This window comes from Tinamus guttatus, unplaced genomic scaffold (genome assembly GCF_059628265.1).
Source record: "Tinamus guttatus ecotype Peru unplaced genomic scaffold, ASM5962826v1 Tinamus_guttatus_pri_ptg000287l, whole genome shotgun sequence".
Classification (NCBI taxonomy): Eukaryota; Metazoa; Chordata; class Aves; order Tinamiformes; family Tinamidae; genus Tinamus; species Tinamus guttatus.
This window is the reverse complement of record NW_028288821.1, coordinates 13,732,568-13,804,656: the sequence shown is the minus strand read 5'-3', so window position 1 is coordinate 13,804,656 and position 72,089 is coordinate 13,732,568. Positions and strand designations below refer to the sequence as shown.

Sequence of the window (72,089 nt, the reverse complement as noted above, 5' to 3'; positions counted from 1 at the left end):
AAACTGAGGGACAGGTCAAGATGTAGGCAAGGGCAGATACCTAGGGCAGCAGACTTCCAAAACAGCCTTGGTGCCAAAGCCTACAGAGCCCTGGCGAAATCCCTGCAAAGGCAGGCGGCTGGCCCCCAGAGCCAGCACTTTTATTCCTTGTCTCTCCACCCCAACAGTCACGGCAGCAACCACAAATCCTCTCCACTCCTTTTCCTCTTGCCTTCTCCTTCCTCCAGCAGAAGCAGTGATATCCCAGGCACCATTTTTGGAGTGTCAACATTCAATTTTACATAGAGTTGAGAATCCTGGGGACAAATCTGGTAAGAGAACTTGAACCTTTCAGCTGGCATAACAAATGCTTTCTTTCCATCTTCTGGATGTGTCTGTTTAGAGAAGCATCACAGCTCAGGGTAGTTTGCTGTACAGTCACTTCAGAATTACTGAAACAGTTAGGTTCGCTCCCATCGCGTTTGAGTTCGGCAAACAGTCAGGTGAGCTGGTCTCTCCTTGTCTGATTAGTTCCCAGGACTTAAAGCTCACATGGTAAATAAGTCACGTAGCTGTGGCACTTCTACATGAAAAAAAGAGGAGGGATCAGCAACAGCAGGGAAGGACATCTCCCCAGGACTGATACAGAAATCACTGTGGGGTGTGCGGGCATGCGGAGAGGGAACAGGAACAACGAGACCTGCCCAGGCTGTTCCCTGGGAATCACACACGTGGGGCCCCCTCGTGTCCGTATGAGATGCCACGAAACTTCCCACTTGTGGACCTTCTTCAAGAGCAGCCACGTGCCAGTCTTCACTGTATTCATTTTCACCACATTTTTGTTAAGCACAGCAGTGCCACTAACCCCATCTCGCAGAAGGGAATCCAAGATGATGGGATTATCTCTCTCTCTGCCACACAGATAATAAAACATCCCCCAGCATTCTGCAATAGAGCACTGAGACAGCTCCCAGTGTCCTCGCTAAGATGGTCAGGGAGCAACCCGGGAGTTTATTGTCTCAGGACCTCATTTCCTGGGGTGAAGTTTGCTTGAATTAGGAAATAAATTGTTTTAAATTCTGCAATATAAATCCTTATTTCCTATAAATGACATGTATTCATATATGTATATTATATATTTCTGTAAGTGATATATGAACTTTATGTTTGTTCCACATACCTACTTGCCTGAACAGAAATTCATTCATGTGAACTGTGCAATCACTCACAACCAACTCAAAGAGAACTGAGATGTTGTTCAGTTTCATTCACGGAATGACACTGATATATTGAAGGCATTTTTTGTCTGCTGTTATTACTAATTTCTCTGAAGTCAAAGACTAGTACCACAGAGTTTTACACCTTTCTTTACTTAGAGTCCCTTTCCAGAAAACTACGTAGCAGCTCAGAGAAATGCCTACAGTATTTTTCTTACCATCTCCTCAGCTCTGGAGAGTTTGTAGTCCTCAATGTCCTCCTTATAGTCCTCAAACCCTAGACACTTACTGCAGCTTAGTATTCCACACTGTTTTGTTTCTGGGCACAATCAATCTTTGACTGATACACTCAACTCACACTATATATAAAGTGATTCAGTTCTGGTTAATGGAAAGGAAGATTATATGACATAAACCAAAATATTTTACAGGCCAGGTATACAAAAATCAATGAGTCACTTAGCTTTTATACTCAATCCGGTCACAATAGCAGATGACCTTGTCCTTTCTGCACCCCAAGGACCAGAAGTGTGCACATCTTAACATTTTTCTTCTTTAATCTTTAACTCACAATCCTACCATCCCAGTTCTTACAGCCAAGCTTGCAGGGAGGTTACAATGAGTGATGTACGTGCTCAGGATCGATATGCCTGTAAGGAGACAGAATTCATATTGATCTTCAGTCATGCAGCACATATGCCTTACTTGTCATAATCCTTTTGCTATAAACAGAGGCACTGCTCCGGCTTGCTGGATTTCTGTCTCATTACTGCTGTACTGGCTGCTCTGTCCTCTTACTCCTGCATCCCACTCTCAGAGTGAATATCATTTTAGGAATAATCTCTGCTCCCAAGTTTAAAAAACAATAATTAAAAAAAAGTAATGGTAACAACAGTTGGCTTTTGATGCCAAAAGAGGCATCATCAAAAAATATATATTTGCAGCAACAAAACACACTACCGTCCAAGAGATCCCTTGTCCAAGCTAATCCCTTCTTGGTTGTGTGGCTTTCCTACTATACACAGGCATCACGAGAAGCTGGATCTTGCAATCCAACTGTCTTCCCTATCTAATGATATTCCTTTATTATTATTATTATTATTATTTAGAAATTACTGCATTTATTTTGCATAAAATCCCTCTAAGCCACTTTTCCTGGGCCCAGCTTACATGACTACTGGGAAAGGGAAAGCAATTACACCATGTGAGTAGTAAAGAGAGAGGGGAATGCAGAGTATCTGGCAAATTCTGATAGAAATTTTGAAGTATTTGTGTTCAAGTCTCTTTCTTGCTTCTGCTTAAGAATTAACTGAAAGAGTCAAAGATCTTTTCCTATCACTGTTGGTTGGAAAGCAAGCCTAGGGCTCCCAAAAGTTTGTGTTATAATAAACCTCTTTCTTTCAAAAGAGGAGACAACAGCAGCATCCAGAGAGACCAAGAAGCCTTTCTCAGAAGAATACACTTTTGAAACCAGCCTTTGCACCCGATCAGTCGCAGCCTGAATACCTGAGGAACGGCGTTCCCCTTCTCTACAAGACCCTGAGTAGAAACTTTAAATATAAAACTTCAAAAATAGAAACCGAATCTCCAAATCAAATCCATGCGCTGTAATCAGCACTACTTTGGTGCTGTTTCTGTGCTCTTATTTATCCTCATAGTGCAATAGAAATATATATACAAATATATAAAAATAAGACATCAGGAGTCTGAAAGGCTCTAGTTTCATTCTGTCGCTGAGCAGGGATATTTTTTAGATCTCAGATAGAAAAGACATCTCCCCATCCACTTCCACTTCTCAAAGCATACAATCTATGCTCTGATGTATCATAACACTGTCCTAAAAAAAACTATTTTTAGCTGAGCCAAATGCAGCGAATGCGAAAAGAAATGTATTATCTTATGTGGTTCGTTCTGTTTGCAGAACGATTTATAAAAAAATCCTCTTGGGACAAAGATTTAGTCTTCTTCCTGTGTACATCTGCAATCACATCCCCCACGAGCTGACACATCTACTTACGTTGATAGCTTTACTTCCAATCATTTTGATTTTCACAGACTCTCAGGAGCTTGTAAAACTGACCCATAATGAGATTTTCTTTTTTTGCTGTGCATCAGATGGAAGCTCTCAGCCTGCGTTAATGACTATCTACCCATTCATTTATGACATGAAGACACTTTCAGAATTTCTTCTTACAGAAATATTAACTCTTTGCAATCTTTGGAAAATAACTTTCTTTTTCCCTCCCAAATTACTTATCCAATAGGTTAAAAACAACTGTAATTCTACATACACATCAAGTAACCGAGAACAGTATTTCAAATATATCATATAACACAAGCATTTGGATAAAAACAGAAGATCCTTACAGATTATATAAACTAGGTTTCTCAAATAAGAGCTTAAACCATGCAGGTCGTGCCACCTTCCTGGTCACACTTCGAAGAGCAGCTCCACACTGGTCAGATTCAGCAACATAAACCTACGTGATGTGCGTCTCATAGCGGAGGACTGTGGAAGTACGACCCAAAAAATAAAAGTTAGTTATTAACACCACAATTTTTACAACTTTCTACCTCCTCAACATATTCACCAAACAGTAAATGTTGTTAGGTAACAGTAACTGCCACATTTTTACCAATTCCTCCTCTTCCTCTGGGCAGGCAATTGCTAATAAAATTCCAATAGAACTAATTCCTCATGTGCAAGTGTCTCATTCAGAAAATTCACAGCTAACATTGCCTTTTGTTAGGTACAATTTTCAGCTAGTACATTGTGGGAAACAAAGTATCATTTTTTTCTCTGAGTAAAAACCTGAGATAGATAAAAAAGAAAGATAAAAAAAGAGAGTAGTTGCACAGCGTAACAGAAACTGACTACCTCCAAAGCACAACTTCAATACTTCAAAAAAAAAAGCATAGTATTTGCATATAGAGCTCTTCAATAGCAATTAATCATCCTTTTCAGATATTACATATAACCCAGCAGTATTAATTTATTGCATAAGAAACAATAAGAAATGAGAAATGGAGTAGCCTATGAAAAAGCATCCCAGGAACACTTCTATAGGAATTAGGATGCTGAACAGGGAGGGGAGCAGGGGGAAGTCTCCTCCCTCCTACTTGGTTCCCCTGTGATTTCACATACAGAGGTATTTGGTTACACAATAAGAGCAGCACAGCTTCACTTATATTCAGAAAACACATCAAAAAAAGAAAGTATATCAAAAGCAGTTGCCTTTCAAGAACCTAGACAAGCAGATTTACTGCAGGTGAGGCATTTTCTCAGCTAACTGATAACATACACTGCCTCATCCAGCAGGTAGCTGGATGAACTATTCCAGCGGCTGCAAGATAGTTTGGCACAAGGTACCTATGCAAAATTTATTCCCAATTTATTCCTACTCAGAATATGATCTACAGACAGTTTCTCATCTCTTCGCACAATGCTACCAGGAGTTTCTTCATATAGTTCTTGACCTTTCCTTTAGTTAAGTCAGTATTAAAATTTCTGCTTGCATCATGCGGTCTGACACCATGCACTGAGAATAAAGAAATCTGCTGTAGCCACTGCAGAAAGGATTCATGAGCAAAGACACTGCATATACCTTAACATCTCAATTCTTACAGCAGCCAAAGAGTGTAAGTTTTAAATGAGGAACATATAACATTTTAGTCTTTACACTATTCTAAAATAAGTAACCTTGGTATTAAAATAATAATAATTTTTTAAAGACAATAAAAACATTATTTTTTTTCACCTCAAATCACATTTGTCTTACACTTTGAAAATAAAACTATAGAAAAAAAGGCACCAGTTACCATCATTCCCTAATTTCTATATTTTAGTTTAACTTTTAGTGTGGAAGCCGGAGGAAAGGAGGAGGAAAACAAAAACCAAGACTGAACAGCAAGTTTCTTTTCCTAAAAGAAACACTAAAGATGGGTAGCAAAAATAGAATTTTCTTTCTTTATAAAGAGTGCAAAAAAAATCCCAATTTCAGTGCATACATGAGCTCCCCTCCACTATAGAAGCAGGAAGGGGTAGCACTGCAGATCTCAGGCTCATGTCACACTATGTGCCTTTTTACGGTACTACCACAACGAAAGAAAGGATATACTACTAAAATAGCCCTTGGAAAAACGTCTTAGCATATGGAAATGGTCTGGCATAGGCTTGACTGAACATCCGCTGCAGAAGTTGCCTATGGCAGAAGTGCAGAGTGTCCTGGTAAACCCAGAAGTAATCTTTTAAGCAACAGAGTTAATCTTAGAGTGAGATGGACAGCAGAAAGCCAACACCTGCCCCAAAGACCGGGCAAAGAGTAGCCCTTTCCTCCATTTTCCATTTCCTGAACCAAGAGCAAGAAAAGGCATCGAAAGAGGATGCAAGTCTGTGCTTCACAGATCAAACACGGACAGCCAGGAGACCTGCAGCTCCCACACCTGCCTCTGGGCTAGCCGCTCTCTGCAGTTTCATTGACCATCTCAGATATCCCTGCCTCTCACAGCAAACACACGAGGAAGACACTGTAACACAAGGGACATGAGTGGCTGTGCGGGGCAGAGCCATTAAGCACATACACTGCCAGAGGATGAGAACAACAGCGAGGTAAGAGATTGCCTGACTTTGGTATGTATTTGAAGAGGACCCAGGAGGCTGCCCAAAATAGTTGCAGAGCCAGAAAGCATTTAGAGGCGGGGGAGAGGGGGTACAGGCTTCAATTTCATCTCAACAAGCTAGCTCAGGGGAAGCGCTATAACGACGTGACATCCCTTACAGAACAAGGCACATGCGTGATCCTGGCAAGGCGGCCGCAACGGTGGATCCATCTGCTGTTATTTTTTCAGTACCGTTTTCTGATGTGGTTCCCGCCATCTCTCACAAACATCAATATGGGCTGCATGCGGTGAGGTCAGTTCACTTTACTCACTCACCTTTCATATATGGCAAGTGAAGGCAACTCACGACACAAAGTTAAACATCTGGGAAACAAAGGGCCTTTGTAAAAGAAGAAGAAAAAAATCTTGTCACAGAGGAATCTATAGCAATTAGCCTTTTGTCACAGGGCAGCAAAACAACACACTTCTCGCTCTACCTCCAGTACAGTAAAATAACGCTTTTGGCACTATTCTGGACCAAACATCAGCTCTGCATGTTCCTGACTGTTTTGGGTTGGGGGATTTTGTTTGTTTAAGATGGATACAGCTGGGAAGAAAACAGGTAAACCTCTGGGAGCAAAAGCTCTTTGGCCTTTTGGCAGATAGTCCTCCGCTGTCTGCTGAGAGAGAGAAGTCTTGCAGCTTCCGCCGCTCTCAAAACAAGGGGCAACCACCTGCCCCGTGGATCCCAGGATTTGCTTCGACAGTGTAAAACAAAAACAGATTGTGTTTTTCTGCTGTGATAATTACACACTCTCTGCAGAGTCACGAGAGATACAGGACGCCGAGGTAAACCAGGTACAGCAGGGCACAGACATGACACAGACATCGCATGGAAAAAAAGGAAAACCATGAGTACCTCTTGGGCAGCAGCGCCCTGCAGCAATACACGGGCTGATGGCTCACAAGAGCTGCACCCGGGGACTCCCTGCGCGCCCCAGCAGGCAAACGCAGGCAGCGGGCGATACGAAGCCCACCTCTATCCCCATGCCAACGCGCCTCACACCCCACAGCACCACAGTCACGCTGGTGGCGGCCTGGAGGGCAGGGTGGGAGGCAGGAGCTGCCCACACCATGGGTGCCGTTTTACATCATAGGCCCCATTTTACACCATGGGTGCCATTTTATAGGACAGGCAGGTGACAAGGTAGCGCCTTGCGGAGTTGTGGCTGCTCCCATTCCCTCACATAGCAGGAACTGGGACAGTGGCTCAGGTGAGGGGCCCAGCCCAGGAACCTCCATAAAAACCTAAGGGCTTGAGGCGTCTTGGAGAAACAAACCAGTGCACCCGTGTCCACAGTGCTGCTGTGCGAGCCACGGCTCGGCCTCGGTCCGCCTCGAGGCGTGCTCGCCTTCCGCCCCATGACGCGTAACTCACAATTGGCAATTTGCAGCACTCCTTTTCCCATCAGATGCTGGTAAAAATTAAGTGAACACGCCAAATGTCAGCACAAAAAACAACGGCAAGCATCAAGGAGTCAAAGCCGCTCCCCTGGGAAATTCTGTGTACTCTGCCTGGTGCAGGCCACCATGCCCGGGCAAAGGCAGCGCGAGCTGGAATTCACAGATGTGGAAGCAGCAGCGCCATGTTACAAAAACACGAGAAGTTAAAAGCATCGAGACAATTTTCAACATGAACTCATATATATTCTTATACTAACAAAACACATTCGTTATATAAAATCATTTTCCTTTCTCTTTAACCAGAGTGGAGGAAGGGATGCTTAAAATACATCTCAAATGGCTTAAAACGGAGCTCATGCTTCCAGTGCTCATTACCAGAATTATACATTTCATATCTGGGTGTATAGTATGATAGATGGAATTTTTTTCCTACTTCCTACAAAACAACGTTTGCTTATTCAACTGCCTTTTAGCAACGGATATAATCATAATCCCAAGTGACATATGCAGTGATAGCAACTGACTACTTTCTCTCTCTCCAGCACTTTATTTCTAGCGATGCTGCATTTAATTAGCTCTGCAGGATTCACAGGAGTAAACAGGTCACCTTTATGTCAAATCTCTGATAGTCATCTTCTTCTCTGCCACCCCCATCCCATTCGTTTTTAATGGTTTTGCTTTTGTCTTGCAAGCTACAAGTAAGGTCATTAGTGCCACATAGCTGCTCCTGCATAGCTGCACTCTGGAGGGAGGGAAATAAATCTGTGAACTTCAATGTATATAGTTGGAGGCTGAAAATTTTGTACAAATTTTTTGTTCAAAATAAATGTCAGAGTCCTCGGAGCAGGTGAGGCCATAAATGTTGCAAAACAGAGTTGGGGAAAAAAATACAAATCTATAGAGCCACAATCTGTAGAGTCACCAAAGTCTGTTTCTCTTCTATCGACTTGATCATTTTTTTCCCCTCTCTCTTTTGAGATAAACATTAGTTTTGTATTGTATGGTGAGAATCTGTCATTGGATAATACAGAAATGCAGAAATGTAGAAAGTGCAAAAAGCACATTGAGATATAGGTCTCTATTCCTCACCCCATCAGATATATCAAGTTGTTCACAGAAAATACTGAATAGAAGGGAGCTGTGCAGCAAGAGTATTATAAGCATGTATTTGGTCAGTAATTTATAGCAGGATTCACATTCAGACAGCAATGTCTGGACCTCCCTTTTTTCACATCCATGTGCAGTTATTCAATATACTGCCTAACAATCTAGAAGGATATTTCTCCATTACGTATGACTCTGCCAATTGCTCGTGGTTGTTCACCCACAAAACCACCTTTGAGCCTGGAGACAGGGCAGACAAAAGTATTAACATGCTAAGCTGTTGTGTGATATGTAACTACCTGTGGGGCACAGAAATGAATGTAAATGAGTGGAAATTTATTCATCAATGACCTGGATGAAGGCACAGAGTGCTCCCTCAGCAAGTTTGCTGATGATACCAAACCGGGAGGAGTAGCTGATACTCCAGAGGGCTGCGCTGCCATCCAGAGGGACCTGGACAGACTGCACAACTGGGCAGTGAAAAACCTCATGCAATTCAACAAGGCCAAGTGCAAGGTTCTGCACCTGGGGAGGAATAACCCCAGACACCAGTACAGGCTGGGGACTGATCTTCTGGAGAGCAGCTCTGCAGAGAGGGACCTGGACATCATGGTGGACGACAAGTTGACCGTAAGGCAGCAGTGTGCCCTCGTGGCCAAGAAGGCCAATGGGATCCTGGGGTGCATTAAGAAGAGCATCTCCAGCAGGTCGAGGGAGGTGATCCTGCCCCTCTACTCAGCCCTGGTGAGGCTGCATCTGGAGTATTGTGTCCAGTTCTGGGCTCCACAGGACAAGAGGGATGTGGAGCTGCTGGAGAGAGTCCAGCGCAGGGCTACAAGGATGATCAGGGATCTGGAATATCTGCCCTATGAGGAGAGGCTGAGGGAGCTGGGCCTGTTCAGCTGGAGAAGAGAAGGCTGAGAGGGGACCTGAGCAGTGTCTAGAAGTACCTCAAGGGAGGCAGTGAGGAGGATGGGGCTGGCCTCTTTTCAGTGGTGGCCGCCAACAAAACTAGAGGAAATGGCCACAAACTGAAGCACCAAAAGTTCCACAGGAACTTAAGGAAAAATTTCTTAACAGTGAGGGTGACAGAGCACTGGAACAGGCTGCCCAGAGAGGTTGTGGAGTCTCCTTCTCTGGAGATCTTCAAAACCCGCTTGGACGCAGTCCTGTGCCCCGTGTTCTAGGTGACCCTGTGTGTGCAGGGGGTTTGGACTAGATGACCTCTAGAGGTCCCTTCCAACCTTAACGATTCTGTGATTCTATGAAATGAAGAACACAGCAGTGATCTGCCAAATGGTCCTTCTCTGTTAGGAACTGGGGTCAGGATTACTTTTGCTGCATGTCTGTGTATCAAAAGAGTCAAGCCTGAGTTTGGAATTCCCAGCAGTGGTGGGTAGGAGGGGGAAATCATAGAACCATCCATTTACAATCAGAGATGTTTCAAATACAGCTCCACCCGAGATTAAGATCAGAGATGAGTGTGTTTACAGATTTTTGTAATTTGAAACCACTGTGATCATGTAGCCTGACTTCCAGAGCAGAAAAGATCTACTACACATTCCCACATTAATATCATCTTATCAATATCACTTCAGACCTTAAGTAATGGGATATCCATCATATTGGTAGGCACTGTTTCCAGGTGACCGATTACCCTGAGCATATGAGGGGAGGATAGAAAACTAGCCAAGATCACAGAATCACAGAATGGTTAAGGTGGGAAGGGACCTCTAGAGATCATCTAGTCCAACCCCCTGCTCCAGCAGGGACACCCAGAGCACGGGGCACAGGGTGGCATCCAGGCGGGTTTGAAGATCTCCAGAGAAGGAGACTCCACAATCTCTCAGGGGCAGCCTGTGCCAGGGCTCTGTCACCCTCAGAGCAAAGAAGTTCTTCCTCATATGGCAATTAAACTCCCTATGTTTCAACTTACACCTGTTACTCCTCGTCCTGTCACCAGCCACCACCAAGAAGAGCCTGGCCCCATCCTCCCTACAATCACCCTGCAGGTACTTGAACAAGCCCCCTCTCAGCCTTCTCTTCTCCAGACTAAACAGACCCAGCTCGCTTAAGATGACTAGGATGTTATATTCCAAGACATAAGTAATTCAAGCAGCTCAGATCTTGAGCACATATATTAATCTTGAACTTTACCAAAGGGAAAGTAGAGAGGAGGCTTTAAAATACAGGCTTTTAAACTTATTCATTTTGGTCCATTTGAATAATAATAAAAAAAATCAAAAAAAAAGCTTACAAGACTTATACTGCAGGGATCAAGTGATTTTGAAAAAAAATGGGAAAAAAGAAGAGAAGCAAAAGAGATTTAAAAATAACTTCAAACAATTGTTCGGGCTATGGTAAGGCCTGAACCTATAAGTACTCACCTTCAATAGGTTTCTTTGTTTTATATCACTTTGCAGGCATGCAAAAGTTGATGGATTGAAGTACCCAGAAAATTTCTTCTGTTATTCCTGTTGTAAATTAACTCCAAATGGAAATGACAGAACACAGAACATCAGTATCTAACTAAGCACTGATTAGCATAGAATAAAATTTTAAAATGTTTTAATTTTAATCTATTTTGCTTTAAATATAAAGGTATTGAGAAAGTTATTAAAAGGCAAGACATGTGGGGGCTAAAGTTTCGATTATTATATTTGACTTCATGAGCACCTCCACTGTCACCCATATTGAGGAGGTTGGTACATGCTTTACATGTAAAACTCATAATAATATAATAGCCCTCTTGCATTTGCTGATGAAGGTGAAATAGGAGGCATTGCTCTTGAATGTGGAAAATAGCCCAGAGCAGGTGTTAAGAGTGTTTGGGATGCTTCTGACCCCAGGGAAACAGGAATACTGCTACAGGTACCAAAACCCACCCTTCTCTGATTTCTATTACTCAGCATAAAATTTCTGGAGACACAGTCTATAACATAGTTAACATTTCAGAAGACTGGTAACATGAAAAGACTTGGTGTTTCTATTGCTTCTACAAACATACAATTCCCTATGAGTTTCATGGGAGCTCAGAGTGATCAGTCCAAAAGTGAGTTAAATTAGAAGTGATTGGGAGCTGCTACCATCTGTTGAGTGTGTGGTGACTAGTGCTACATGAGTTAATATATTTTAGCAGACAGATGGGCAGAAATGTGCATGCCTTAGTCATTCAACATTCTTGTTGGTAATATGAATAGAGAGATCAGGAACATTGATGCATAGGAGTGAATTTCTCTTTAATTCAATGATGAAGTCTCCTACATTGTGCTTTTGGCCTTTATTTAAGGATATTTAGGGATATTTAAGGATATTTCAACAGGTGCTTCTTCTCTTATATATATTTTGCAGCTAAGAAGCACATTGTACTTTCCAAGTGCTGTCACTCTGGGTCCTTTCTTTAGTCCTAAAATTAAAAAAAAAAAAAATCTGTTCATGCCTTCAGGTGTAAAAACCCACATACTTTTTCATGAACTAAAAGTCATAGCAGTAAAATAATGATGATGTGAAAGAACACTGCCATTTCAAATATGATTCAAGTCTCTTTTTCCTTCTACCCAAAGCAGCAAAGTCTAAAGCTACTGATTCTTCTACAGCAGAAAAAGATAAACTGCACTGACAAGGAAATTATTGTTTAATGGACAACTTCACTGAAAATAAATATATTTATTGCAGAGACTATCTCATTGCATATAAAAGAAGCTGGGGTATTACCTCATCTGATTTCACTCTTTCCCTTCCTCCTTTCCTCCACACACTGTATGGAAAATAAACTTTAAATGAGTAAAGGGGAAAAGGGAAGCAGCATTGCTTGTGGAACAGAGTGCTGCAGAAGGATTGAGGAGGCACTAATCCGGTCTCATATATAACCTCAGCTGTTGAGTGCCCCTTCTCTCTTTATGCATCATTTTCCTCCTCTAAAAAAGGTGAATTACTAACTCGTAAAAACAAATTCCCAGAGCTATTACTGTAATTTCCAGACATCTCTTCCTCCTTACCGGTTACCTCTATTTCATCAGGCCTAAAATTAGATAATAAAATGTTGGAGCAAGGAGATTATAATCTTCAAAGTATTTACTGTGTTGGCGGAAATATATAAATAGCTTCACACAAAATTCTACAAAACTTCAAGGTCGATAAATCAATCATTCAATTTAAAGAGAAACACAACCACAAAGGCTGCTCGTGCCCTTTGCATACCCACATTTTACAATTCGGTCCAACTTTCCTGGATCCTCTTTCTGCACTTTAAAAAGAGAAGTGCAGTCTCTTCCTGAAATCCTTGTTCACTGCTCATCCTGAAAGTAGAGTACCCACTATGGCAATTACTCATCGGAGGACTGTGTCAGCACTTAACTAAAAAGGAAACAGGGACCCAGACTGACCAACCAGAAAAACATGCAGCCGCCCAGGTGTCAGGCTATCACAGTGCCAAAGCCTGACACTTTCTTTGGACAGCTGCAGGGAGAGCAACTGTGTGAGATGTAAGTAGATGGGAGATCTGCTCAGGATGGTAGTTGAGCTACAAGGGGAGGTTGAAAAGCTGAGGAGTATCCGGAAGTCAGAGAGGGAGAAACAAGAGTAGGCACCAGGAAGACCCCAGCCACAAAAAAATGCAGATTCTATCCCCCAGCCAATACAAGGGAGAAGAAACTAATCTTGACAATGTATGGATAAAAGTCCAAGCTTGAGGTGGTAGGAGAAAGCCTTCTGCCATCTCATTCTACCAGGCACCCCTATCCAACAGGTACAAGGCCCTTGAGGATGAAGGGCAATCAAGGGATGGTGAAGGTGAGAGTCCCTATCCTGCAAAAACATCAATACAGTCTGAAAGGCCAACCTCCCGTATTCTGACCAACGTCAAGAGGAATAAAAGGCAGGTTACAGTCATGGGGGATTCCTCAATATAGGGAACAGAGGGTCCAATATGTAGAAGGGACTCTCCTCTAAGGGATGTGTGCTGCCTTCCTGGAGCCCAGGTTAAGGATGTTGCCAGGAAACTTCCCACCTAGTTCAACCAGGTTCAACCCACAGATTATTATCCGTCGCTGGTCCTACATGTGGGAGGAGAAGAAGTGGCAACGTGTAGCCTGTGGGCAATCAACAGGGACTTTAGGGAGTTGGGTCAGACGATCAGGAACTCGGGCATGCAGGTAGTCTTTCTTCCATTCTCCCAGGTGCTGAAAGAAATACTGAAAGAAACAGGAGGATAGAGTCCATCAACATGTGGCTCCGTGGCTGGTGCCACCACCACAACTTTTGTTTTTTTGGCAATAGGAAGCCTTACATGGCACCAAGCATGCTGGCACCAGATGGGATTCATCTTTCCCAAACTGGGAAGAGGGTCCTGGGTTATGAGCTAGCAGGTCTCACTGGGAAGGCTTTAAAGTAGATTTGAAGGGGAAGGCCGGGGGTATCATCAGGGAAGTAGGTGATAAGGTAGGGGATGACCTGCCATACCACTCACACCAGCCTAACTCCAGAGCCAGCGAAGGGTGCCTGAAGCCTGGATAGGGAAAACAGCAAAATATGAGAACTACTGATGGCCACATAGTGGAGTTACAGCTGCCCCAGCTAGAAAGAGAGGCACATTGGGAGCTGAGCTTAAATGTAAATGCACACAGCATGGAGAATAAACAAAGAGAACTGGAGATGCACGTACGGTGGCAGGGCCACAGTCTCACTGCAATGCTGGGACAACTCTCATGACTAGAATATGGCCATGGATGGCTTTAGGCGTTTTAGGAAGGTCAGGCCAGGAAAGCGAGGTGACAGAGTTGCAGGGAACAACTGCAATGTATGGAGCTCGGCATAGGGAGGACAAAGCATGAGTTGAGAGCCTGTGGGTGAGAGTTACAGGGCAGCCAACAGGGGCAACACTGGGGTGGGTGTGGACTACAGGCCTGACCAGGGAGAGAAAGTGGATGAGGCCTTCTACAGGCAGCTGCAAGAAGCCTCATGATCACAGGCCCTGGTCCTTATGGGGGGCTTCAACCACCCTGCTGTCTGCTGGGATAATCGCACATCTGGGAACAGACAGCCCAGGAGGTTCCTGTAGAACACTGCAGATAACTTCGTGATGCAGGTGATTGTTGAGCCAATGAGGAGAGGAACACTGCTAGACCTGATACTAACAAACAGAAATGGTCTAGCTGGAAATGTGAAGGCTGGGGGCAGTCTTGGCTGCAGTGATGATGAGATGTTGGAATTCACAATCCTGCGAGGAGGAACCTGGACAAGAAGTAGGATTGCAACCCCAGACATGAAGGGAGCTAACTTTGAGCTCTTCGGGGACCTCCTTGGAGGAATCCCACAGGCCAAGGTCCAAGACGGAAAGGGGGAGAATCATACAATATTCAAGCACCACTTTCTCCAAGCTCAGGATTAGTGCATTCCTACAAGAAAGAAGTCAAGCAAGGGGAGCAGGAGACCTGTGTGGATGGACAAGGAGCTGTTGGGCAAACTTAATGAGAAGAAAAGTACATCCATAATGTGGAAGAAGGACCAGACCACAATGGAGTCCTATGTTGGGAACAATATAGGAACATTGTCAAAGAATGTAGAGGTGCAACAAGGAAAGCCAACATCCATTTGGAAAGGTGATGGAGCAGCTCATCCTAGAGATCATCTCTAGGCATGTGAAGGTGAAGAAGGTGATCAGGAGTAGTCAGCATGGATTCACCAAGGGGAAATCGTGTTTCAGCAACTTGATAGTCTTCTACAATGGGATGACTGGTGGGATGGATGAGGCGACTCGTGCTCAGCTGTGGATATTGTCTACTTTGGCTTCAGCAAGGCTTTTGACACAGTCTCCCATAACATCCTCATAGGAAAGTTCTGGAAGTGTGGACTGGACGATAGGACAGTGAGGTGGATTGAGAAGTGGCTGGATAGCAGAGTCCAGAGGGTCGTGATAAATGGGGCCAAGTCTAGTTGGAGGCCTATGGCCAGTGGTGTCCCCCGGGGGTCCAGTGCTTTTCACCTTGTTGGCCAAGGGGATCCTGGCCTGCATCAGGAAGAGGATTGCCAGCAGGGCAAGGGAGGGGATCCTGCTCCTCTGCTCAGCTCCAGTGAGGCCACAGCTGGAGTGTTGGGTGCAGTTCTGGGCTCCCCAGGATATGGAGCTTTTGGAGAGGGTCCAGTGTAGAGCAACAAAGATGATTAAGGGACTGGAGCATCTATCGTATGAGGAAAGACTAAGCGAACTGGGCCTGTTTAGCCTGGAGAAGAGAAGATTGAGAGGGGAGCTTATAAATGTGTACAAATACCTGAGGGGAGAATGCAAAGAGGATGGGGCCAAGCTCTTCTCCGTGGTCCCTGGTGACAGGACAAGGGGTAACAGGTACAAGTTGAAACACAGGAAGTTCCAGCTCCATGTGATGAAGAACTTCTTTGCTTTGAGGGTGCCAGAGCCCTGGCACAGTCTGCCCCTGAGAGGCTGTGGAGGCTCCTTCTCTGGAGATCTTCAAACCCGCCTGGATGCTGCCCTGTGTCCCGTGCTCTGGGTGTTCCTGCTGGAGCAGGGGGCTGGACTAGATAATCTCTAGAGGTCCCAGCCAACCTAAACCATTCCATGATTCTGTGTATACCAAATATGAAAGAGATCTTCAAACCCGCCTGGATGCTGCCCTGTGTCCCGTGCTCTGGGTGTTCCTGCTGGAGCAGGGGGCTGGACTAGATGATCTCTAGAGGTCCCAGCCAACCTCAACCATTCCATGATTCTGTGTATACCAAATATGAAACATGATAAGAGTAATGAAAAACTGCAAAACTATGCACAAGAACAGGGTTCAAATTTCAATAGTTTCTCGCAGTATTTTCAAGTGGAAAATAGCTTTCTGTTTCTGACCAATATCTCAATGCAGTGCAATCAGAAAACAATATGCCACATATCCAGTGTACCATTCCTTCGAAATAGAGCTATAGACTTTTTAGTATATCTGAAAGAAAAAAAAAAGTTGTCATTTTGAGATAGATATATCTTGCTGAACCACCCATGCAGGCCATAAATAATGCACAAAAAGTCTCTTGTCTACCAGTTCAGCAAGGTAATCTGCCAGTTTTGAATTTGACAGAACACAATGGAATATTCGCATTAAAATCCCTCTGAAGATTTTTCTCCTTCCTGAGAGGCGCACAATAGAGAGCAGAAGGCAAGAACAAACTTTTGCAGAATAGGGAGCAGAAGTTGGTTTAATAGCTTCCTAACACACAGAGCTATTTAGTGAATAATGGTTTTGACTTTGGTGAGCCTCTAACTCGGCATGCATTCTAGAAAGTGCAACATGAAATAGCACTCCTGCAGATGACAGATGAATGAACTAATGCCCCATCATGGCGCTCAGAGCTCAGGAACTGACCATCTTTCATCTGAAATCTAAAATGAAAGGACAGACCGGTTATGCTCTTTAATCTCCACAGCACTTGTCTCTGAAGGAAAGCTTTAGACCATAAACCTCAAGCCAGATTCCACTCTGAATAATTATATTCTGCCTACAGTAATTATGTTCCCTTGCCATTTCACAGGGAACTAGTGTCCACCCACTTGCTACACCGAACTGTGTGAGCAGCTGAAGAGATGATGATGCTGGAGAGGGAGAAGTAATCTGGGGCTAGGGACTGGGGCCATGCATGGTGGCTGCAGGGTGCTACAGGCATCCTCTGCTGAGGGACCCTGACTCTGTACTGCTGCACTACCCGCTTCAGGGCACAGTTAGAGTACCTAGGCCCTAGTAAGGCTTTGTCTGAAATAATTCAATCTATCACTATCCTACTAAGTGCTGTGGGATCTCACAGGAAGAAAGGCATTATGTACAAAGTGTTCTGAGGTCAGTAGTTACTCGTTAAATGTAGCAACAGATTTCTTTGTTGTACAGATGTCCTAATCCACTGTTGGGGGAGGTTTTGATATGATCCGAAGAGCAAGATTAAGACACAAACGAGGTCAAATGCCATACAGCCCTGTAAGCTTAATTCTCATAACCACTATAGGACAGAGAGAAAAAGAAGAGAAAAAAGAAAGAAAAGCAAGCAGGAAGGAGAGATGCAGAAAGATTATAGTTACCACCACAGCCAGTCCAGCTAAGTGTCATTGGCTCCGCTTCAGTGCAGGTACAGGTGCCTCAGTGCAGGTGATGATCCGCACACACCTCAGTGCAGGCGATGATCTGTGCAGACCTTGGTGCAGGTGATGATCTGCACAAACCTTGGTGCGGGTGATGATCCACACACACCTCAGTGCAGGTGATGATCTGCACACCTCAGTGCAGGTGATGGTCCGCGCACACCTCGGTGCGGGTGATGATCCACGCACACCCCAGTGCAGGTGATGATCCGCACACACCTCGGTGCAGGTGATGATGCACACACCTTGGTGCAGGTGATGTTCAGGGAAAGAAGCTGTGTGCCATGGAAGAAGCCGCACACCAATAGGGGCGGAATACGCAGTCCTTTTATGTCCCTATTCTTGAAGAGTTCACCCACTTTTTGTGTGCTCAGGGGTTCCTCTTCACCCAACTCGAATGCCAGCGCCACTGCGTAGACACTGCTGAGTGTTGTCTGGGTCTCGTGCTGATCTCGCAGTCTTCCCAGAGACAGGGTGCCAAGGCCAAGAAGTAGATAAAACATCTCAAGCTGATATCCCAGTCTTCCCAGGGGCAGGATGCCAAGACCAGGAAGTTGTTAATTGTGTGGAGATAAAACACCTGGAGCTGACATCACAGTCTTCCCAAAGCCAAGGCCATGAAGTCATAAATTGGATGGCAACAATGTTGAGACAAAACACAATCCAAAACAGTCTCTTACAACAAAGCAATGAAATACAGAGCATTAATACACAGAAAGCTTGAAGACACGTCAAAAATGGCCATACCCTCAATTCTTCATGTCAGCTTCCATTTTGGATATTTTCCCATGAATTTAGTAGAGCCTGAAAAAAGCTCAGCATGAACACAGAATATAGGAAATGCATTGAATCTCTAAAAGGGTGGTGTCATTCTACTCCAGCCATAGAAACTGCATGGCAGGGCAGTCAAGTATGGGTTAATAGAATTGCATGTGCATCAGAAGCACATACTGCAATGTGCCAGCAAATAACTTTTGTCTTCCAAGAAGGAAAAAATAGCACCTGGTCTGTAGACATTTCAGAAAGTGGGTTTTTAAATTGCATAAAGGAAGAGAAAGTCTTCCACTGAGAAAATGATCAGCTACCTGTAATAAGGACTCTTTAAATACTGCTGTGTAAAATGCCTAGTGCATCAATAACCAGCCCATCGCAAAGTAATCTGTGAGCTCATTCCATTACTTCTCAAAAACTATCCAGAAATGCCACATTCTTAGGACTCTCTGAATGCATCAGCTCACTCACTACTGCTGCTTTGGGTTGCCTTCCTCCCTATATTCAATACATCAGCAAATTTTTTATTAGTTCTTATCCTGAGATATTTTTGCTGCTAATGAACTCAGGTCTACACTTGACCATTATGTTGATGGGTTAGAGAAATGAAATCTAACTTTAGTATGCATTTGAATACAAAGTAAGAATAGGCTGAAGAAGAAGCTAAGTGGCAGATAGGAGTAAAAAAAAACATGGAAAATGATAGTCACATGAATTAGACCTATTTGTTATTTTAGCAGCTGCTTCCAATCCACGTGGATAACAAGTCAACGTCAAGAACACTTATTAAATAGTACCTCTCAGAAGATCATTAATATTATTTTATTATAATTAGTAGCCATTATAACACTCTATAAAGTCCCTTTGTAAACATTGCCTGATTTGGCTATGTGGGAGCAGCAGAATTCAAAGCTGTATCATCGCATCAATATATACAGGAACACTATATACACCATTCAAAGCCTTCTAAGCAGAGGGAAAAAATAATCGTTCTAGAGGTCCTCCTTAGCACAGCCATACAGCCAGGTGCTTTAGTACCATTGAGGAGGTGGCAGGGAGTAAGGTTTTTTTTAAGCAGCTCTGCCACTGAATGATTCCCAACCTTCCCAAGTTTGGACAGAGCCTTTCCTAGACCTTGGCAAAGCCCTGCTGGCCTCACTGCTGTGAGCTACCCTTCGGGCATTCATCGCCCCACTGGGGCCATACTAAATCCTGCCAGCAGAACAAACTGAGAAATGGAAGCCACACAATGATAAAGGAGAGCGGGTAGGATATGACAAATCACTTCCTGTCCGAGGGAAAAGAGTGGTTTCCCTTAGAAACGTGAATCACATCCAATTAACACATGCCAGGTCGTTTTGGTCTGCCTCAAACCAAGGGCTTGGGCACACAAACAATTTTCTGCAGAGCAACACAGTGCGAGCGAGGGGCAAAGCAGCAAGTGTCCATTTATTGTCTGGCAACAAACAGTAGTTCATTCTTCTTTACTTCTTTCTCTCCTATCAAACTGTGTCATCTAAATCCCCAAGTGGCTCTTCCCCCTTTCCTGTTTCTGGTCTTTCTGAGTGCCCCAGTTCTCAGAGCTGCCAGCCTGGTAGCGAGTCCTCAGCATCCTCTGCCCGGCTGTGTCACTGCTGGCCTTTTAAATGAGAGTGATCTGGAGCAACAGGGAGGAAATCCTGATCTCTCATGATTAACTTTCGCATCATTATATGCCCATACTAAATTGGGCCATTTGCTACTTTAAGTTTTGCATATGCCTTAAGCTAGGGCTGCTTCTAGGTTCTTGTGATGTGACAGTAACAGGCAGAGAGGTTATCTGCTTTTCTACTTCTTTAAATGTTTTTAAGCTCTTTGTCCTCAGGCACCAAGAGTACTGGATGTATAGGAGCTTCCTCATTTCTCTCTGTCTCTCCCCAGGCTCTGTGGCCCAAACCCTAAGACACGTCTCAGCATAAGCTGATGGAAGCTCATCAGCTAATACAATTTGAAGAGAGAACGTATATGTATTTCTGAAATGCACTGTGAATATAATCTCCATATAAACCTCTTGCAGCTTTCAACATGTGTTCTGTTGACTGACATTTTCCCCATACTGTATGTTTCACAAATAAATCCTTGAGTAGGTTATTAATATAAAAGTTTAAGCAATGCCTCTTTTAATGCTGATTGTGTATGATAAAGAAGGGCAATTTTGTTGTTCGGCATTTTAAGAACGATTATTGGCCAATAAAAGAATAATAGCAGTCTTGTCTTACCTGAAAGGACTAGCATGCCCCTCCTATCATTCATTTCCTGACCTCAATATCTTTTTCTCTTGCAAAGTGCTTCAAAAAAACAAAAAATCCTTGCCTCACTGAAGCACGTGGATAAATCACAGTCCCTCTAGCAGGGCCAGGGGTCCAGCCTCGGTCTCTGGATTATTTGTAGCAAAGCTCTTAAAGCTGCTTGGTGCTCAGCAATTGGAAAAGCATCCTGTATTAGCCACGTTGGTTATATTTGAAATCCCTATTAATTCTTAGAAGGGAAACATAAAACCTGCATGTGAAAAGTTAGCATAGGACACGATTCGGAACCATTGCCCATCAGAAGATTGTTTTTTACTCATTATTTACATTTAAGAAGCTCCATCAATCCATGCAGGCCTTCTCATAGAACAGTGTTCCCATTCTGGTAACTGGTGCCAAGTTTGATAATGACAAAAGGAGAGATTCCCTTCAAGGAGCTGTTTTGTTTTCCCCCTCTGTTTCTTTCATCCGTAGGACATTCCTTCCAGTCTCTTTCCTTCCTTCTCCTTCCAAAAGGGATGGCGTGCTACCAGAAGTGTCTTTCTACACAACTGCAAGTTAAAGTACTTAACAAAAATTTTATGTTTAAAGTTATGGGGCAGAAAGAATCATTTGTTTTATGTATTAAAGTCATAAAGCTTTTCACTAAAGGATTTATTATAAGAAATTCTTCCCAGCTGAAGAACCTCAGCTCTGGTAACAAGAAAAACTAGATGCAACCTTGGAAGTGAATGCCTCAAATTACAGGTATTTTGTGTCCTTTCCCCAGGCTGTTGCACCTTTGTGGTGCATCCTGTCCCGTGTCACAGATGGGTCACTGCTGCAGCACGTCACAAGTGCTACCACAGGCTTGTGTCTGCACGTCTGCGACCAGGAGCTGTCTGAAGAGATCCTCTGTAGTGTTTATTCACGGAAAGATTGTGGCAGGCAACAAATGCAGCCCAAGATCAAGCAAATCTTATCCTGCCTAAACTCTGGCCTCTTCCTGGGACATTCAGGGGTTAGTCAAAGGATAGGCTGGTGGGGCAGGCAGAGGAGACCGCTCCCTCAGCTCTCCCTCCTGCTGTCAGCCGGGCACAGAAGAGCAGGAATGAAAGGACAGGAGTCGCAGCAAGCAACAGCTCGGGCATTTTTGTACACTGCCCTGGGCTTTTACAGCAAATAATACCGTGGCCCTAAGAATGCTCAGCCAAACACCCAATATTCTTATTGCCATCTCTCTAGCATTGTCTATTTATGACAGGTGGGATTTAGGGTTTTGCCCAATTTCTACTGAACAAATTTATACAGGATTTGGGTGCTTTAGTAATTTTCTGCCAGTGGCATACATGACTCTGCATAGCACTGAACAACTCGCACCCTCAGCTACCAGTGCTGTCCTTGGCGATAAGAGCAATCACTACTAGTAGGGAATGTTTTATCCCTCAGGAATATATTTACACAGGAATTATACAGGCCTGTATCAAGTATCCACAAATCAGGAGATTATAACAGTCTTTAGGGTCACAAACACTAAAAATGCTTTTCTTTGCAACTGGGGAGCTACAAAACCTCCTTTGAAAATAAGTGCATAAATGTTAACAATTTTCACATAACCCTGCATTTTCAGGTGCTGAAGCTTAAGTACAACAATAAATATTTTGAGCCTCATTGTAAAAAACGCAAGACTTGGCAATGATAGAATCATGGCAGCCCATTAAATTATAGCATTTTATCATCAGGCATCTGGCCTTGCTAAATATCCCACCTCCAGGCCCCAGCCATTAAGGTCCAGCAGCATTGCAGAGAAATCCAAGGTTGCTGCCTACACAGATCAGATGATGTAATGATGACATCACCAAGGAAGTTGGTTAAATTAGCATGGGCAGAGGCTGTGCCAACCATTCCGCTGTGTGGACCAGCCAGCATATGTCCAGTCGAGATGATATTGGTCAGCGAGCCACAGGGCCAGCTGCTCCGCATCCATCACACCCTGCGTTTCACAAGGATCAACAACCTGGCACGTACTGCCTAGCTTGCTGCTCAAACAAAATTACTGCTAACATTTGTTCTCTTGAGTGTTTGTCAAAAAGCATCATCATTAGCTGATCTAAAGTCAAAAATACAATCACAGAAATGGGAAATTTCATGGAAATATGCAGGGGAACTTTAGGATATAAAAAGAGCAAAATTAATAGTTCTAGTATGGAAAATTGTCTCCTTTTTTAAGTGCTTATTCCAAGAAGCCTTTTTATTTGCTTTTTCATTTTCTGATAACATTGACAAAAGGGAAAAGAAAGATTTGCAACTGAGTGTGTGCATGCAAATATAACAGATCAGGTGCTCAGGAGGTACAAATCCCTGACATGAGCGGAACTCTACCGATTCACTCCAGCTGAATATCTGCTCCAATAGAGCTCCAGAGTGTTCAAGCAGGAGGCTTCTTGTCACTGTTTGACCTCAAAGACCTTTAATTTTCTAGTGATAGACTCCAAACGCATGAGTAAACACTATGCCCTGAACTCTCTGTGCGTCAGTCAAGTCCCTTTCTGATAACCCCTTTACTAGGGCAATAGGGTTCAAACTATTGCAGTGTTGGAGGCAAAAATTTAGTAGGATTTTAACTGGATTAGGCACTTAGAGAGACACAATAGAGGGATAAAATAAAGGATATTCTGTACACCCTGAGTCCAGGTCATAGGCAACTATTTGGGGTTGAAGAAGGATCTTTTCCTCCAAATTGTTTTTTCTATGAGGTATATATAATTTTTCCCCATTAGGTTTCCCTGACATACATTGCAGTGTCCACTTCTGAAAGTAGGATACCAAATTACTAATCTTTAAGTATGATCTGATATGACAATTCTGACATTTATATCAAATATTTCTTGGTACAGATCAGAAGAGAGGTAACTGTACAGATTTCCTGACCATTTATTTTTACTAATGGATCCTGAGGATAATGACTACTATAGCTCCTGTTTATGACAGATAAACGTTCTACAGTAATGCCTCTCACTTAGAAAGCACAAATTTTAGCTATGCAAGAGATTAAAAATAGCTAGAGAAATATTGTGACAGATGGCATCTCTCCTGCTGCCTTAGCATTTGGGCATGTTCTGCTTAATGTTGTTTTCGTTCTCCTGATTCAGAAAAGAAAATCCAATTAAATTAAGCATGTTATAATATTTGGCATTTTTTCTTGGTTTGTGTCTTCCTTTGCTGATGAAACCCAGGTGGTTTTAGTGCCCAGTTCGGGTGAGGAATTGGAGACTGAGCAAGTAACACACCATGAACAGACTTAATGAAGGGTTTTCTGCCACAGTATCAACTAGTGTGGAGGGGATAGCAGGTATTTCAAGCTCTGTGCTTCTTCAGTATTCTACCTCTTAAGGAAATGCAGTGAGTTGTGTCAAATTTGTGTTGATTTTTTTGAGGAGATATGGCTAAAGTTTCCTGGGGAAGAGACTTACAAGACACTAAATTTATGTAATATTTTCTTTTGTTCCCCCTTCGCTCCCTCCCCACCCCGTTTTGACCATCTAATCTCTGTTTCTAAAGTTTGGAAAGTGCTGAGAAGCTGGTAGAGCACCCCCAAGCTTTTGTTTATGGTGAATTAAGTACAGAGAAGTTAAACAAAAAGTGGCACTTCAGAATACATGTTTTGACTGCATACATTATAAGCATTTCTGTCAACAAACACTCCTTTCTCATTTCAATCAAACTTAAAAATCTTCTGCTCAAAAAAAAGAAAAAAAAAGGAGATTGTGCCATAAAGTCCTATTTGAGTGTGCTATAGTTGTCATCGTCAAGGGGTCTAGACATGGAGATCATCCTATCCTCTAAGAAAAGCCTCCACACCACAGGAACAAAAAAAGTACAGAGATGTCTAAATTTTAGATTACTAACATTAACTAACAAGAATCTAAGAAGAATCATATAAAGCTGTTATTTCCTTCAGTTATTTTCACGTTCACAAACTAACAGTTACCATGCTTCTGCCACAGCTATATCAGGCTCAAAGAACTGTTTTATTTCCCTCAGATGGAGCTGTTTTGGGAGGCATTATTTGAAAGAGCCTTTTGGATTAGAGGATCTATTAGCTTGCTGGTAGCAGAACTCAGAGGAACTCAGCCATGTTTTTGAACATTCAAGTTCCACAAACGTGCTCAAGATGAGCAGCACCTACTTGGCAAGGACCTTCTAGAAGAAACCTGCTCCCTCCTGCCCTTTCTCAGGATGAAGACGCTCTGTTCTGTACCCTTTGCGATGGGTGGAAGGAGTGACCGCTCCTCTCAGCCTCCCAGCAGAGCCCGGGCTGCACCAGAGATGCCCGGGCAGACCGCGTGGCTCATTGCCACAACGCACTGCTGCTGGCCACTGCTACAGGCCCTTCCCAGGCACATAATTCACCCTCCATCATTGAGCTCTCATTCCCTTGAACTAATCCCACAGGTGCCTAGAGGGCTCCTAGCAGGCGTTAAGCTAATGCTTTTCCCAGCTGGTGTCTTAGTGTTACTAAGTGGAAACCATCTTTCCGCTGAAAAGGAGATTTCTGTGACTCAGTCTGGTAGCATAACTTGATTGCTTCCTGCCTGCATCATTTTCACATGGAAAAATTAAGAAAAATCCACATGCAGAACGCAGCGAGGGTCTGTAATTAGTGCAGCTCCCACGAGGCCGGCGGGCTGGCAGCGAGCAGCTTCCTCCTGGGGTGAGAGTCCCCGGCAGAGCCGGAGGACAGGGGCAATTACCGGCTCCGACCCAGCTCGCCCGCGGCAGCAGCTGCCCTCTCCAGCGCTGCTCTTGGCCGCCAAATAACCCTGAGGACACTTTGGTCGTTGCAGTCCTTTTCAAGTGATTTGTTTTTATCGATCCCAGAGGAGAGTGAAATTTCACTCTTTCACCTGAAAAGTAGAAAAAAAAGTGCAACAAATATTCCCATGCGGAAGAAATAATGCTACGTCTGTAACTCCAGCTCTGGCCACATAAAAGCGGCCTGCTCACTTTCAAAGAAAGTATTCAGTGTGAGCATCTTCCAAGTGCTACTAGAAGAAAAAAAAAAAAGTGACTGAAGACTTTGTAGTCTGATAAAAAGTACAATTCAAATTGTATTGTAACTGGGCCATCATCATCTTTCCTGCTTTTGCCAAGTTCGTTTTTTAATACTTGCTGGGCTGGTAGCAGCAGATCTCAGAAAACTCCTCTTACAACTTGCAGAAAGCACAAGAAAAGGAGGGAAGGTCAGCTTAAGAAAGACTCGGATAAGTGTTTTCTTTCGTTACTGCTTTTGGAGAAATTCTTTGTTCTCCAGACTTCCACAACATTTGTTGTGACATCTCCATATAGCAGATTCTGTTTTATTCTATCAAATCAAATGAAAAGGCAACCTGCAGAAATCTAAAAATATAGGGTTTTTCCCATGTAAACATGAAATTATTTTGAGTGGGTGTGAGCTGCTTTCACTCCTCTCTGCAGTGTTGATGTTTGTCTCTCTGCCTTTAGGGTACTTCGGAGGCAGGGAGGGGAACCCTATCTTTTTGAAGATGATACAGCTGACCTGCTTGCATCTTTGTGTGTGCGTTGCCTGGGTCCTTTTCGAGCTGGCTTATCAGGGTGGTGCAAGGGGCTAGGGGCAGCGCGGTGCCAGGCTCGGGGCAGCCAGGGCCGCTGCTGCCCAGTCCTGCCACCGCTGGGGCTGGGGAGCGGAGACCTATGGGCCCCCTAATTCCCCCAGGGGCTCTTCAGTGTGCTCTGCTACTGGCAAAGGCTGAAAAAAAACCCCAAAACACTCCGTTTGTGTGGTTCTTTTATCCTTATCCATAATGCTGGCTTCTGCAATAGCTATTGGCATTGTCGCGGTTGTTATTTGGGTAATTCTCTTGCTGGCTTTAGCGGGGCAGCTGTGTCCGGCCGGTGCACTGGAATGTTTTCCTGAGTAAGAGCTACAGTCCAAGAGAGTGTTTTGCATAAGCAAAATTCATCCTCTTGGTTAAGCACAATGTCACCCCTGAGGCCCTGCTCTTGTGACTGTTGGGGGATAAAGCTCTCACGGGCTCCGTGCACCACAGAGGGGCTTTGCTTATGCAAGAACAGTAGGGGAGAGCTTGTGGCTAAAACTTCTTTGGGGGAAGCAACTGGCAGGTAACCAAATTAGTGAAAAGGAAATCAACACTAGCACTTTAATATAACTTCTGTGTCTTGTGTCAATCACTTTCTCCAAGCCAAAAAGAGATTTTTTTTCCTGAATCTTTTTTTTTGGGGGGGGGAGACTATTATTATCTTTTAACTATATCTCCTAATTGTTATGTGTGTCAAATAGGTCAACATCAATGATGTCAATACTCGCCCCTCCCAAAAAATAGCACTAGAATTCTGCAGAATTCCAAGATTTTCTTGCAAGCAAAAGTAATTAAGTATAAGACACCTGGGAGGAGAGTGTATTTTCTTTGAAGATCCAGTCAGGAACATAGCCCTGGATCTTCTTTAATAGTATTTCCCTTATATTTGCTGAGACTTTTTGGAATACAAAGTTTGTTATGGGTAATTATGCGGTGTACAGCCACCTCTGTAAGAAACAACCGTCAAAGCTGTCAGCTTCTACTGCCAATTTCCTCAAAATAAAAACATCAGGTGAAATAGATTCTTCAAATATACAAATAATTGCCTATCTGAAATGTGTTTTCATAAAATAGATGTTGGATTCTTGGTAAACCTCATTCTTTACTCTAGGCTATGGGTATCTGTAGTCAGATATTTGTGTCTGACTCCTGTCACAGTGATTGAAGTCAAAATACTCTCTTCTGTTGTTAAGCATTGCAATGAGATCCACAAGCCTACTCACCTTGAAACATAGTTAAAAACTGCTTTATATGTCTATTCCCTGGCACTCATTTCTTTCTTTAGGGTGGAATGTACACGTAATCTTGACCGACAGATACAAAGAAAGCTAGCTGGAGGTTTGCAAGCAAGTGCTCAAAAAGCAGGAGGCAAAACTGCTTTTCGCTCCTGCCTTTTCTAGCACACACACAGCAAGCAGGAAGGAGCAACTGGAGTAACTAAGTGCACCTTGTTCAGTGTTGCAGGGTGCTGCATGTTGCACCCAGGTTCACACACCTGGTCCCAGCGTGGGTGCTCGGTTTTGTTCCCAAAGGGTCTGTTCCCCTGGAGATCCAGCATTTCCTGGTGGCTGCTGTTGCCTTCTGCCTGCTGGGAACCTTGGAGCCACTCTTCAGAGGCAGCTAAGTCCTGTCTTCAACTCAATTTTGGGCCCTAGAAAAAATTTGGTCTCTTGAATATGATCTGCAGTGATTATATACAATGTCTATTTACTGAAAAGCTAAAAGGTTTTTTCTCAATATTCTGTAGTTGGTGTGTTCCCCTACAACATGTTCAGTCTGCTTTTAAAGCAGTATTCCCTCCACTGGTCAGCTATTTTTAATGAGTGATATTTAAGCAAAAGAAATTACTTGTGTGTCAAAAAGTAAAGTAAACTTCTGATTTTGGGAGGAGGAGAAGTCTGCTAAAAGTCAGTCGGGATACTCGTGCACCTTTTTAGATTTTATTAACCAAAAATATAAAAGAGTTGAATAATATTTTACTTGGGGGTAGGAGCTAATGATCTCCATAAGCTGAATTCCAAAGTGCCTACATTTACATGAGACAATTCACTGTCCTTTTAATATATAATTAACTACTCAATTATAATTTGAGCTACTTGCTCTAAATGCGTGAAGGAGCTGAGAGCAGCCCGCAAAGCAGAAGGAAAACTGTCCGATAAAGCCACGGCTTCTGTGCTGATAGCTGAAGGCTCTCAAGGTGCACCCAGAACCGGATCAACATGATGATCTGATCCTGCTCATAAAAGCTCAGAACTTGGCTCAGACACAAGGCACATGGCCAGATGGACTCTCCCCAGGACATACTGAAGGGGTCTCATCCCTTTTCTCCCCCCTTGCATGCTCCTTTTTCCTGAAGGTGACTGATATTTTCCTTCCCACTTTAGGGGTTACTAGCAGGGTCAGTAACTTGATGTCATCTTGCAGAAACATTGCTTGAGTGTATGGGTTGCAAACAAAGCATTTATTTTGAAGAAGGGCAAAACCGCAGAAATTCATTTCCATTTAATCGCCTTGTCAGTGTTGGCACTAGATGGTGATTTTCATGGCCAGGCTTGCAGCATTTCTGTAGCTCCCTAGCCACACGCTAGCTGCTGTAACTGCATGTATGTACCAGCCTGCTTGTGCTTCTTGTGAAGTCTACAGGTTTCAGGCTGTTATAGGGACTTATATTTATGGCTTTGCATAACTTTTTTTAAAGACATGGCAGCTTCTGACATGCCAGACAGCTTCCTCTGTTTCGATATAATACCAGTGGACTCCACCAAGTGGTGATAATTATATTAACTCCAGTTTCTGCACCTTAGGAAGTTCTACCTTGTAATACAGATGGGAGGGGATAGAGAAAGGACAGAAAAGGCTATGTATAAGCAGTTGAGATAATGACGACCTGGAAAATTGTAAATAAAGTGTGTAAAAGGACCATTTGTCTAAAAGAGTAAACCCTAGATCTGACCCTGGACTTGACCCTGGTCTCGAGCCTGGGCCTTACCCCAGACCTTATCCTGGACCTTATCATGGACCTTACCTTTTGTCCTATTTCTAAGACAAAACCATGGCCTGCAACTCTGCAATTCATGTTTTGATCTTTTCCATTCAATTGTTAGTCAGGAATCATTTTTGGTGTTAAATGGATGTTTCTTAAAACACACCCATACACACTGCCTTAGCCAGGGCCATGCTGTACTAGGTAATACCCAGATTTGGGTCAATGGCTGGTGCCTACGTGTCATTGAGAACATCAAACTGTCCTGTTAGGCTTGGATATAAGCTTGGGTCATCACGAGTTCCACCATAACTCATTAAAACCTCTGAAATGTTACAGTTCCCACTGTATTACTATGAATTGCTGCTGGATACTTCATAAAGTAAAAGAATAGGTGCTATCTTCGCTTCTATCTGGGAACATTATGGTGAGGCACATGTTCTTATTTCAGTTCAGTATAAAAGTCACCCTGTGCCAGGTATCAGAATAGACAGTGCACTAGAAATCGGCAGAGCTCAGATCAGGGATAGAGGGGACGTTTCTGTGCAAGGGTTATTGCTGACAATACAAGGAGAATAAATTAGAGCCACGAATAAAAGATGACAGTAAGGGCCCCATGGCACCATCTTAAAAGAATTTAATATTCTGAGATATTTTACTTTCTACTGTACCTGCATGCTATTTATAATCCAGGCAAAGCAATATTAAGAAAACAAATGAGGTGTAATTTTCATGCTAATTATGCTAGATGCATTTATCCTTTGGCATATTTATTTTCATATTGTGCCTTTAAAATATAAAAAGACAATAATATTAAAACACACAAATTACATTTTAGCATTGTTTTGACTTCTGCATTCTTTCTGTTTTGCCTAATAATTCCCAGATGACATTTCATCCCATCTTCTCACTTAAATTACCAGATGACAAAGTTATCTATTCCCTTGGCCAGACCCTGGAGGTTTCTTTTCAATCCTTGCTCAACTAAATTTTGAATGAAATGTGCTGGTGTTCTGAGCAAGGGCAGGAGATAAAAATAGAAGGTGTGATATTGCTTTTCTTATAATTGTAAAAATCAGGGATAATCTAAATGAAATTAAGGAATTCACTAGTTTTACAGAGGTATATGTGACAGTAAGGAATGAATGTTAAGATTGTTAAGATTTGATTTGATTGCTAGCGTTCATACAATATTATATGATGTTGATCAAACTGTCATCATTGTTGCTATTTATTTCTGAGGCAAATTAAATTATAGATTAAGCCCTCCAACCAGTTCTTGAGTCAAGATATAGTTCCAACCACTTTAATAACACTTTTCATAAAGGGACCCAAGTTGAAAATGTTGTAATTTATTTATCAATGTTCTTTAATATTTCAGACAGTCCAGATGATCATTTTTATTTATTTATGTATTTGCAGATTTATTAAATATGCCCATCATCCTTTCTAGGTGAGTCTATAAAACTGACATCACTAGGAACTTCAGCTGAACCGATGAACCTCACCACAGAATTTTCTTTCCCAGTCTGTCCCAGTTATACTCCCACCTGCGGCACTCCTTTGCACTCAGGATGTTCAGACACTGTCTGGGAGCAGGGAAAGCAAATTCCATATGAGGATACTTGTATCCATGAGAGCTTTCCATGAACCTCTTTTCCAGGACTTACAAAACTAAACATTCTTGGTTTTCTTTTCGCAAATGATTTGTTCTGGCTGTTTAGAAGGGGAGGAAGGAGCAATTCTGACTCTATGTGGAATTTTATATCATCTTGGACCTAATAGGCTAAGAAAAACATGTAGAATTGATCCACATTCATGATGATGTTGAAAAAGGGGTACATCCCATAGACCTGTCTTATATCCTGCTTATTTATAATACTATTCGTTGACTCCATGTCAAAAAGACAACAAAAATGCAGAAGTTTAGGTCAGTATATTTGCGGTTTATCCCAGAATAGTTGGGGTTGGAAGGACCCTCTGGAGATCATCTAGTCCAATCCCTGCTCAAGCAGTCAGCTACTGCAGGTTGCCATGGCCATGTCCAGTTGGCTTTTTAGTACCTCCAAGGATAGAGCCTGCACAGCCTCTCTGGGCAATCTGTTTCAGTATTTAAGCACCCTCACAGGAAAGAAGTGATCAAGCAGAATTTCCCATGTGTCTGGTAGTGCCCACTGCCTCTTGTCCTGCCTCTGGGCAGTACATCCTATAATCCTTTCTCAGAAAATACTGTTAAATCTTGAATTTCCCCTTTTAGCTGGACTATCACAACATCTGCCATGACAACTGCATTTTTTCTACTTTCTCATAAATATGTTTTTTTAGAGACATGTGCTGAAAAATCAGTAGTCAAAGAAATTAGACTAATTAGACCAGATTAAAATTGTACACCCAGAACTATTCCTGGGCCAAAGTTTGATGCAAATATCTATATCTGTTTTTGAAATGGCCAATGTCAGCACCAGGCCAATTTTCACATCTGTTTGGTAGCAAGAAGGTAAGACAGAGGTACCACTGGTATTCTGAAAATAATCTACCTGATGAACAGCCTGATCCAAAGCAAAACCAGTGCAAGACATGATGAGAAAGCCCACACAATGTCAAAGATTTATATAAGCAAAGGCAAATGAGCTTAGCTCATGACATGTCTCATATTATAGTTATCCTTACAATTCATAGCAGTTTGAAATAGTATGCAAGACAGCTGGCAGGGATGATATTGGGACTTGCTCATCTAACTAGTGAGCTACAAACAGATGTTGTGCATGAAATAGGAACCACTGCCATTGACACATCTCACATGCCAACGGTGGGGCAAAATGACTCAACCTGACATGAAGAGGAAATCATGTGTGACATGTCCTTCATTTCAATGAGTAACATGTCACTTCTGGCCCAACTTTTCATCTAAACATTTAAATGCTATTTGACAGGACATACACATGACTTTTGGGGTGGTGACAGTCTGCTTATATATATATATATAACATATATATACACACATGCACACACATACACTAAGTATAATGAGAGCCACAATGACCAGCATGAAAGCAGAATTCCTGAATTGCAATATATTACTGTAATCCCCATATAAGGATTTAATATGTATATTTTTAACTACACTGTGTTGGATTAACATTTCTTGCAAATATTGTCCACAGGCATCAACAATCTCATTTTAGAGGGGATATTACTAGTGGGTCTTCTCTATATATCATTAGTTTGCTTCCAATGGTGCTATTCCTAAGTGATCATACTGAAAGTACTGTTCTATACTGATGGGCATGAAAGAGATAATGAGAGACTACATGTGAACTTATGAGAGACAGCAAATGGTCCAAGTATATAGGTGTGACAAAGCAAGTTTTGGAAGCTTGCCCTGGTCAGATGCTTCTGAGCAATATTTTTTGCTCAAGCATCTGGCTGTATGGTGGTGGGTATTTTCAAACTTAAAAGACTCCACATCTGAAAGGAAAATGGCAAAAAATGACAAAATCAGAGAGCCCAGAGACAGCTGGAAGCATTACATGACATACCTGTGCAATGTAATTTCCCCAGGTAAACAAGCACCCTAGCTGCCACAGGCATAGGTATGAAGATGTGAATGAGACTAGAGTGCCCGTGTAATCAGGAATGAGTACAGTTGGGCCCATGTTTTCACTTCTAACCTATGAGTCCATAAGATTCTCTGATAAGATGTGGATATCACTGTGAAACAGGCTGACAACCAAGGAGCCTGTACACCAGAGTGTAGCAGCAGAGGATACTGCTTCAAGCAGACAACTTCTGGCTTAATGTTAGATGTTTTGGCAAAGACTCGGCAGTGAATAATTCCAAGAGAAACAATATATATTTTTAAATTAATGTTCTAATGTCACATGAAGAATTTAATCCCACTGACCTTGCTTGCATGATAGCTTTCTTCATTCTGTTCATTTTACCAGAAACAGTAAAGAGAACCAGCATTTGCCCCAGAACCTCCACCCCAGAACAACCACCTATGTGTATAGATGGGATATAGATCCTCATCCAGCAAAATACTTGATCATGTGCTGAAATTCAAGCAACTAAGCTTTGAGGGTATTGCTAGACTTGTGCTTATCTGAAGAAAAGGCTTTAAAAAGTGTGTACTTCCTCCTAGCATTTCCACTTACAGATTAGGAGGGAATAGAGCAATTCCACTTTGTAAAGATGAGCATTTTGGGCAAGATAAATCTACAAAATCCTACCCACCTCCTTGCTGCTCATACATGGATATAAAAGGTCTATAAAAAGCAGAGAAATCTGGGAAAGGAAGTTTCATGGCAGGGTAGTACCTCATATACTTTGTACTCAGTTATTAACATTTTTTCCCCTGGTGCTTTGAATTATCAGACATTCCAAAAACATTTACAGCAGAGAACGAGGTAGATTCATAGTGCAGACAGGAATTGTTACTGGCAACACTGGCCAGAATACATGTAGGCAGAAAGCCAGTGGGTACCAAGAACTGTGGTTTTCTTTATTGTTGTTGAATTAGCCATGCTCCAAGCTTAATCAAGGTTTCATTTCTGTTTTTCTAGTGCCTTGTCCAGCTGACAGAAATCTTTGAACTACTTCAGGTATCAGAAAGTGAAGGGTATTGACTGCAGTGAATCTGAGATTTGGCTCTGAAGACATCCCAGGACCATTCCAACGTGTTCAGAGGCTGAACTAACTCTACGTTTCCATGTCCTGCTCTCCTGTAGTGTGCATCTGGCCCATCTCCTCTCGACAACCGTTCTCATAGTCCCACAGCTGTACTAACCATGTTCTTGCTCTGCAGCACATCCCTCACGTGTGAGCCCTGCCAGAGATGTAGGACAGCAGGACAGACAACCCAGCTATGCAGGACAGCCCTAGTGTTAGCTGCTAGGATCTCTGCTATGGATGATTTCTAAATCATCTGTTTTTCCTGGTGATTTATGAAGAAGTAGAAAGGAACCTGAAAAGTGTCATTTTCAATCAGAAGGTAACAGTTCTCAGAAACTGTGCATCATTTCCAAATCGCTATGTGTCACTGTTTCAAAATATATTTTTGCGATTTTCTGATTCATGGGAAACTGAAAACACTAACATTTCAATCCAGCATCAAATCTAATCCTAAAAAACTGAAATATCCAGTGAATCGGGATATTCAAAAAGTCCTCCAGTTTTAACTTGCTGCATGCCAGATACAGAATTTGGACTTACCATGTTCCTGCCTCCATATCATTCAGAAACAAAGACATCATGATCATTCATACTGAGGTAATGAAGTCAGGTAATTCTCCCCTTTTTAATCTGTTATTTACTTACAAAATATATATAAAAAAAGAAATTATGTGGTTTGATATCCTGCGGATTTTTATCATCCATTTGATTTCCCCTTCTTTGATGCTGATATCCATATATGTTTTAAAACATTTTCGTGCAATGAGGGCATTTAGTAGGTCTTTCTCTTATGTGGGTTGTCCTATGTTTACTAATAATCATATCACAGACTTTCTTTTTTTTTTTTTTCTTTTGGTAATACTATGATCCACTTCTCTCTATTCGGTTTCCTACTTCCACAAAACCTGTATTGGTGTGGTTACTTTAGGGACCTCTATCTCTATCAAATTCTGTCTGAAATTAGCTGATGGGTTAAAAAAATTGCTAGGAGATAGAGCAGAGAGACAGATGCACAGATAGCCCAGTTGCATAAGCTGTCTTTCCTTGTAAGAGAACTTCACAACTTGATGATATACAAGGCTAATACTTGACCGTTTCATCTGGGGATTGAGTCCGCGTTCTTGAAGCATGACAATATATTGCTCCAAAATTCGCAAAATATATTAATAACATACATGCCTTGAAATTCAGCTGTAGTCTTTAAAAAGAGACAGTCTGGGAAAAAAAAATAAAAAAGAAAAGTAAATACAGTAAGAAGCACGGAACAGGGACCATTTGCCAGCTGGAGACAGCACAAAGGCAGTATCAGCCCATGCTGGTCTACCTGGGTCACTGGTTGCTGCAATGAAATACACCCACTATTCACATCTATCACCATTTATATAACATATTAAACTACAGAATAGTCTTGAGGTAATGCGTAATGATTTTTCCTCCTCTTAAAATTGCCTATGAACATCTGTCCTATACTTATGAAAATGTCCTATAAGCAAGAGATTAAAAATTACCCATGCACAGAAATTATTCTGCAAGTTGAGAAATCGCCTTTCTGAATTAACAAAGAAATGCTTAAAAAACTTCTCAGAAATGTTTAGTCCACTCTCCTTGCTGAATTGACTCAATAGCATATTTTCAGCTGTCCTAGAAACAATTGTTTAATTATACTGAAGAAATAAATGAAAGAGAATATGTTAAAATGTGCACTATGAAGCAGTGCTTGTAAGAAGCTAGACTTTTCCTCTAATTCCTGCCATGTAATCAGTCAGACCTACACAAAATTCATAAACCATGCCTCATAATAGCATTAAATTAGTGGTGTCTGCTTCTATTTTGAACATAGTAATGAAAGAATCCCACAATACTAACTAACAACCCAGTTAATAAAATACACAGAGTGATGCCTTCAAGACAGATGGGTGAAAAGGTTGCTCTGCCTCCTTTTGATTGTCCAGCAGTAAGTGCTGCTCATTAGGAGAAGGGATACAGTACGTTAAGAAAGCAAAATACATGCTCTGAAGAGAAAGATTGGAGATATTCTTAGTGAAAATCACTTTACACAAATGGGTACATATGTCATGCTGGGTTGCCAAATTCCACCAAATGTTCTAGACATCAAACAGGAGTAAGGACATCAGTCCATCCTTTGATTTTTTTTTTAATGAGGCCTCCTCTGGTAAGTATGCATTAGATGTGACTCCGACCCTTCAGGAGCGGAAGAGCATCTGACTGGCAAATCCCAAAGCTGCTCAGTGCAGACTGGTGTTGCTTGCAGGACTGTAGGCAGCTCAGGCAGTGGGAGTCATGGATTTGGAAGCAAAGACGGTCTCAGGAGCCTGAGTAGATACAGGCTTTGCTCCCTCATGCCTGGGGTGTTTGCATATTTTGTCTACTGAGAAGCAGCTCCTGAGGAATACTGTATATCCCAAACAGGAGGGAGCCTGGCTCCCTTCAGCTTGCTGAGTGTAACTCTTTCTTTCTTGGACTCTTCAATAAGGTGAATGGAGAAGGTTCTCATCCAAACTATCACCCTGCGACTCGGGCCCTATCCTGGATACAAGAGCTGCCAGTACTCCTAAAGCTGGGGAATACCAGGCAGAGGCACTGACTGAATAGATGTTCAGATGAAAGAAGTGAGGAAAAACATCATTGCCTTCACACACAGAAAGTTCAGCCTTTGAATTCTTCTACAGCTCTAAATGGTCCAGGAAGCTCAACAAAGGATTCTCCATCCTTCTCTTCCTCTGCCACTTCCTACTGCTTGAGACAGGCTTGAGACAGGTCACTTCCTACTGCTTGAGACACTGCCTCTTGTGAATCGCAATGCAAAATGACCCCCTTTCAAGGGATGTGACTCTCAGTTTAGCTACGGTCGCACTGTGAACCCCACATGTGGCACAGGACATGGGGAAGGCAATGCTAAAAGGCCAAAGTCTGTGAATCCAGTACAAAGGCAAATACCAAAAACCTATTAGCAAAATATGGCAATATCAGGGCTGGAATCTGGACAGTTTATTAGTCTTTCTCCAGGCAACCATCTCTGCCCTGCTTTCATGATGTATTTACTTCATATGGATTTATCATCTGGATTTTCTGTTTTTCATCCGATCATAAATATTTCCTGAATAGGGCAGGAAACTGTTGGACTGCACTTTTCTGGAAAAAAAAAAAAGATTGGAAGTGAAACTTTTTTGTGGATCACTGGAATGTCCCCAGGCTCAAAGCAGAGAGATAGCATAAAGTCCCCAGTGATTTGATATCCTTCCTGTCAGCGGTCTGGGGAAGCACTGAGGCATAGCTCCTTTTATAGCTGTTAAAATAGTTTCAAGCTTCTTTTTGGTTAGAAGCTTCCTTTCTGAAAAGTCTACAGTTTTTGCATTCTTGTTTTATTTTTACATGCCAAACTGGCTGTGATAGTGTTACCAAGACTTTACAATGCTCCCTAAGGGCAGGCGCTAACACAGCCACAGTAATTTTAAGCTGGGTGAATGGCCAATTGTTTACACTAGAGATTTTTTAATCCTTACTAATAACAGCCAAAAAGATTTAAAAAAAAAGAAAAAGAAAAGAGAATCAACAACAACAAACTCCTGACAGCCTGTCACTTCCTGCCAAATAGTTTTTGTTAATCCTAGCTTTCCCAGTTGTCTCAATTACCTGAAAACGTTGCTTAGTTTAAATGTTACAAGTGAATGTGAGAGAGAAATAAATAATGAAATCTGCCAAACTGAGAAAGCTTATTATAACTTACGGATGGCTTGCCTGCTCCCTAGTGCTTGAGCCCAGGGAAGGAGCATCTGGGAGCCAGAAGGACTGGTGCTGCACTTGTTGGTGATTGGTACCTATTCCCTCTGTGATCATGGCCTCGAAAGCACTCACCTCAGAGAATGGTTCAGCTGAGGAATGTGGAGCATGTATGTAAGAATTTGTAAAAGCAAGCTGAAGTTGGTGCTTAACAAATATTTTTATTTGTCAAGTCAAATACTGGAAAATAGAAACAATTGTTTCCCTATGAACTTGGGTGAATCTCATCACAGCTGACCATCTGTGAGATGTATCCCCACTGCTTCATGCCCTCTGCTTCACGCTTTCTTATTGTGGAGGAAGGAATCGTGGACATCATCCTCTCTTGTGTCCTTCACAGCAAGCCCTCAGGTCACATAGCAAGTTGGCAGAAGCTACTCTTCTCGCCATCCTTTTTTTTTGCAACATAGTTGTTAAGACAGCATGCATCAACTTAGGAAAAGAATTATAGGATAAGATTTTCTGCAATAACAAGGGACTGGATTTGATGATCTAATAGGGTCTTTTCCTTTCTTTTTGCTTATTTTACTGATCAGCCACATAGCCCACCCCACAGTCTGGTCTGAATTCAAAGAGATTTTTCCAAATACATACCTTACATGGGAATCTGGTAATGAAAGGTCTCTGAGGGAATCTGGTAATGAAAGCGTCTCCAGCAGGTCGAGGGAGGTGATCCTGCCCCTCTACTCAGCCCTGGTGAGGCCGCATCTGGAGTATTGTGTCCAGTTCTGGGCTCCACAGTACAAGAGGGATGTGTAGCTGCTGGAGAGAGTCCAGCGCAGGGCTACAAGGGTGATCAGGGGCCTGGAACATCTGCCCTATGAGGAGAGACTGAGGGAGCTGGGCCTGTTCAGCCTGGAGAAGAGAAGGCTGAGAGGGGACCTGAGCAGTGTCTAGAAGTACCTCAAGGGAGGCAGTGAGGAGGATGGTGCTGGCCTCTTTTCAGTGGTGGCCACCGACAGAACTAGAGGTAATGGCCACAAACTGAAGCACCAAAAGTTCCACAGGAACTTAAGGAAAAATTTCTTAACAGTGAGGGTGACAGAGCACTGGAACAGGCTGCCCAGAGAGGTTGTGGAGTCTCCTTCTCTGGAGATCTTCCAAACCCACTTGGATACAGTCCTGTGCCACATGCTCTAGGTGACCCTGCGTGTGCAGGGGGGTTGGACTAGATGACCTCTAGAGGTCCCTTCCAACCTTAAGCACTCTATGATTCTGTGATTCTATGATTAGACATCGGAATTCCCTATCCTTTCTTTTGTCTTCACCCTTTCACTTTTATAGTTGAATGTGCTGCTTTATTTAAGAAAACCAAAGTGCCCTGGCAGGAGGGAAGCATAATACTAGCGTGTGCCCTGAATATGGAGAGTTCTGAGCACGACTCTGGCCCTTCTCCCTGCTGACCCATCTGCAGGACTTGTCAGGAGAGACTTATCATGCAGAGCAATCACCCTGTGGAACAGTGCAACTGTGCAAAATTAACTACTGAGGGATTAAAGTTAGACCAGTAACTTCTTTTTCCTGCTTAACTGGAATACTCGGACATGGCTCTCACCACAGAAAATGCTCATTGTCTCCATTACTCTGGTCTTTCCGTCTTTGGCCTCTTTTCCTGTCTGATGATACCTGTTTATACGTGTTGAGAAAATTTAGCAGTTTCCCACATTCTGGTTTTAGATTCATTTCTTGGCTGAGCTAAGCAGTGTAAATAAAGATCTGTAGGTACATCTCAGTGCTTCTGAATGTGGATTTCAAACCTGAAGCTAGGTTACAAGGATGAAATTACAATTTAAATCGTGTCCTGTCTGATTTAAAAGGGAGATCTTGTATATCTGCTGAGGCATTTTATGTTTGCGCTAAAGGCATAAAAGACAAAATACTGCATCATACACTGGGACTGTGCACCCCACCACTAAGTATTTCAGCAAATAATAAAAGCTTCTTGCTGCTAAAAGAGCTATTAAGAGTCACAAAGCTAAATGAGATGTTCAGACTGGTACCAACTAAAATTTCCCTTTCTCCACTTCCCCAACATCCCTTCCTCACTGTGCCTAACCTCTTATATTTTCATGCAAGTTTTGCAGTAATTGTAACAGAGCTCAAATTGTTAAGAAACTCTCAGATCCTCATAATCTACCTCAGACAGATAATAGTCACTTTTTAATGTGAAATTCTTACTGTACTGTATTCAAGCAGTGATTCCTTAATGCTGTTAAAGCACCTTTGTAAATTTAATGGTGTCACTGTGAATTATTAAGCTTAAATATTATAAATGCTTTTTATAAGGATTGCTTTTAGTTGATACTTTAATAACTTTAAAGCACAATGACAAATACAAAGCTGAACCTAATATCTCATGTAATCTTTTCAGAAAATAGTGCTTTAGCTGAAGAGTTTAGCACTGTCCAAGATGAGCCAGTCCAGCCAGCCTACCTGGCCTGCAAGAGCTGAATCAATCTGTCACGTTGGAACATGTTATGTTAATGCTGGGAAGTTTTGCTACCAATGTGCAATGTTATATTGCAACTTTCTGGCACATCCTCTGGTGTATAAGTTGGGTAATACACTTTCTAAAACTAGCAATGAAGAAATACAATTTGTATTTTTCCAAGCTCATGTTGTGGACCAGATCTACCAGTTCGCGTAGAGCATGATAAATCTGCATTTTGCCACACAGTCAAGGGCAGCTGCACAGCAGGAAGGGTTCAGTCCCAGACAGGAAGGGACTTGGAGATCCAGCTTGGATCCTTCAGGCACTGAGTGGCATTGAGAGAATCAGCAGAGCTCCCAGCTGGCTTCATTCTGCTGAGCAGTCTTGCATTGGCTGCTCCTCACATTTCCAAAAGAGAGGAGCTTGCCATCCTCTCCCATCCCTGTCCTGCCTATTATTAATTTTTTAAAAATTCAGGCTTTTTAGTGAAACTCCATATGGTTGCAACCTGTCTTTTCACCCATCTTCAACCACTATCAAAATCACAAGAAAGCAGAGGATGCCTTCTGGTTTGGTACACATTTGGGTAATCACTCTCAGTGTGGGCTTTCATGTTAAACAGTACCTACCTGTCTAATCTAGCGGTTTACTGAATGACAAGAGATCCTGGCAGAATGTCTGCTCTGTGTATGTTTGTAATGTAATCCTTGCATGCATAGTAATTCTGCAAAGTACAGGCCACTCCTAGCCTTTTGAGGCCTTTCATTTTTGATTCATTTACAACATTATAACCCATCAGACCATCCTCTGGGAGAGGCTTTGGATTTAAGACAGGTGCTTACTTTCTCCTGCCTTTGTTTCCAAGCACAAGCCCTTTGGCTTCTCTGTACTTCATACATAGGGAACTTAGCTATCAAAGTGCTTATAAGAAAAGCAGTCCATAGTTGTGTGGGAATTTCTGGCAAAGAGTTGCTTTGTCTGATGTTACTTGCTATTGAGCAAAGGAATGAATAACTGGGACAGAACTAATTTGCATTTCTGTTTGGGGCATCTCAGTCAAGTTTGGATAAAGTTCAAATTTGGGGAGCAAACCGTGATCGTCTCTACTAGGTGTGAAGGAGCAGAAGGATCACTCACTATTGCAAGGACTAAGGTAGCCACCTCATGTCTCCTCTAATATCTTTTTCCAACAGGATGAACACAGAGAACACAAGTGAAATGGCATCACTTGGTGAGGCGCAAACAACCATCCCCAAACTCGCCACAGTGTGGAGGACTGGGCACGCTCTTGGAAAGTCAGACATGCAGTTCAAATTTCTTTAGGCAAAAGGAAGGAAAGAAAATAGATATTCCATGTCCAGTTAGAATGGTCTAATCACTAGGTCTGGGTAGAAAAGCAGAACTCTTCCACCACTCTTTTTATATCTCTGGCTCTCTTCTTAATTACAAGTACCGAACACCAGAACTAATTCATGTGAAAAAGCCTTTTGTTTTGATGAGAAGAACAGAATAGTATTCATTTTGGGTCAGACTGTCCTGAAATTTACTTTAAATTTTTCAGTTAAGCCATCAAACCAAAAATGTATTATTCATACAGTTCTTATAAATACCTCACTGAGGTGCTGGAAGGCTTAATTAAACACTATTTCTGAAGTAACTGGAGAACTACAGAAATGCTGCCAAAGATGCATTTATGGCCACTTCTTTCTATATCCCACTTTACTGTTAGCAATATGGGTGTCTTGTTTTCTCCCTAGTACTGAAGAATATTATGGCCACAGTCTCCTGGGGCTTCCTTCTATCCAGATCTAGTTATTAAGGCTGGTGTGATGCAAAAAAAAAAAAAAAAAAAAAAAGTACGACATAAAAACATACAAAGACCTATTGTAAAACAGCTCAAGATGTCAGAAAGATCGTTGGTACCTTTACTGGTTCATCTTCAATGACTAAGCCTCAGATTCCTGGATATGCAAACTCTGCCTACCTGGGTTTAGTTTTTAGCCTGAGCTAACAAGCTAGTAAGCTTTCAAAAAAGCTAGAGGTTGCTGGGCTTTGGCCAGGCTATATCAATGAAGTGCTCAAAATAATGCCATTACTTTGGATGGTTTGGGGAATCTGCAATTTTAAGAGGGGCTTGCAATCTCTGAGTTCACCATACAAGTGAATATACATGGTCTTTTGTGATGAGTGTGTTTGATAGGCATCTCTGCATATGCTACATTGTCCCTATTTGCTGTATCCACTCTCCAAGTATTTTCCATTGGTTCTTCTTTGATGCTCTTTGATCTCTGTTGCCACATCCACTGGTCCTCTTTCTATTTGCAACTCTGGCTGCTTGCTTTAGGTACTTTCCTACTCTGCAATCAGCTCTGAAATTACCAAATGCACAAAACTATAGAGCAGATTCTATCAAATGTCTGCCTGAGCTCTTTGATTCCATTCTTAACTGCTCACTTTGTTCCAATAAAGAAAGAAATAGAACACAGTTATCTAACCTTCTGTCTCTATGCATCTAGATAAATTCATCTGAATATTAACTGCCTTTGCACTCTTGATTTCATCATGTCCACAGCATTTGAAGCCTAGCTTGGATCATTCAGCAGTACCAACAAGTGAGCAGGCCTCCCCCAGCCGTAACCTGCTTTGCTAGCCATTGAGCTGAAGAGGAGCAGCAGGAGTGGGCTGCGGAGCCGGGAATGCAGGCTGGGGGCAGCGGCTTGGCAGCGCCACAGAGAGAGGCGCAGGCAATGGCCCTCACCAATATGAGCAGTCCCCGCACGGTGATCTAGTTGAGCAGAGCTCAGCAGGTGCCAGGCACATCTACAGGGACCTGCCTATATCCCACCCTCATGGGCCTGACCTGGGGCCTCTCCCAGGGCCTCTCCCAGGCCCATGGCATAGGGGCAATGTTTCAGCTCAGCTGGGGGCTTTCACCCCCGTCTGAGCTTTATTAAAGGAGTACTCATCTCAGTTCAGCCATAGTGAACCAGACTGTGGCTGGTCATGGACCCCGTTAATCCAGACTCTGACCTGTCTTCTTGTCTTTATTTTGTTCCTACTTCTTTTTTATAGACCTGCCTAGGGATCATAGGCCTCTGGTTACCTCTTCTAGCCTCTGCACTCAGGCTTGTCCTTAGACCTGCCTCGTCCCCATGATGATCAGGGGCCTGGAACATCTGTCCTATGATGAAAGACTGAGAGAGCAGGGCCTGTTCAGCCTGGAGAGGAGAAGGCTGAGAGGGGACCTGAGCAGTGTCTAGAAGTACCTCAAGGGAGGCAGTGAGGAGGATGGTGCTGGCCTCTTTTCAGTGGTGGCCACCAACAGAGCTAGAGGAAATGGCCACAAACTGAAACACCAAAAGTTCCACAGGAACTTAAGGAAAGATTTCTTGACAGTGAGGGTGCCAGAGCACTGGAACAGGCTGCCCAGAGAGGTTGTGGAGTCTCCTTCCCTGGAGATCTTCAAAACCCGCTTAGATGCAGTACTGTGCCCCATGCTCTAGGTGACCCTGCGTGTGCAGGGGGGTTGGACTACATGATCCTTAAACGTCTCTTCCAACTTTAATGATTCTATGATTTTATGGACTTGTCTGAGCCTCTCTGCTCTTGGCTGTTCCCCATGGCTGGCCTTGCACCATAGCTCAGATATTGTGGTTTGGACTGACTGATGGAGCCCTGGCTATGATATCTCTGTCCCTTAGAGGATAAAAGAAACTAGGTCTATGTAAATAACTCACTTGTGGCATCCTGGAAGGAAAGTTTCTGGCTGTATTAAATGCATTTTTTGACACTGGAGATCTTGTCTAAGTCTGGAAGATTTCAACATTCTTCCTTAAATATATGAATCATTTAAAAAAAAAAAAAAACAAAAATCCCCAAAAAATGAAACTTTTTTAATCTATAAAGTATTTACTCAGCCAAAACTCTTTGCTATTGATCTGAACTTTTTTTTTTTCTCCTTCCATGTTAAATACTATTTATTTATTCTGGCACCTAAATTATTATTCTGGAATATAAGTCATCCAAGTTACTGCAGGAATGAAAGGTAACATGCTGTGAGCTCAAAGTGCCTCTTGCTCTAGCTGAAGACCTGACATGCAATATGTACCTGAACTGGGTCAGAACATAGAAAATAAGTCAGGGAAGATGTAACTTAGTCCTAGACAGAAGTCTAGCTGACACAGGCACACAGCAGTTGGAGGATGGCAAATACCATCCTACCTGACCCTCTGTGACAGTTGCAGAACAGCCCGGCAATATTTTTATAGGCCAACATGCTGACCAAGTACAGTTGCCATATGCTGAGCAAAAGAGAAAGGTATCCAAAGCGACTCTTTCTGCTGCACATTCTAACTGTGACTTCAGCATCTAGTGTTTGCTCAGTGCCCAGACAGTCTGAGATTTATTCAGCCACGGTTAGTAATTAGGTAATTAGACTTTAGGCCTCAAACTAGCAGCACTTCTGCAATTGCTGAACTTACTGTAGTTAACTCTCTTGATTGCTTTGGGATTTCTCAAGGTGGTAAGGCAAATGGCGCATTTGCAGGCCTTAAGCTCAAAAAACACAGAAGCTCCATTGGCAGGAAAGGAAGAAATGAGGCCTGACTTCTTACCTACAGAGTTGTACATACAGTTTTGGTTTTTTTTTTTTTTTTTTTTTTTTTTTTTTTTTGAAGCTGATGCAGGAAAATCACTTTCTTTGTAGAGTATGTTGAGAGACTTGCCTCATTCAGCTATCTACTTCTTCATTAGGATCCTATCTTCTACTTTTAATGGAGGTAGACTTCAGCCAGACCTCTTGATCTCAAAGTATCTCAACTTTGATGTATCCAACTATACTAGAGATAAACAAGACAGTGGTTGTGGGGAACTTAAAATATATTAGCTTGTCTTTTAGGAACACCTGAAGAAAGACTTATGCATAAATTGCCTGTCTACTGTTTTGACCAACAGTCGTTTGATTACCTGCATTTGGAGACTTTCAAATGCACTTCCACTATATGCACTTGTATTCTTCCACTATAATATGCTGCATCAAGCTGTTGGTTTTCAAAACCCTTAAAAGCAGAACTCATGGTGCAATTATTTGGCTTGCGTTTGGTAAAAAATTTACAACCCGCCTCAGGATTGCAGTACCACTGTTCTGATATCTGACTTTGTGCTGTGTTGCCTGATCTTTAGCCAGGATCCCAGAACACAATGCCTTATGCCTTAGGGAACTTCAAACTGGGAAGCTGAGTAAGCTTGTAGTAAGGTTGTAACCTTACTACAAGGTTGCCCGGTGAAAACTGAAGAAATTGTGTGCTAACAACGCTCAGTCTGACTACTAAATATTCATAACAAAATTATATTTTGATTCTACAGGGAGTTTCTTCCTGCTGTTCCTGAAGCTTGTCACATATGGAACCAGTCACATATGCAGCAGAAAGAAAAAAGTTCTTCACTGCCTTACTCTTCCTCTGGTACTACCAAGGTGGCCAGATGGGCTGGGGTATAGGCAGTGTTGATCTATCCCCACTGAAAGCAGAGTAAAAGACTTGCTGGAAACATGGTCTGTCCTAGCATGGTTAACTTTCTATTTGCTTTTTTGTTGTTGTTGTTCTCTCAGGGAGTTTGAGGCATTTCTTCAGAATTTTGCTCTGCTTAAAGGAGATATTTACTAATTGTCACAATAGCACCCTGAAACTAAGAGCATTTCCCTGAAAGTTTTCTAAGGGGGAATATTAAGGAACCCTTATGACATGATAGAAGCAGAAAGGTTTTTTGAACTAAAATAGTAGGAAGTGATACTGTTCATGCTTTGAATGAAGTATAGCTATATCTTCCTAACTTCAAAAAGTGATTCCTAAGTGATTCATCAACTTCAGAGTTTGTTTGGGACTTTTTCCTCGGTCAGTTTAAGGTCAGCTGTTAAAGGAAAATGAGTGACAGTTTCATAAAGCCTTATATAACCTCAATTCCCTCTAAATACAAAACCTACTTTCAGCTCTCGCATTGTTCCAAAGCACCTAAATGAATTCTCTTTGAGATTTCTAATGAATTTGGCCTGGATATTGCAGCTTCAGACTCAAACATTAAGTTTTTAGAAAACTCAAAAGGCTCAAATCGCTGCATTGACAAAACCTTTGCTGCAGATTTCATTAAGCAAAAAATACAGTTTCTAATTTGGTAGAGCTCTTCAGCTTTAAGCTCATGAGTAGATTCATGACAGCCACATAAATAAGAAAGGATAAATATTGTCACTGATGTATCTACTCATGGATTTTAACTCATGGCATACTTGCTTCCTCTCCTTAATAATAGGAAGAAAACCTGGAGGTTATACACATATTCTTAGATTCTTTTTGATGCTTTGAAAATGTAAAGTGACTTTGGAATTGTTAATGTGCCTTACTGCATGTCTAGCAGCTGATCACAAGAAAAAGAAGGTAGGAGGCTGTTGATCAGAAAAAGAGAGGAACACACTTCAAATAATGTCATAGTTAGGCACTATTTTTAGCTCTCTGTTGCTTGAAAGTGGATGTTAATGGCACAGGCAGGTGTAAATCTTTTTTACCCTTAAACTGTATTTAACCTGGTATGGTTTAGAAAAGCCTGCAGTCTGAGAGTATGCATTTTCTTTTTTCGTGATTTCTTTCACCTGAGGAAGTTTCACCTGCATAAAGAGAGATGCTACTTTATACTGAGGTGAAGAAAGAAATCTATGCTTTGGCAAAAAGAAAAACCTCAGTTGTAAAGTTGCTCTTAAGATCCTGTGGGAAATAAAGGAACAGAGTATGCTGCAAGATTATTCTGATCTATAGAAGCCATCCACAACATAAAGCAACACAAATTATTTTAGATGGCATAGCACCCCCATGAGGCCCATTTTTGAATTGACAGAAATATGTCAAAGTTTGGAGGGGCGGCATAAAAAACATAAAGAAACAGCTACTTACTTGGCTTTGGCACATGTGAAAATAATTTTGTTGAGAATAATAGTGGCTTTGTAAGTAGAGTAGAGAAAAGTGGAATAAAACACAAAAGTGATTTTTTTGGGTGCTCTCTCTCAACAACCGTGTGTGTTTGGTCATCACTATGCATAGGGGAAGATTACATTATTCCCAAGTGTTATAATGAATATAAGGAGTAATACTGTCAGCCTAGGGGTCTTTCTAAATGCTAGAGATGTCTGAATACTGGCGCCTAATGGCTTAGGGAATTAGGAAGAAGGTATTTTCAACAATTGACTTGCCTTCAGTGAATGATTAGTGAGAGACAATGAACTTGCTTTAAAAGTAAATAAAAAAAATTTAGTTCACTTTATTTGGAGAAGAACAAAACCCAGCAATATTTTCAGGATAATATGCAAGCTAGAGACATAAAGCCAGGAAAAACAGCCTTAGCTTGGATCACCCAGAAGTTATATTTTCCAGGGCTGTAACAGCCATGTATACAAAACAGTTGTTTCACTTGCCATGATAGCCAACCACTAAGACTTACTTCACTCTATGCTTATGAATGTGCTGCTATTTTTTGTCCTTTTCAGGCATGCTAAACTTTTCATCTAGTAGAGGACATTCTGGATTTTCAGATCCAGTCCGTTTAGTGCCTCAAACCTCTCTACATTACAGGTTGAGATGAATTCTTTAGTCAGCTTTTTCCCCTTTCTCTGAGTGCAGAGAAAAATTCAAAAGATGTCACTCAGCCCAAGAAACAAGCTGCTGATCTAACTAGTTATATTTGAATTTGGGTCTCCATGAGCCAAATATCTAACAAACTTCTTAATTTGTTAGGACACTTCAAATCCAGAGCACCATTTAGCAACAAGACCAAACAGTTTTGCAGTCTCTGTTTTCACATGTTATGTAGTACTGCTTTGCTGTCAGCTGTACCTAGTGGTAGCCTTCAAGTTTTGACTAGATGCATCTTAAACTACTGTTTAAGCAACCTTGGATTATTTTTTGTCTGTGAAATAATAGCGTGCAATTCGTGTGCACTTATTGCTACCTATAGCATATGAGCTGCAGAGTGCCAGCTTCTAAGTGAATTCCAAATGAACACAGGGCCCCACATGCATTATAAGAGAGCAAAGCTCTTACAATTACATGGTAAACTGGTCAGAGCAGGGGAATTCTAGTTCTCATTTTCCTGTGCATTTCTTGGGTGATCTGTGACAAATTCTTTATTGTTCTCAAAAGGGGCTGCTTCAGTTCTGGACTGCTCAATTTAACATGCCTATCCTGTCATATCTGAGGCACTGAATGCCAATATTTGTGCAAAGCTGGAGACTGATGGCACATTAGAGCTTTGATCCTATGTATCTCAAAATCAGTCTCAGTGTCTGTTACAAACTTAAAGGCCTAGGCATTAGACCTAGGCTCTGTGTCTCTTTCTCCTTCTATTCTGAAAATGCTGAATACATTGTGTTAGTGAATGTTAACATCTATGTAGAAAGCATAAGGTCATTTCTAGTTTTTGATGTTTTTCACTGGTGTCTTTTTTAATGAAGTATCCTGCACCTACACCATGCTTTCTAGAGGTGCCATACCCAGCCTCAAAGTTGCAGCATGCAGACCTTCCTCTTTGAAAGAAAGAGCTCTGATATTTGTACCAGTGGAAGGTGAAAAGTAGATTTTCTATTATCTACCCCTGTTCAGCATCTCCTTTTTTTCCCCCCACTTTGTTTAAGATTCAGATCAGATTCAGAACTCCTTCTTTTCAAATTATGGCATAAATTTGACAAACGTAAAAATTATGTGGTTTACATTGCCGCTGCCTTTTATTTTCTCAAACCATTTTGCCTCCTCATCTCATCAATGATTTGAAGCGAAAACAGACTTACTACTGCATGCTTGTACCATGCCAAACATAACGAGCCTTCACTCCAGGCTGGACTCAGTGCAATAAATTTGAAGGAAAATACAGTGCAGGTTACTGAAAATCTGGTTGCTAGACAACTAAAAGAACAAAAGGGGAAATAAAGGCAATGCATTTGCAGATAAAGTTGAAAGGATTCTGAAATACTTCTTTTAAATAAGAGGGAGAAGTGGATTGGTGGAGCAAAGACAGCAACAGAAATTGAGAACCTGACAAAGAAATCAAGCTTCTGTTCTCAGCTTCACATATTTGTTGAAGATGTGCTCCCTGCAGATGTTCTAGATTCAATATGGTAAAATAACGGTTCAGTTTAAAAAATGTGTTTTTCATCTGGAAAAATTTCAAGAAAATGCATTTTTGTCTGTAATTATCTATTAAACAGAAAGGTCATTCTTCAGATCAGATTGTTTTAGAAATGATTTGTACATAGCCTGAAAGCAGTCAAAGTATATTTTTGTTCCTGAGATGATGCAACTTAACAAGAAACATATAAATACTTAGAACTTAAAGAGGGAATTACATCTTTAAATCAAATTTTTCCTCCACAATATTATTGTAAACTAATGAACAAGACCAGCAAGGACCTTTCTTTTTCTCACAACTCCAACAGAACATTAGGCAGCAAAGAAGATGCTAGCTGGACAGCATACAGGATCTCCTCTTAGTTAGGCTGTTAGTTGAGGGCAACTTTAATAAAAGTAGACTTCCCCTAAAAAAATGATATGCTCAAAGAGCACTACCTGTTTCTGTGTGATGTGGAAGTCATTCAGCACTCAGGAAGGCAGAGTTGCAGTGAGGCAAGAAGAGCTCTATGATTAGTTATGTAGAAAACTCTGTTGCTTCTGCTAGGGTGGCAGTTGAAAGGCCACACTCAGCTGAGTGACGAAAGACGAAGGGATGTACGGAAACATAACAGATGTTTTGAAACATGCCTGGAAGGTGTCGAAGAGTTAGGCAATCTGTAGGGCTGTTATATGTGCTCCAGTGAGGAGTTGCAACCAGCAAAATACAATGCAAAAAAATACAGAAATACAAAAATGCAATCACTTGGCAGTCTTCTAGAGTAACTATGTGTCTCCTTTTAAAAAGCAGGGGTAGCACAGCAGGACACATTTCCAAGAAAATGGATAAATAACTTAATCAAAAGCTGATGGGAGATGAGATGGGAAACACTGCTTATTTCTGTTTCATATATTTTCAGAAGCTTCAGATGTTTCACCTGCAGCCCCAATCCTGACTTCTGTAAAAGAACGTACTTCTACAGGGCAATTGCTGTATTTCCTGGTCTGTTTTCTTTTGTTTTGTTTTGTTTTTTGTTTTTTTCCTGCCAAGCAGAACTTGATTTCTTATCACAAAGTCATATTATTCTACGCTGTTCTCTCAACCATCTCAGAAAACCAACTCACTACCTGGTGCAATAAAACAGATTCTGTTTTTTATCAGTTGTGCTGGGTGGGCTCGGGATTTGGCAATATAAAGACATATTTGACAGATGGACTTAGTGACACTTAACGCCTTTAATTAAAACAACATAAATATAAGTACAAATGAATACGAAATGGTTAGTAGAAGCGAATACAAAGAAGTTACTCACTAAATAACACTTGCCAGCAGGATTACGAGACCACGCATCTCTCCAAGGTAGCAGACTGGGGGGCCGGCAGGCTCTCAGTCATAGCGGGCGTCCCCATGGGAGACAACATTGGCCTCGATATTGGGCGTCTCCAACCCCCAAATCTGCCCCTCGTATTTTATCCCCCGGGGCGTCTGCTCACGTAGGGCCAGTGCGTGCCAGGAGGCCGCCCAGGGCGGGTAAATCTCCACCTCCCTGTTCTACAGCCCTTCTAGGACTGCGCATGCACACATTCCAGAAGGGGGTCTCATTCTTCAATCTGGTGGTCCTGCTTTCCTTATCCTTCTCGTTCTCATGGTGACTTTGGCCTTCATCTTCCTTAGACGGCAAACGGCATTTTGTAGTTAAGCTGGCTGCAAAGCAGCCTTAGCAGCAGTTCTTATTTCTCCTGACTAACAAACCTCTTTGTTCATTCGGGTAACATGTAACCACCATGTGCTTTCCCTTCTTCAGAGACCCGGGTGTTACAATCTTCCTTTGTTGGTGACTTCTGCTGAGCATTATCAAAGTTCAGTATTTTTCCTCCACGCTCTAAATTTTGTTTCACAAAATAATTATTTACGACTCTACAGATCATAAAAATTTCCATCTCCAATACATCAGTACAGCAAAGAGACCACCACCCACACCATAAAATATTTCTCCATCTGGTTCTACTATCTGCTCCACAGGAATCATAGCAAAATCAAGCCTTCTAAGAAGATCAAACAGATCAACCAATTCCACCCTCGAAAACAAATCAATCTCAGTTGCGGATCACTCTGCTGGTAAGTCAAGTGCTAGATTAGGCTTCACGATGCTCAAAATGTTCTGCAATGCAAACCTGTATGGCAAGCAAGGAATCTTTTCATGGCAAAATGTAAACACAAGCAGACTAAAAAGAGACATCGTGAGTGTTCTTGTTTAGTGTATATTAAATTCCAGCAATACAAGCTAACTGCAACAATGCTATTAAAATTATAGCCATTCCTATTGGCGTATTTTTACCACCGGAAACAATAAACTATAGTTTCTAATCTTTAGCATATCCTGAATAATATTTTCAGTAAGATAATTCCAAACATGTCTCCTCTTGCAGTTATTTTATTACAATTCCTAGAGATAATACTTATAAAATTGTCTTACTTGTTGCCCTTACTATAGCCTCTGGTTCAGACGCCAAATGCTGTCTACTGAAAAGAATTTTTGGGGGTTTTTTAATTATATTTAATATTATATTATATATTATATATTATTTAATTATATTTAATTATTTCTCAGTCCTAACAATCTTCTCATGATTAACATCTATCACCAAACCTCACAGTGGAAAGTAACCAAAAATCCATAATTTATTCTAACTAAAAACCCTTTCGAGGAACAGTCACCCACAGCCTATCAAAGGGAAAAAATATTTTCAGCAATGATTCTGAAAAAGTTGTAATTAGTTTTTTTTTCACTTGAGCTAAAGATTAGAAGGCTGATGATGTTGTTAAGAAAAAAAATTGAAAATTCCTTGTGAATGACGAATTTTCACACCATGACAAGAAAACCAATGTTTTATGTTTTTTAAAATGTATTTTATATGACATTATATTGCATCTAACAGTGCAAAAAGAGGGAATTCATGTAAATTGTTCTTAGGTTGCAAATCTGTTCTCATTCCTCAAAAGGACAGTAAATGTAATCATCAGTTTTCCAGCTGACATAAGTCAACTTTTCTTTTTGTACAAGAATAGCTGGTCAAACAGCCACTTTTAGGAGCTGGCAAACAACCTTAACTAAGAATACAAATTGCCCAGGAAACTGCCTGATCTCTGCGAGCCCTGAGGGGCTCGTTGCCCTGTGCTGCAGCCTCTGGGGGAGCCGGGAAATATCTTTTACCGGTGGCCAGACCAGGAAGGTTGCTACTCCTTTCATTCTTCATTTAATTTAGTCTGAAAACAGACATGAAGAGAGATACCTCAGATGTAGTTCCTTGTTTGTGTTCCTAATGCTCTAAATCATTTTCATTTGAAGATTGATCCTCAGTTCCTTCCTCAAATAATTTTTGCTCTTCTTTCTGATGGACTCTTTTGTTACCACCAGGGGCACATGCAGCCTCTCTATCACCTTTTTCTCATTAAATCGTATCTCTGAATGACACATCTTAATCACTCATTTTCACTTTGTGAAGCTGTCAGAAAAGCAAACAAAGCTAAAATCAAGTCAATGCATCAGCAATAGCTGATTATGCCAGTGCTGCAGAGATTTGATAGAGCTATTTCATGCCCAGAGTGTCACTGGCTCTACTCCGCTCCTATTGAGGTAACAAACTGCCATTGACTTGAACAGGCAAAACTGTTACTTGATAGTCACCTCACTGAAAGGGCTGGTCAGAATTGCTGGCCTGTCATTGTGGTCCCCAGAAACAAAGGAGAAAAACACTGTGCCACTCATTCTGCCCACACTTTTCCTGCCATACGTTCAGGATCACATTCAGTGACTCTTCCTCCTATCCTCTTCCTCTGTTGTGCAGGGCAGAACAAAGGGAGAGAGTAGGTCTTTAGACCTTTCCTTTTCTCCATTCATATCTTGGCTGTTTCAGTTTATGCAACTTCACCATCAACATACTGCTGAGTTTTAAAAGCTGCACACCAATAGCAACTTCCTTCATAGCCAAAATCATATTTTGGCCTGTTCCTATGGTAATTCCTCCTTGGCATTTCATCCTCCTCTCAATTATACCAAATCCAGAAGAACTCTAAATGTTCTTCTCTTGTTGACTCCACAAAACACCTGCATTATCATTTTAAAACTACAGTCATGTTCCCCCAAATTTTAGCCCAGGGGTTCAGATTTATTTATCCATCAAAACAAACAAAATAGGGGAAAAATTATCTCACCAGAAGTCTGCTATCATGTCCTCTCCCCAGATAACCATTGTCCTGCTGTTCTTCCTCTGTGAGGGGTTTATGCAAGAGAGACCTACCAGTATTGACTTTTCCTCTCTTTTATCAGCAACATAACTAAAGCTATTGATAGTCTTTACAGCTAACTGCAAAAACATGTCAGTTTATACAAATTAGAAGACAATTTGTGTTTATATCATCTGGAAGCAGCTGTCCCTGGAACTGCCAGACTACTTCATTAAGAGAAATTCCTTCAGGGTTTAAGATGCCTATCATAATGCCATATAAGAAAGAGGGGTCTTCTGTGATTCTGATTGCTTCTTCCTAAGAAATGTTAGGCAGTAATTCCAAAGACATTTTCCCACTATTCTGAGATGCTTGTTCTCAGCTGTTGATTACTTCTATCTTCTGTTATTCCATACCTCCATGTTCATCAGCTACCTTTTGTTAATACCTGACATCTATTTAAAGCCTATGTAATATAACTCACATCCCTACTTTGCAACTTTTCTGTGATATAATTTCCAAGGCACTAAAAATCAATAAGGAGGATATTGTCCCCTGATTTTTTTTACACTACTGATGTGGCTTTTCAATAGCTAATGAAAACTGCCTACAATGGCATTACTTCTTGTTCCATCAAAGTGACATGAATATATGAATGTGTCTGAAAATGCAAAATTACTGCAGCATTACAGAATGGAACAATTAAGGTTGGAGGGGATTTCTGAAAAGCATACAGTCCAAATGTCTGACCAAATTGCTATGAACTTGCTTACATCCAGTGTAGACAACAGTTTGGAGTCTTGACCCCATTGAAACCGGCAGGAAAACTCTCAGGAATGCTTGTTCAGCAGAGCACTTTGCTGAAATTAATCATACTCTGGGTCTCAAGATGTTATGTAGTTGGGTTTGTGACAGAGGCTTAAAAGACATCTTGTGGTTCCTAGCATGCCTTTCCTCATGTCAGCAACCAAAGCTGACGTTTTGCATGCAGATTCTGCAGTGCCAGGTAGTCTACACTGTCAGGAGACAAAGAGCAATCTGCAACTGATGCAGAGGCACAAAGTCTGCAAAAATATCTACGTTCTTCACTCTCCAAAATCTCTACATTTCCTCCTGTGCTTTAAACATCTCTTCCACCAGCTCCCAGACTCAGCCATCTGTTGTTACTGGAGAAGGTACTCATGCTATCAGGGCTCTGCTTGTTCCCGTTGAATTGCACTTGCCATTCCCAAATCCGCAGTGTGCCCAGAACTTACCCACTGCCTAAGATCTCTGCAGCTTGCTAGGGGACATAACAGACTACAGTTTTCATGACTGTTCATTGAGGGCATCTGAACACTCAGATCCTCAGCCTTCTGTGATTCAGCTGAAGTAATGCTGAAGACGCTGACTTCATTTCAGTATTCTGCTTTCCTGATTTCTTACTGTGACACTTGGAGATGGAGCACATGTTCATGAAAGAGTTTTTTTGAGATACTGCTTGACTTCATGCAGAGAATTTCCCAAAGCAGTGATGGTACAACCTCACATCAATGCACAGCTCTTCCACATCCCCGCAAAATGGGAGAAAAGAGGAAGGAAAGGAAGTTTACAGTCATCTTTTGGTGAAGAATAGCAAAATACCATAACCACAAATAAAGAAAAGTCATAATACAGCAGTTTTAAGCTCTCAGTGTCAGGAAGCAGAGAGGAGTAGCTTTGCAAAGACTAACAAAAGACTGGAGCAGGACTCTTAGATATTAGATAATACATGTCATTAGAAGATCTGTTTTGGTGAAGTTTGCAAATAGCATCTGTGTTTCCCTTCTCAGGAGCACAGAATTCGAGCCTTTGCCAGAGGAGAGGCTGCCATCCCTGCTGCCACGTCAGTCTTGCACCCTGAAAAGAAACCAAGTCTCATCAGAGTTGCAGAGCAGTGTCTCATTCCTAAACCAGGATGTTGGCATGGAGGCCTGGCACAGCTCCAGTCCTACTTCCCATGGACAGAACTGGTCAAGTTTTTTGCCACAAAAATAATTCCTCTATCCCATTTCAGAGGAGCAGAGAAGGGCAGGGAGTATGAATCTCCATGGGAATGTCTCTTCTAACAATAAATGTGCCAAATCAGTTCTGCTGCAAGCAGCACCGGGAGATGCATTTGCAGGTTTGCAACAGCAAACTTGCTCTCCAGAGGGTGGGTTTGTTGCTTCGTGGTGACAAAGACCTGCAAGATCACACGGCAGAAGCGGTGGCTGTGCCTGCATGGCCTCACAGGCAACAGTCTGCACGGGCCAGCGTGCCCTGCAAGAAGGCCAAAGAGCCATGGGTTTGTGCTGCGGCTTGCAGGCAGGCCCGGAGTGGCGCAGCCACTGGGGCCTCTGGGGCCTACCATTTGCTTCATGGGCATTTGAGACTTCATTTCCCAGAGCTGGGCCACTTGCCTTTCTCCTGTGCTAGGCTCACACACACAGGCCCTCTGAGGAGGGCGCTCAGCTGGTAGGGAGCAGGGGATTTTAGCTGAGAAATGCCTGGGTTGGTCTGCTTGGGCTTCTGAGGCATTGGAACTCACTGCCAGTTATGTGCAAGGTAGAGTTAAGGTTAGTTTTAGTCAGGGCTATGGCTGGGGTTGACAATGAAAATGGAGTGACAGGAAGGGTTAGGGACAGAGTGTTTGGGCCTTCGCTGTTACAGAGAGTGACCCTTGGAGTAGGTTTCCGTTAGGAATTGTTTTAAGTTCTGGCTTATGAATAAGGTTCAATATTAAGTTTATGGATTTGCTTAGGGTTTAGGGCTTAGGTATGGCTAGGGTTTGCCTGATCTATAATCTTCTGTACTCAAGTGACTTTGGGAGCCAGGGAAAGTTCTTGGATGTTACTCAGCCTGCCAGACTAGGGATGCTTTTCATGTTACAGTTAAGCTACTTCCCTGTTCTGGGTGCACTGAAACACACTCAGGTTAAGACTGTGATGCTGGAGAGGTGTTTTGGATGGAAAAATAAGGTCTATAGTTAGGACTAACATTGAAAGAGGGGTGCAAGAGAGGTAAAGGTAGGATTCAGGGTTAGGTCTAGCTCAGAAGGGTCCTTAGAAAGATCTGGTGGCAATATCCAGGGAGGAGGGATACTGGCAAAAGGATCCAGGAGAGGATGGGGGCTTGGGAGCAGTAGTAGGGAAGGTTCAACCCCATGGCAAGGGTTGTCATGTGGGGCCACAGTCTCTGTGCTGGTGAAGGGGCCAAGAGAGTGGGAGCTGAGAGTAAGTCCTCTGTGAGGAGTGAGTCCTCATGGACAGAGGGTCTTCCTAGCCCAGGGTAAACAGCTCGTGCAGTCTGAAGGATGGACCTCTTGAAAGGAAACAGCCCCATACCAAAGATGGCTCGATGGAAGAACCATCAAAACCAGCAGCGTCCAGCTGTGGCTCCATGTGTCAGGATTTGCTCTTCTGCAGTCCCATTTCCTCAGGGTCTCCTGCCTGGAACAGATGAGGACCAGTCTGAGGAGAGCTGGGCTGGTTGCTCCAACAGCTGCAAGGGAATCACTCTGAGAGGGAATCACTTAGCACCTCAGTGCTGCCATGTGCTCCGGCAATGCTGGTGTCCAGCCCTGTTTGTAAGCAGGGAGCTCATGTCTTACTCCGTGTGTGCCCCAGTGCTGCCCTCAGTGCTGTGGCTTTGGCCATCTCTTGTACCATCAAGAGGACTAGTTGTAAATGCGTGACTCTTTCTTTGCCACCAGCCATATGTCCAGCAGTTGGGACCTAGGACCTGTGACAAGGTACTGCACCTTCACATCTGTGCTGCTCAGAGGTGAAACCTTGGGTCCTAGAGGCCCCCACTCTATGACTGAATATGGTCAGGGTGGGTGGAGAAATAGTTATCAGAAAGCAACATCTGAAGAGAGGGAAAGTATGTGCTGAGAGATAGTGGGTGGATGTCTCTCAAGAAGTGATAAAGTCTAGCAACTAGCAACGCTGTTGAATCTGCAAGAACTGATAAACCCAAGACACCACGAGTCTGCTGAATCTGCCCAAGGCCACCAGCATGCTCCAGCATCGACAGCCACTGCTACCAGACCGTATCCAAGGAGGCAACAACAGTCACTGCTCTGCAAGAAGATTATGGTATTATATCTGCACCCTGTGGAAAAGCAGATCCTGAGGAACTTTCTGAATGCCTTCCTAGAAGCTGCTGGTGCACTGGGGCAAGTCTCCTCAGGCAGCCAGGGTCAACCTCCTGAGCCATGCTGTCCCTGCATAGCTCTGAGATGACCCCTATGAGTGAGTGTGTTATGAGCCTAATTATCTGCTGTTGGTAGGAACAGCTGAGGTCTGTTAAGAGCAACACCCTCATGAGGAAAAGATGTTCTAATAAATTTTGGCTCTGACTTGATGTCCTATGAGGGAAAAGGAAAGTAAAACACTTTGGTCACCTCTCCTGCAGCAAGGTGTTTTTTAGAGGAAAAAGCCATGTGGCTCCCAGCTACACAGGAGTCATTTGAGTACAAGCAGTAGGAGGAACAGGTGGGTTATCACAGAGGTTCCTCACTTTAGAGAACTGGAGGGGATGAGAAGGCATCACAGATAAACTGTGAATTGAAATAAGAAGCTACAAAAACACTCAGATAGCCTCAGTAGTAAGGGATGGTTCATTTGAATCTGTAGGCTGGTAGACCTTGGCTGGTGGTGCTAATGATGCTTTGAATGGGAACATCTGAAATGAGCATGACCTATAGGAACCCAATATTCCTTTTAGTATGGCTGTAGTAAGGAAATTCTAGGTTGCTATTTTCATTGCTTAGGAAGAACATTTATTTTAAAATATTTTTTACAAACTTCCTAACACTGGACGAGAGACAGCACTTACTGTTCATTGGGTAACATGCTTATTTCCCCCAATCCACCTTTCAATTTTTATTTATTTATTTTTCTTAAGCTACACAAGAGCTAAAAATGGTTATAAGGACTTTTCCTGAAACCCTTCATAAAACTTAAGATGGGCTTAGTACACGATGGTATGGAAAATTAGGATATTACTAAATTCTCCACTTGAGGGCAACACCACACTGCTGATTTAGTCATTGCCTTTCAGTCTTTAATCATTCCTTCATGAAATTGACCCCCTTGGCCAAACTTACAAATGTTTTACTAGACAGCTTCCCATACACTTATTTTCTCAATCTTTTTTTACACCATCTCTCACTGACTACCATGTACAAGCAGTTTTATAACTTGTTTTATTTCAGCCTCAAAAAATAAACAGCACTTTACAAGTCATTAGCCAAGAGCCATGGTTCACAAAGCACTAACACTGCTCAGCTCTATAGGCCCTGCTCAGACCTAGCTTTAGTAGGTCTGTCCTTTAGAAATTGTATAGATATAAGATTTAAGGATAAAAATGCCAGGTCTGCCAGGAGGTCCTGGCACTGTTAGTTACTGTTACTTTTGGCTTATTTTCCCCTCCTCTCTTGCCCACAGTTTAAAAAACAAAATAAAAAAGCCTAAACTTACAAGACCTCATAACTGCATCTTTTAAAACAATCTCAAATTTTTTTCCAGATAGTCCCAGACCCCAGGCACCAGGATGGAAGTTGTTTGGTAGGTTTGTTGGTTGGTTGGTTGCTAGCGTTAACACCAGTAACATTGCAGACCACTCATCACTGGAAGGGCTTTGCAGCTTAATTTAGGCATCTTCTAAGGACCCCATTTTATTAACGTCAAAATTCAAATTTAAACCACTGCATGACTTTTTTTAAAGCTTTCCACTTTGCTTTGATTGTCGACTTTAAAGAAAGTGTTAGAGCAAAGATGTAGACTTGAAACAAGACTTCAAGGTAAGTGGACAATAGTTACCAGGGAGGAAAGCAAAAGGAGGAACTCTCTACACAGTTTGCAGGATCCTGTCAATGTTAATGGCTTTATAAGAATCCTTTTTACCAACATGTAAAGGAACAAAGTCCCAGAGCACCAACAGCAACAGAGGCAAAACAGGAAATATCTTGCAACGAGTTACTCAGTTCATGAACAAGTATGTGATAGTATAGCCACCGGCAAAGATACAAGGATCTTTTTTCTTTTTCCTTTAAGCTATGCGTCTTCTTTACACTGCTGATAGTGCTACACTGCTAGGTAAGACGTGTACAGCACCACTTTGCTGGTTCCAGTACCCCCGGTAAACAGAAAGAAAAGACTCAGAATCCAACCCTCCAGTTTTAATAAAAGTATTTCTTTACCTGTACTTTTTGACACCAGTGAAACTGCAGAGGTTTAAATGTGGGAAGGGCTCATGTGGCAAATACCAGTGTCCCAGGCTCTCAAAGCACTGCTGAGTACTGAGGAATCAATACCTGAACATGTTTGAGAGGACCTAAACAGTCCAAGGGAGGACACCCAATACAGATAAGAGCCATCGGCTCAAGCAGGCTAATGGTGAACTAACAGATTAATCATGCATTTTTTTTCTTGTTTTTGGAGTATGAGCAGAAGATCTGGAACAACCCAAAGCTGGCTGAGTGTCCGCCCCCTTCACTGCCCTGCAAGAGAGGAACTGGCAAGGGTGAGGAGGAGGGGGGTTTCCAGCTCTCAACAGATTGTGTCAGACACAGAAAATAAAAATCCCAAAACTGGGGATTACAGAGGCAGAAAATCAGAGTGTGATCACTTCCACCGGGGTGGGTGATATTGCTCTAATACTGCTTCCTGTAATCATCTCCAACAACAATAAGCAATTTCTTCTAAGTGCAGGTCCTCTACAGTGAGGTCTGAAATCGCGCTCTGCCCAACCTCGCAGTCAAAAGAATAATAGAGACACCAAAACATGCTGCTGGCAACATCTGTTTATTGGTATGTTTAATTAAGCATTTAAAAATAGAAATCAACAGTAAAAATAACCTCCAGCTGCCAACTAGGCGTTACTACTGCGTAATGCTTACACAGACATCAAGACAGCAATCTACTTGCTGGAGCCCATTTTGGTGGCTAGAAATGCCCCTTTGCAGAAATGAAACCACAAGGACAGAGTCCCCATGTACGAATTAACAATGACAGGCAGTGAACCTGCTCCTTTGCTCTCCAGTGAAACAAGAAAACTGAGGGGTCCCTGACACGGTAAGGGAACCAGGTAAACATCCTTGGATGATGTTCAGGTATTTTGGGGGTCACTTGAGCAAGAAAACAGAGTTTAATGGCTTAAAAAGAGAGAACGTCTCCTTTCTAGCCTTAAATCCAGAGCCATCTAGACAGTGTCATGGAGAATGTGCTCTAGATGGCCCTGCCGGAGCAGAGATGGAGTTGGACCAGATGATCTTCAGAGGTCCTGTCCACGCAGACCCTTTGTCCTCTGCAAACTGCAGTCTTCTCTTGTGCTACACTCATTTTGATGATTCAGGATTGGCAAAAGAAGCATTTCACAACAACTCCAGAATTCACCAAGGCAGTGCCGACTGAATGAAACCATCTACCACGTCAAAACCACCCATCATCCTAAACCTAGAGAGGACAAACCAGTCTTCATCTCCCTCCCCTCAGGTAAATGGTGCTCCTTATACTTGGATTTGCCCTTTAGATATCTAGGACTTTTGATAGAGTTATCTTCACCACACACATCCCTTCATAGAAAAAATCTATGGAGAGGGTGTGAAATCCAAATTTAAGGGGCACTATTTAACCGAGGTGAGGGAGTTTGGAGCCAGTTTGTGTTGGTGCTTTTCTTTGGCAAGCAGACATAAGAGAAGGACACTGTCAACAGACCCTGACATGGAGAAGGCTTGAGTCTGCAGCAGGCACCAGGGAGGGACGAACCCTGAGCAAGGCAAAGGAGAGCCAAGTGGAAAGCAAGGAAGCGACACAATCCAGACACCTCATCCTGCATTTCAAGAGGTTTCAGGCTCTTGAGCAGGAATCATGGAGGAAATGGGCGCCGAGGAGCAAAGCCGGGGCTCTCAGGAACACCAGTGACTTCCAGCCCAGGAGGTGCCATGTGGAGGGAGGAGTTGTGGGAGCCCGGTTCCCCATCGGGCATCCCCAGGGCAGCGTGTGCCCTCGGAGGGAGCCAGCGCGGAGGCGCGGGGCGGCCCGAGGGGACCGGGGCTGGGCGGGAGGCGCCGGCAGCCCCGCGAGCCCCCGCCAGCCCCGCGGGCGCGGGCGGCCTCGGGCGGCGCCGCTGATTGGCCCGGAGCGGCCGCGCGGGGCGGGGCCGCCGGTATAAAACTTGCCGCGTCGGGCGCGGGACGGTGACAGGGACTGTAGCTGCGTGTCCTCCTCTGCCTGCCATGGCCGCCCAGCCCGCTGCCGGTGAGTGCCGCCCCGCGCGGGCATCCCTGCGCGCCGCCCTTGCTGGGGGGGGGGGGGGGTACCTGCATCTTTATTATTATTATAATATATTAATTGCTTGCAATGATTGCTATCGTGGAAGGTGCAGCTGCAGCTGTAGTTTGCTCCAGGAAAAGGATGTGGTTTGAAAATTGCAGAGCCATCGGCTCATGCTGTCCAGCATGCTAGGGCTCAGTACAGGCTCGTGGTGGCCCCTACCCATGAGCAACCTTTCAAAAGTGCCCTCAAATGATGGCGAATCCTTGCCTGGCTCTCCTTTGAAGGCAGTGCTGTCCCCAGCTCTCTGCAGTGACACTGTCCCCACCTCCCCTTCTCAGGACCAGGCTGCTTTGTGGGACAGAGCCCCAAGATGGGTTGGTGGAGCAAGTGGTGTCTCTCTGGCTCTTCCAGTCAAGCCAATCTAGCCAAGAGGGTCTGGTGAGGTGGGCTATCCTTGTGCTTGCTGGAGACTCCCTATCTTCAGGTTGGGATGGAGTAAATGCTGTCTGCCTTGGGGAAGTTCTTGTGACATCCCTGTAGAGCAGCCACCAGACTTCAATCGGTCTTTACATGGTTCTGCTGCCTTGTGACAAGTGTATGGTGCATCTAAGCTAATGAGTTGTGCTCAAAATATGTTAGGGCCCTTGTTCAGCTATGCTGTAGCCTTGCTTGAAGGTACAGGAAGAAGCTGAGTCTAGGACCAAAGGTGTTGCCTATAAGGTACTGGCCTGGAACCAGGTTCCTTGCACCAGGAGGACAGGAGCTTCCTGAGGACAAGGCTCTTTGGCTTGTTTTTCTGGCCTTGGCCCATTCATCTGGCTGAAAGTGCGGTGGGGAATGAGGAACTTTAGTAGTCAGGAGCTGCTGGCTGCCAACCTGGGGTTAGCTCTTACTGGGATGTCTCCTGCTCAGTAGGATTTGCCTGGGGTTGTTTGCCCACTGCCTGTCTGAAACACCTGAGTCTTTTCTTGTCCCACAGCACTGCCCGACGACTTAAGTGACCTGTTGAGGGAGTTCGATGAAGTGATTGAGGACTTTGACAAGGGCCCTGTGTGTCAGTATGAACAGCATTTGGAGGACCTGAAGAGGAAAGCAGGCCACAGTGTGTATGACAGCGGCATTGATGAGCTGCAGAGTGAGTCTGGGGAGAACAACAAGGAGACATGGAGGAGGATAGTATTGCTGTCAGGATGGAATGGCTTTGAGAGCACTGGGGTTCTTCTATGGTAAACCACTAAACTTACTGCTGATGCAGTCTCTCACTCATCTCTTGAGGGCTGTATGAGTAACACTTGGCCGTGTCTGGGAGGGTTGCAATGGCCATTTGTTCTAGTTTTGCTGGCCAGTGCCTGGCAGTGTCTGCTAACACTTTCTGGGCTGGCTGCTCAGGACTGCACCAGGCTTGAGAATTTTTTTTTCCCCTCATCTTCCCCATTCTCTGTAATAACCCCAATGATTCCCCATGTCTCTTCTCAGGGAACTTCTGATGCTCTGAGGTCTGTCAGAAAAGCACAGTTCCTCTTTCTTTAGCAAGAGGGCGAATGGGATGACGAAGAGTGTGGGTGAACTGGGGATCCTCTTCCATGTGTAAGTTGGGTCCCTGGTCTTGCAACTTGTGACCTTGGAGAGTGACTGATGCTATGCATCCACAGGTACTAGCACCTCCCCAGGAAGCAGTCTGAACTCCAGTGAGGAGGATCTCAATGCTCCTGCCAACACTTACCCCTCTAAAGGTAAGGTTGAAAGGCTGTTTGCCAGAGTTTCCTTGGGGGACAGGGGTGTGCTTGGTGTGAGGGGTGCCTAAAGCAATAAGGGAAGTCCCATACCTAGCACTTGAGCTCACCTCTTCCTGGCTGTATGTATGCCTGGGGTGCTTTCCACATTGGGGTGGTAAGGAGATCTGAGGCCTTGGCTGGATCCTGCAGCAGATATGAAACTGGACTGGCACATTACTTGTGAGCTCTAGACTGTCCCAGGATCTCATGCGGGGCAGCATCTTGCAGAGATCAGGCAATGCAGGAACCTTAACCTCTAGTTTTCTTTTCACTGTGCCCTGATCCATCTCTCACTTTGCTACCTTATCTCATGTGAGTGGGAGGCTGTGGTCCTCCCTGTTTTCCCTGATATTCAGCCTCAATTGCCCTTCACTGTTTTCAAGGTGCTGCTTTAGATGACACCTTCTGGGAATGTTCAGCCTTTGGAGTTGGGAGCTAAAGGGTTTGTGGGGATGGAGGTGAAGCTCCTTCTGAAGAAGTTTAGCACTAGTGGGGGTGGTGATGTCCTGAACCTGGCAGTGTTGAACAACCGCTTTGAAAGATTGTGTTGCATATCAGCAGTGCCTTCAGTATCCTCATACAAATATGGGCTGTAATTCCATGGAAAGATGCATTGACCCATGGAGGCACTATGCTCCCAGGCATTTGGCTAGGGTTATTGTAGAGCTGTGCAGCAGTCAGTCAGTTGCACATGCAGTTCTTACATAACATCCATCCCACGTGCAGAAATGTGCGCATGACTTAAAGGCAGGAGGTAGTTTGAGCAATTTTCATCAGAAACAAGGGCCAGGCACCCTTTTTAACCCAAACTGAAGCAGGAGGGCAATGGGAGGTCTGACAGGGTGTCTTTCTGTTCGCTAGCTAAGCTTGGAGACACACAGGAGCTTGAAGAGTTCATTGCAGATCTTGACAAAGTGCTAGAAGGTATGTATACAGCCCTGATCATGACACCTTGGTACAGGCATGAACCAGCCTTCATCATGTCAGTGTAACTTCTCCAGAGGTGACTGTGCTGTGGCACTGGTGTTGAGTCAGGGCATGAATAACCCCCTCTCTCTGGTGCCTCTCGAGTCCATCTTTGGGCACATTCTGCTCTTCTCCACGCCAGGAACTCATGCTGGCAGACTGCATCCAGCACAGCACAACCCCTGAGCTGGGCCTTTGCTGCTTCATCTGGCTCACAGGAGCCTTTCCCAACACTGTTCATAGCTGGGATTCTCATTCAGATGGGTTAGACCCTGTTTTTGCAGCAGGGGTGGAATCCTGGTGCCTTAGTAAATGCCTCCAGTTCTAGACCTCATCCAGTTGTCATGCATGCCATCAAGCTCTTGTTGGGGGAGGAAGATTTACTGTTTGAGCATCTTCCTTTCCTTGTACCTTTGTTGCACCAGTTTGTGGGGTAGGGGGAGGTGTCAGTACTGCTGTGCTAGAGCTGATCTGGGTTGTGAAGCCCAGCCTGGCCATAACAGTGTAAATCTCTGCAGCTTTGTGAGGTTGCATAGTCCCTGCATCTTCACAGCTGGAAACTGAGGCATGGTGGCTACAGTCCCACTCTGAAGGGGTGCTGGATGGGAAGCAGGAGGCAGTGAGATCTTCCTTTCCCTTCATCCCACATAGGCTGTGTATGTCACAATGAGTTGACTCTCAGTATCTTTTTTTCCCCTTCCCTGTTGAGTGTCCAAAATGAGTTGGCTGGTGGGGAAATGCTTTATCTGTGGGCTGAATCATACTGGGAGACACTACAAGCAAGAGTCTGGGACAGACAGACACCCGACCCAGGCTTCTCTTCCCACACTCACTGCTAGTCATGTTGGGTGGGGTTTTTCACTGTGCTGTGCAGCCCCTTGCCACTCTGCAATGGTCTCACTGTGTTTATCTCCTTCCTTGTCCTGCAGAGATGTGAGCTGTGGCTTTGGTGGAGAGTTTGGAGAGGAGTATTTGCAGCTCTTGATTCTAGAGCCTCCCTGATGTCCCTTCTGTTTCTGCGCCTCTGTCCTCCCTCTGCCTGTGCAAGGAGCAGCACTTCCATGCTACATGGTCCTAACTGCACTGGGGAAGAGCCTGCCTAGTGCCAACCACCATCTTCTGGCATAGCCACAAAGCGCAAATGTGGACTGATCATCTGAGCTGACCAGTTCTTTCCAACTTGCTTTTTCAGTTGCCTCTCTGATTGGCACCAAGAGAATGGGGATGTTGTGTCTGAGTTTCTGGAGTACCTGTTTGCACCAGTCTTTTGGCAGTGTTGGACTTTGATCTGTGGCAACTTACTGTGGTCTGAGCTTGTCTCACCGCCAGCCAGAGTGTATCACCTTCAAGAGGAAGATGGTATGTGCGGTGGTGGGTGTCTTGCTGAGCCTAAGTTGAACCACAAGTGGTAAACTGAGACCGAGCTGGATGTCCTGTTTCACTGCTCCAGCTGGCTTCTAGGAGGGCTCCCAGTGCTTTGTAGGTACCCCTCTGCTGTGGAGTTTGTAGCTCCCAGACAGACAGGATGCCAGAGCCCAAAGGAGCAGGAGTAGGACCCTGAGGTCCTGGTGTCTGCCTTGGTAGGCTGCCAGCAGGAGCAATGGGAGGCTGAGGGTGCTCTACAGCTGCAGAGCAGCTCTGTGCTCACCAGGAGATCTGCTGGTGTTTGCTGGCTGGTGATCACTGGCAATGGTACAGATGGCTCTGCTGAAGCTCCCATAAGCCTCTCTTCCATGGGCAGAGCAGGACTTGGCCAGCCCTGAGATCTGAATAACCCTTGGTGAGGGTGCAAAGCTTTGCCTTACAAGTGGGCTCGTCAACTGCTGTGGCTCCATGGACTTGAGAGGTTTCTGCCTCTGATACCTGAGGAAGAACCAGGAAGTGTTTGCAGTACTCTACTAGCACCTTGATGTCTCCTTCAGCTTCAGAAGAGCCTATTCTAATGGTGGTGTTTATCTGGACCTTTGCTCTGCCTGGATATCCTCAGATAAGGACCTTTCCTGGATGCCATGTGCCTCTGACCTCACTGTTGCTGTAAATACTGTAAAAATGACATTGTACTGTGTACAGATGGTGTATATTTTATGAACAGAAGTTTAAGCCTCTGCACTGGTCTGTCTGTTTTGTCTAGCTTGTTCCCATGCATCCGTTTCCTCTCCTGAACTGCTTGAAGTGGGGCAGGCACAGGGGTGGCAGCAATGCTGGTGTAAGGAGGAGGAGGAGGGCAGTGGGAAGGGATGCCTGTGTTGCCCAGGGTGGCTGCAAGGCTGAGTTCTGCATCATCTCTAGTGGCTGCCATACAGCGTGAGGTGAGATCTTCTGGGGAAGGGCTATAGAAGACTTCATTAAGCAGCCTTCCTCCACCTGAAGAGGAGGGGATAAAAAGAATGTGGCAGAGGGAAGGACCGGAGTCCAGTGTCAGCCCTCGGTGCTGACCCTGCTGGGAAAGCAGGGGAGAGGGAGGCTAGAGCTGAACTGCTGGAGTGCTCATCAGCAGCTCCAGGGAGGGAACAGGGTGGGTAAGCGGCTGTGGCAGAAGCTCAGATGCCCCTTTGTGTGAGTCCTGGCCTGGGGACAGCATAGATAAGCCAGCCAGGGTGTGCGGCACATGGGGTGGATGTTGCCTGGAGCCAAGCCCAGTCTTCCTTACCAGCTGCTAGAAGAGACAAAGCACAAGGCCCCTTGTTTCTTCAGGTGGCCAAGAATACCTCTACCCAACTCCAGGGAGAATATGCCTGTGGATTCTGTGAACACTGCAACACTTTAGGTGCATTTGTGATTCCCCTGTTTCCTCCTTGGTCATGTCAATGGGGACAGGTCCCACACCAGCTAGTGGCTCCCAAGAAGGTGCCTAGTGCCCTATTCCTCAGGGTGGACTGGAGTGCCTGAGGAAGGCTCCTGGTGTCTACAGCTTTGTAAGGGCAATATGTATAGGTCATGTTGGGGTGTGCTCTCCAGGGTCTTCTGCAGGGTACCTCTGCAGGGTACCTAGGGTGGCTGTGGGGAGATGGGGTAACCTGCAGCATCTCAGGGCGTGCACTGGGAGGCCTGATGCAATGTCAGGCTAGTTTGGCTACTGTGCTGTTTTACACCATGGCTTGTCTGTGCATCAGACTCAGAGTCCCCAGTTTTGGAAGAAACACGTGTAGGCCTGATTCTCTTCTTGAAAGCCACCTGCTTTACCCTAAAAATACATTGCAGGAAGTATTTCTTTATTGAAAGAAACAAAAGGCCAGCTAGACCCTTTGCCATACAGGCAGATTAACATGGTTTTATTGCTGATGGAAAGGCTAGGGTGTCTATGGGAGATACCATGTACAGATGTTGCTCTAGGGACTTGACTTGATGAAGGATGTGCCCTGGGGCATGTTTTCTTGGTTGCTGACACTTGCAATAACCCCAGAAACACAAGCTCAGGGAGCATGGGTTTGCAGCCCTCTGGTATGGCAAGATTTGGCAGTCATGAGGATACTCATGAGGTTTACCTGTAAGAAGTTTCTCCTTCACAGACATGGTTCTGGAATATGTGATGAGCAGGAGGAATTCATGGGGAGAGCATGGAGAGATTCTGCTTGCCTCTTGTGTGGTGACACTCCCCTTCTTTGCCCATGACTTTCCTGGGGAGGTGTACAATGTGCACCACAGTTGCAAGCATCTGAGTGGGAAGTGAGTCAGTTTCAGGCTCTCTCCCACCACTTTGTTCATGAGATGTGCTGTCCTTTAGGATGCTGGTCATCTAATCTGCCAACTTGACGCCCAGCTGGGACCCAAAGTCAGTTGAAGGAGTATTAATGGATGTTTATGCTGCAACTTTGAGTTCTCAGGAAGGTAGACAGCCCAGGCTGGAATAAGATTGTGCCTTTCTACTCCTGGCCCTCCTGGACAGGTGCTGTTCTTGGAAACAGCAGGGCTGTAGAGGTCAGCTGGCATTTCTGAGTGTTTCTAGATAAGCCCTCGGTACGACAGGCTACAGTGGGGGCAGTTCTTGTCATGACTCTCCTTGTGTTGCACATATGGGTGTTGGTATGCCTCAAAGAGCAGCTGAAAAATGAGGGTGATGATGATGCATTGGGGCTGCGGGTGGAGGCGATGTTCCATGATGCTTGGCTGAGTGGTGGGACTGGGCCAGCTCACCCCACTCTGTGGGAAGACCCATCTAACATCAAAGGAGGTAGGGCAGCGAGAGAGGCTGGGACCGTCCGTGCCCTGTGTGCAGTGGGCGGCTGATGAACAGTGGGACCCTAATGTCACTTGGGACATTTTTCCCCTGTGAGTCATTGCACCTTTGCAGTCTAACTCTGAGTCTGACATTTATTCCACCCACTATTGCTTTCCCTCTCTGGGCATCATAAGTTAAGGTTCGACTCTACATGGGGAGGTTGTTTTTAAAAGGCATCCCCAGCCCCACTGCCAGCCAGGGCTCTGAGCTGCTGTGGCGTGCAACACGGGAACCACCGCTTCCTGTTGCAGGAACCGCGTGCACGCGCCTACCGCAGAGGCAGTTTGCCAGATCCCATCCCAGCAAGATGTCTGAAAATGTTGCTAAGCAGCTACATACATAAATACATTCAAACCCCCAAATATGCTGCAGCTGATACAACCCTGCAGCAAAAGAACAGACCAGGGGACATGCGGGAGGGATTGTTTGTTGTGTGCATTACTGGGAGACAGCCTTGGTCTGTACTTGGTTCTATGGGTTGGCCTTTGAGACATGTGGACCACATCACTGTTGCCCATGCTGCAAGGCCAAACTGTCCCAAGAACTATGCGATCCTTCCCAGGGTTCGTGGCACCTCCAGGGCCTGTGATGTGCTCCAGTGGTACCTGCTCAGGAAAGGCCTGGCAGAAGAAAGGAAGAGCTGTGGGCAGCAAAGGACAACCCAAGCACTGATGCCACGTGTGGTTCTCAGTATGGTGTTGGTGGCTCCTGTTTGCGGTGTTGGTCCAGCAGTGTAGAAGGTCATCAAGAAGGTGTAATACGGCATGAAATACCTGGCCACAGTCAAGGACTCCATTAATCCTTGTGCATGTGTTCCAAGCCATTCCACATCTACATGCTTCTGCTCCAACATGAGCAACTCTCAGCCTGCACCCAGGAGTCTGCTATCCCCTGTCTCCTCTGCCAGGACAGGGTGTCATGGAGCCAATGCCAGCACCAGGAAAGCTTGTGATTGTGTGGGGTCCAGCCTAACCCTTGGGCATGTTCACAGACACCACTGTCAGCCACCACCAGTTTGGGGGGGGGACGTATCCTGTGTACTGCTAAGGGCTCAGTGGTCTGACCTTGCTGAGATGTTCTCATCTCTACAGGCATGGTCTCTCTCAGCTTCTCCAACAGGATGGCAGGGGAGGTCCTTTCCTGGGGACCTTTTCTGGGAGTCATTTGGGTAACGAATGGTGGAGAGGCATTGATGGCGGGCGGGCAGGCAATGATGACATCTGCCAGCCCAAAGGAATATGGTTATCCAAGGACTGCCCAGCCTGGGAGGGCTGTTGCCTTACAGCCACCTTCTAGTATGTAGCGTATTAAGAGCAGAGAAGGGCTGAGGCTAACAGAGGCAGTTAGAGTCAACTGTCCCTTTTGCGTGTTTGCAGTGCGGTTGCTGCAAAATAATCAGTGCTAACAAGCACATTCTGAGATGTGTCACTTCCACCCTCAGGCTCACTCGGAGGAGACTGGACTAGGGCCAATGAGCCCTGGGAGCAGTGAGGTTGAGCTGCATTTTGTGTGGGGCTCTGCAAAGGGTCCCCAGAGCTGCACGGGGCCTAACAGGACACGGCTTCATACTCTGTAAGGTCTGAGGTACCAAGAGCAGAGGGTGCTGGAGCAGTGCAGGGTGAGCCTCAGAGCAACCCTGATGTGTGTCACTTTGCATCCAGTGTAGGCTGGATGCTATGGCATGAACAGGAGGGTGACCAGCCCAGGCAGATGGGACTGAAGGCACCATGTCCTGGTCCCAGGATGACCAAAAGTGGTGAGAGATCTGTCCCTTCCAGGTCAGTAACGTGATGCGAAGAGGGGCAGGTGGCCTGGTAGAGAGCAAATTTTGCTTCTCAAGGCTCCTGGGGTGCCATCTTCACTCCGGTCCTTCTCATGGTCTTCCTGTCCTCCACTGCAGTCCTCCTTCACGGATTGCAGAGGACCTACTAGGTCCTAGGATTGTAGGTCCTACTAGAGGTGGCTGGGGAGAAACCTTGGGTCAGAGCAGGCATGTGGCGCCTGTGCAGGGCCGCGGTGCTGCCGGCCCCGCTTCCAGCCACGTGCTCGCCTTGTTGCGGAGCTGCTGCCTGGCAACCGTCGGCCTGTTTTCTTAGAAGCAAGAATAGCCTGTGCTGGGCTGCCAAGAGACGGGAAGTGGCTAACCAGAACTGAGGCAATCACACAGACCTCCTACCTCTGCCATTTTTTTTTCTATAAGCCCAGGTGCAAACCCAGCCTTTTGAGATAAAGCAGTGTTTATTTAGGAGTAGAGGAGGCACTACTGTGTTGTTGAGCTTAGGGCATCCTGGCAGGGCATCCCAGAGGAGGAGAGGTGCTGGAGTCCTGTACACATGAACTCTGGGGTACAGGGATGAGAGATTGAGTAGAGGTGGCCTGTAGCCCCATGTGCACTGGATGGAGGTGAGCCACCTCCTTCCCTTGCAGCACAGAGGGCATCCAGAAACCTCCCTGGCAGCCCTGCAGCTAAAATAGGGCCACCTTTCCAGCTCATGTGGAGGAAGGAAGGCAGCACACAGATGTCAGGCCTTCTGGTTGTGCATGGAGGCTGACAGAGGGGGGATGCGATCCTTTCAGCAGGTCTGGTATGATCCAATGAAGTTGTTCCCATCTGGAGGTATCTCCCGAGCTTCTGGGCAGCACGCAGTTTTCTGGCTTGGGGATTTCTGGGCCACACTGTTTTGGAAAGTAGCCATATCCATTTAGGGGAAGTATCTGGCCATTCAGACGCTCTGGCTGGGCCAGATGATGCAAGATGCTGTAACTATTTTTAGGAGATAACCTAGCCCTGGGGGATGTTGCCTGTTGCTTCCTTTCTTTTCTGACAAGCCCTCTTGTGTGGCTTAGGGGGAATCCTCCCGTGCTTATGGGATGGGGAGATGTGCCCTTTTAGGTCCTGAATTAAAAACATGTTTTCTAGCATGCTTTTAGACTGGAGCTAGAGAGGTGCCAGAGGGCAGAAAGCAGATCCCTTTGTATTCCATACATTTCCCCTTAGAAGAACATCTCATCATTCCTCACCTCTCAAGACCCCAGTTTACCCTGTCCTGATTTTATGATCTGAGTTCACCTTTGGAGCCAAACAGGTTTGCAGCAGACAAGCAAGTACATGTTGCTGTCCCCCTCCTCCAAGGGAGAGAAAAGGATCGCTAGTTTTGTGGACCAAAGGCTCGGCCGCTCTGCACCGCTAGCTGCACTGTTACCTCATCTGCCCCGACCTGGGACCTGAGCTACAAGCAGGGGTCTTTGGCCTATAAACCAAGATGTCAGGATCCACAGGGCACTTGTAGCCTTTAACGGCCTGGAGTAGCCTCACGTGGGGCCTCCACACTCATCTTGCCTATGGGCCCAGCAGACTGTTTCAGCTCAGCCCTGGCTCATCAGTCCCTGCCTCAGCTGTGCTGTAGAAGTGCCAGTCTCTTGCTCAGCCAAAGCCATGGACTG

At 43.9% G+C, this 72,089-nt stretch overlaps 1 protein-coding gene across 1 annotated transcript; it reads left to right on the top strand.

The window, feature by feature from the left end:
* Positions 1-61,645: 61,645 nt before the first annotated feature.
* LOC104568125 (regulator of cell cycle RGCC) lies at positions 61,646-65,460 on the top strand. Its single transcript, XM_088527621.1, has 5 exons — positions 61,646-61,667; positions 62,647-62,820; positions 63,338-63,418; positions 64,322-64,384; positions 65,356-65,460. Exons 1-5 carry the CDS (start codon positions 61,646-61,648, stop codon positions 65,361-65,363), a joined length of 348 nt encoding a protein of 115 aa, XP_088383747.1. The 3' UTR covers positions 65,364-65,460.
* Positions 65,461-72,089: the final 6,629 nt, after the last annotated feature.

Bases quoted from the DNA above. Each gene is read 5' to 3' on its own strand.
- LOC104568125 (XM_088527621.1), top strand. From the start codon at position 61,646: ATGGCCGCCCAGCCCGCTGCCG. The intron at 61,668-62,646 runs GTGAGTGCCGCC...GAAACACCTGAG, and splicing joins GGCCGCCCAGCCCGCTGCCG to TCTTTTCTTGTCCCACAGCA. The intron at 62,821-63,337 runs GTGAGTCTGGGG...ATGCATCCACAG, and splicing joins CGGCATTGATGAGCTGCAGA to GTACTAGCACCTCCCCAGGA.